Consider the following 72,089-nt stretch of genomic DNA (forward strand, 5'->3'; position numbering starts at 1 on the left):
ATACTGCTTTTCCTATGACCATTGAAAGTAGAACCTATTCTCATTATACCGTCCAAAACGATGCAAAATGTTGTTCAATTTTAACACATCAGCCGTTACGCCAAATTGGGCTAGGGGTGTAAAGTGGGGCGGACCAATGGCTCCTTTCCCACTTCCTACACCTTTACTTCCCTCGTACCACACCCATCTTCATTTTGATCTCAACTACACACCTGTAAAGTTTTGTGGCTGTATCTTGCACGATTGCGACGCTATTATTGTGACAAGATCTGTCCACAGACAGACAGACATAAATATCAAGACCTGGCAAATTACTCATAACGGCTAATGTGGTAGTTCCTGCTACAGTAGCTGTCTCCAGTACATTTTGCCATGATGACACACACAGACTCACAATCAATACCAGCGTCGCTGTCTCGGCTGGTAATGATACTGTAGGATTACAACTTCAATGTCAAGCTACATTTTACTAACTGTGGAACATGAAGCCATCTCCAAACATCTTTGAGGATTCTGGTGGAGGCAGTTTGGACAGAACATTGATGCTTTGGCTGCAGTCTATACTATTTGCTCTTGATGTGGTATGTGGCACTTTCCTATAGGTACTTGTTCCAATAAAATACACATACAATTAAACAACCCATCTTTTTATTTAAAGCTTCATCCAAAAATTCAGTGAACATTTTCAAGATGTTAAAAATAGGTGACAAGAAAACATACAAATAGAAGGTTTCTTCATTTACAGTCACTTTTTATGGTGTAAAACTCCACTCACCCTCATACAATGAAGTTATAACTGTCAGTGCTGTCATTTCATTCTAAGAGGATTAATTTGTGCACTGAGCATGATCACTTTTGTGAGAGATTTCAGAAGATGAACTGGCAAGGATACAAACCAAATCAGATTTAATTCAGCCATTCTATTTTTCCTGATATTACTATATGTAGGTATGAGTGTGAATGTTTCTTGCCATCTTTAAACTCTGCAACAATAGGATTTAAAGATGAATATGATATAAGAGAACGCAATTTAATCCTAAATACTGATGATAAACGTATTACAACTCCAATTGATACGTTGCTACTGCTGCCACTCTTATTACATTACTGTAACAGCAGCTGCACATCTGACCAACATCTGCACTAGAGCTAGTGAGTCCAGAACAGATTACTGTTGCTAAATAAATATACAGTGTACTGTATAATCAAGGAACTTTTCACTTAATATCAGTCTTATTTGGGACAATAGTATGTGCAATTGCTAACATGCATGCATTAATGTATTAATTGTTCCTGACCATGTCGGCAGCTCTGAAGCATCTGTACAGCACCTGGGTCTAGGGAAGCGGTGTGTGCAAAGTCATTATCTCAGCTAAAGTGAAACAGGAAGAGTGTGGGATTAGTCTGTATCCCATGCTGTGAGACGGTCTCTGCTCTCCCTCTGGGTTTCCCCTTTAGTCTGAAGGGATCTGAAAGTAGTACGCAACAGGACGCAAACCTCACTCCCGGGGAAGTTGCAGCCTAGTTTTACACAATAACAATGCAGCAAATGTGTGACATTTTCTGCAGTCAGTAGCAATTTGTGTGAGTTTAATGTGAGCAAAGCGAAGAAGCCAAACACACTTAAATGCCTACAGCTGTACAAATATTAACACACTTTAAATGGTTCAAATTACACTCCTGGGAATGGAGAACCATGAACATACAGCTAGAAAGCAAAAGTTCACAAGTGGTATTTATGCTTATTGTGCTTGAGCCTATTGATCATTGTGCCAACTGCCTTTGTGTGGAGACTTTGATGCGAATTAGCCCTATTGCTAGAAAAAATAAAACAAGAACGCTATCAAGCCTTCTAGTATGATACTACATCTCAACCAAAACACAGAAAAACTACTTTTCAGCATTCAAATATGAAATAGCCTAAAGAGGAGAGCTGCTTAAAACAGCATATTTTAGTTCAAGAAGAGATGAGAAGAACGCAGAGCAAGTGAGGAAAGTGCTGAGTTATTGATTTCCTTTGATCTGGACACAGATAAAAAGGTTGCTGGGCTGGCGTTTTGGGCCTTTACAGGGGTCCTCAAACTTTCAAAATAATAAGTGCTTACCATGAGATTCCGGCATATTAATTGTGACAGTTGATATCCGAGAGGAGAGGTTGGGAAGTTCAAATACCCATTTAGACATCCGAAACAATATTAAACCTTTTCATGATATTTTATCTGTATAAATTAGGCAATTTTCTTCATATCATGTACTTACATTTTATAATTAAAAGTGTATGTCCTGAATGATTACCAACTTATATACATATGAACAGCTTAAGTCTGGATTTCTATTTAATATTTTTCTGTTTCATAATAATAAATGACTTATAGCCAATATTACACGGTGTTTGTAACTACATATTGTATGTCGTATAAATACCTGTTATACTATTCTACTGTATGTACGGTAGTATTTATAAAATAGCCAATAAGCCAATTTTAATTATAGGATTATATGACCATCTAGAGCTGCAAATTATTATTTTCATTATCAATTAATCTGCCAATTATTTTATGAATTAATCGTTTCATAGATAAAATGTCTGAAAACAGTGTAAATGTAATTTATAATTTCATAGATCCTAAGGTGATATCCTTAAACATCTTCTTTAGTCTACTTACTATCATGTATGCCAAATAAAAGCACAAAACCTTCAAATTTAGTTGCTGTACTTTTTCTGTTGATGATATTGCTGAATCGAGTGGAATTCATTAACTTAATGAACACAAACAAAATGAATCCCTTAATAAAAATTGAATATAAGCATTCACTTTCTGATCTGTTTGGCCCGAGCCAAACAATGAATTACTGATGTTTTGAACTGCACCAGTCGCAGCCATCCATTACCTCCCAAAAAACCTCTCTGTCCTGTATTCACCAGGCATAAAGTAGTAGGAGCTGATTATAGATACAGTCTTCTTGCATATTTCATCTGCTTCATCCTCTGTTTCATCTTTCTCAGAGCCAGGCTCCCTCGAGGGCCAAACTTCCTGCTCTGATGGTGTCAAAGTTCTTGTCTGATAAACAGTCAGTCAGAGCCACATTGCAGAAACTTCAGCTGCTTTCCAGTCTGCCTGGTTGGCTACATGTACAGTGAGTGGGCGGATTTCCATAGAAACACTAGCATAGCATCCATGAGAACTGCAAGGGAATAAAAATACAACAACTTGACAGAGCTCAGTGATTTTCCACGATGGAACATCATAGTATTGGTGCCACTGAGTAGAATTGCTGTCCAACCTAAAAGGAGTTCCCTGCTCTGTGTCTTCAGTTTGCGACAGTAGGATACAAAGACTTGTGGCATGAGAGCTATTTGATGTGCACTGTGGGTGTGTTCTATTTAACCTGTATGATGACCACAAAGAGATAACAATAGTTCAGACCTCTTTCAGCTACCAAGAAAACATTTTAAAGACACTCCCTACACATGTGTAAATGTCACACTTGTAAACTTGCTTATCCTGTATCCTGAATGGGATAATATCAAATCATCTGTCTTATTTTTGACTTGCTCATCACAGTTCTGCAAGACACTTTCTTGCTCTCAGGCTATAGTGGAGGCAAAAGAAGCCTGTCATTCATGTTAAAAGGCCATATCTATTCTCTGCTTTACCTCAAACGTGGCCCAGATGACCCATTTACAGAAACACTAGCATTCCTTGGAGCCAGTGAGTTAGACTGTGATGCTTGTCAAGTATGCAGTCTGTTTCCTGGACGTTCTTGACTTGGCCGATACCTTCCTTCACAGTATACACCTCTCAGTGTGGTGTGTTTTTCTCCACTGGCTTTTTGATGGATGGCGCTTCAGAAGAAAAAACAGAGGGAAGAAAGCATGGCAATGCTGTGGAGGCTGGGAGCCATCTATGCCTTTGCAAGGCAAAAGCATCAAGTTAAAATATTACGCAAAATAGCTGCAACAACATGCAGACAGCATACTGAGCAGCCTCACATTCTGTCAGAAATAGGGGTGCTTTTATTTATTCAACTGACTGAATGCCATATCAGTGCTCATTCCTCAGTGCTCATTCCTGCTCCAATCAGTCCATCTCCTCTTATCTCCATAATTAAAGCCTCCTCCACTGCAGTAAAGGATGTGCCACTCCAACTGTATGCAGACCAGACCAGACCTCGCCTCTTGAGGACAGATGCAAACTATTTTTTTCCTCAGATCACACACTGAGTATTTTTCCCTGAATGTGTATGATTGTGAAAGAGAAATGTATTTCTGAACATATCAGTATTTTCCTTAGATTCGAGTGTGAAAGCTAATCCTGTTACAAATAAGAGGGTCAACATCCACAGCTATAAATTATATATAAAGGGTTACATAGAGACAAACAAGCATCCATCCATCCATCGTCTACCGCTTATCCTGGGTCCGGGCCACATCCTCCAGCTCCGACTGGGGGATCCTGAGACGTTCCCAGGCCAGTGAGGAGATATAATCTCTCCACCGAGTCCTGGGTCTTCCCCGGGGTCTCCTCCCATCTGGACGTGCCTAGAACACCTCCCTAGGGAGGCGCCCAGGTGGCATCCTTACTAGATGCCCAAACCACCTCAACTGGCTCCTTTCAATGTAAAGGAGCAGCGGCTCTACTCCAAGTCTCTCACGGATGGCTGAGCTTCTCACCCTATCTCTAAGGGAGACGCCAGCCAGCCACCCGTCTGAGAAAACCCATTTCGGCCACTTGTACCCGTGATCTCGTTCTTTCGGTCATGACCCAGCCTTCATGACCATAGGTGAGGGTAGGAACGAAGATCGACCGGTAGATTGAGAGCTTTGCCTTCTGGCTCAGCTCTCTTTTCGTCACAACGGTGTGGTAAAGTGACTGTAGTACAGCCCCCGCTGCTCTGATTCTCTGGCCAATCTCTCGCTCCATTGTCCCCTCACTCGCGAACAAGACCCCAAGGTACTTGAACTCCTTCACTTGGGGTAAAGGCTCAATCCCTACCCGGAGTAGGCAATCCACCGGTTTCCTGCTGAGAGCCATGGCCTCAGATTTTGAGGTGCTGATCCTCATCCTTGCGAGAGTGAAAAGTTGGTCCGTTGTTCTACGACCAGGACGGAATCTGCATTGTTCCTCTTCAATCAGAGGTTCGACTACCGGCCAAACCCTCCTTTCCAGTACGTTGGAGTAGACTTTACCAGGGAGGCTGAGAAGTGTGATACCCCTGTAGTTGGCACACACTCTCTGGTCCCGCTTTTTAAATAGGGGAACCACCACCCCGCTCTGTCAACCCCTAGGCACTGTCCCAGACTTCCACGCAATGTTGACGAGGCGTGTCAACCAAGACAGCCCCTCAACACCCAAAGCCTTCAGCATTTCTGGACAGATCTCATCAACCCCTGCGGCTTTGCCACTGTGGAGTTGTTTGACTACCTCAGTGACTTCCATCAGGGAAATTGACGATGATCCCCCATCAGCTTCCAGCTCTGCCTCTACCATAGAGGGCGTGATTCAGGAGTTCCTCAAAGTGCTCCTTCCACCGGCCGATAACCTTCTCAGTCAAAGTCAGCAGGGTCCCACCCTTGCTGTACACAGCTTGGATGGTTCCTCGCTTCCCCCTCCTGAGGTGCCGGATGGTTTTCCAGAAGCACCTTGGTGCCGAAAGTCCTTCTCCATAGCTTCTCCGAACTTCTCCCACACCCGCTGCTTTGCCTCTGACACGGCAGAGGCTGCCGCCCTTCTAGTCCTTCGGTACCCTGCAACTGTTTCCGGAGTCCTCCCGGATAACATAACCCAGAAGGACTCCTTCTTCAGTCGGACGGCTTCCCTGACCACCGGGGTCCACCACGGTGTTCGAGGGTTACCGCCCCTTGAGGCACCTAAGACCTTGAGACCACAGCTCATCACCGCAGCTTCAGCAATAGAGGTTTTGAACATCGCCCACTCAGGTTCAATGCCCCCAACCTCCACAGGGATGTCTGAAAAGCTCCGCCGGAGGTGTGAGTTGAAGATCCCCAGGACAGGGGCTTCCTCCAGACGTTCCCAGTTCACCCGCACTACCTGTTTGGGTTTACCAGGCCTGTCCAGAGTCTTCCCCCACCCCTTGATCCAACTCACCACCAGTTTGTGATCAGTCGACAGCTAGACCTTTGGCCTTGGGTGCTCTGGTACCACGTACACGTATGAGCATCCTTATGTTCGAACATGGTGTTTGTTATGGCCATTCCATGACTAACACAGAAGTTCAACAACAAACGACCGGTTTAGATCAGGGAGGCCCTTCCTCCCAATCACGCCTCTCCAGGTGTCTCCATCGTTTCCCATGTGTGCATTGAAGTCTCCCAGCAAGACTACGGAGTCCCCTACTAGAGCCCCCTGCAGAGCTCCATTCAGGGTCTCCAAGAAGGCCGAATACTCCGAACTGCGGTTTGGGGCATAGGCACAAACAACAGTCAGAGTTTTCCCCCCCATAACACGAAGGCGTAGGGAGGCGACCCTCTCGTCCACCGGGGTAAACTCCAACGTAGGCGGTGCTCAGCCGGGGACTTGTGAGTATCCCCACCCCGGCCCGACGCCTCACACCTTGGGCAACTCCGGAGAAGAATAGAGTCCAACCCCTATCCAGGAGTACGGTTCCAGAGCCAAGACTGTGCGTAGAGGTAAGCCCCACCAGATCCAACTGGTAGCGCTCCACCTCCCGCACTAGTTCTGGCTCCTTCCCCCACAGAGAGGTGCCGTTCCACATCCCCAGAGCCAGCCTCTGCTGCCCGGGTCTGGTCCGTCGAGGTCCCTGACCATCACTGCCACCCGTGTGACAGCGCACCCGACCCCAGCGGTTTTTCCTATGAGTGGTGGGCCCACAGGATGGATGGATGGGAGGCACCACATAGCTTCTTCGGGCTGTGCCCGACCGGGCTCCGTGGCAAACCCGGCCACCAGGCGCTCGCTGTCGGGCTCTCCCTCTGGGCCTGGCTCCAGACGGGGGCCCCGGGCTTCCTCCGGGCAGGGTCTCTCCTTTCCTTTCCCTTTTTTTCATGAAGTCGTTTTGAACCATTCTTAGTCTGGCCCCTCGCCTGAGACCAATTTGCCTTGGGAGACCCTACCAGGAGCACTAGGCTCCAGACAACACAGCTCTCAGGTTCATAGGGACACACAAACCTCTCCACCACGATAAGGTGATGGTTCCCAGAGAGGCAAACAAGCATGCTCCAGCAAACTAACCTCAGCGCACAAAACTATTATTTAAAACTACTGCATATGCATGAAGTCCCACTGCACAGTTGTGTTGCTTCATGAACTATACCAGATAGCGCCTCTCTCTGCCACCACTTCTGCAACCAACCAAGCTAGGATATAGTTGCATGTTATCAATTCACCACTCAATACACAATATCGTGGGCCTCATTTACAATACCTTAAAAAAAAAAGACAACTTGCATCCTAAGCAACACATTGTATTGAACCATTAATTCCTAATGGCTTTACCTGATAACATATGCCAGGGAAATTGTTGCTAAGTAGATCCCTTTATGAACCAGTACACTTGTTGACCTGCACAGGCTTGACAAAATTGCTCTGCTCTCACATAGCCAGCAGGAAATTCATTATCTAGTCATGATTTTGTTTAGAGATAAGTCCTTTCTACATCAAACCACATTGCTGCAAATACACACTTATACATGATACATTATATATACTTATATTATATAAGTATATTATATATATATATATATATATATATATATTATTGATTTCATCTCAAATGCCTGATCAGTGCTTTTTGGACAAAATAAATTAGAGAGAAGTTTGTGCACATATTTGCACATGCAAATGATTGCAGCTCTACACAGCTTTTAGACTAGTCCTAAGCACATTTCTCACTGGTTATATTGGGGTACTGGATGTTTGGAAAGTGTGCATTTTCCTCATTCCTGAGAGTGTGAGATCCAGATCGTTGCCTTATGGTTATGTATAACTGTCGGACATTTCAACATTTTATAGTAGAAAAAGCACAGGTGTTACGAATAAAACTATTGATGACTCTGTTATATATAAGTGTTCCAGTGTGAGTGACAGTGAGCAAGCATGCATGATACCAGGAAGCAAAAAATTAAAGCAGATAAATGAAATTCAGCTATCATTAATTTCACCTTTGTTTTTCCAACTGTAACAAGTCAAAATGTATTTTGCCAAAAAGGCCTATAAAGCCTACAGGTCATCATTATGGTAGTGAATAACTGGGCAGTCTGAAGTGAGCATCTGACGTACAGTGCAGAGGACTACATCCCTGCAGTATCTGCCTTTCACCCTTCTTAGCACAGCTGGACAAGGTCACTCTAAATGTTGTTACCCCACCCCCACCCTGACTCATTTCATATTTCAGTTACAGCATGTGGATGAAAGGCTCCAGTGTTGCTGCTAATTTTCTAATTTTCAGTCCCAAGGCTTAGGGTCTAGTAATCAAAAGTGAATCCAGGACACCAGCACTGGTAGAAGATATTCCTGAGCGTGTGAGACAGCAATGAGAGGAGACCTTGCATTTCCTTGAAAGCGTCACATATTTACATACTTTATTCTTCCCATTGTGCAGATCAAGGAGATCACCAGGTATAATTTTCTGTTGAAAACAAGCCATGATACAACCGCTGTACAACTGGACATGGCTGTTCCCCACATAACCCTCGCTATAAATAGCAAGCCAATGACAGAAACTACGTGGATAATGAGTTGAACAGAGAATGAGAGCAGCTATAGAAAAAAACGAGGGAGATCCACTGCTTCATGCTCTACAAGGACGTGCTAAGTAAGTATGAGTCCAAGCAAGAGAGGTTTCTACCACCATCAATGACAAACACAAAGTCATGAATTATAAATTGAAACAGACAGATTTGAAGTGTGTATCCACTTTACTCAGTGTCTGTCTGCCCCTTTGCATTGACACAAGACCAGCCTCCCTTGGTGTTTTTGTGTCTAGCACAGTTTGTCCTGAACACAGCCCAGCAGTCAAAGACAGATTTCGAACTATTTCCCCTTCTTGGATGGTTAACCATGAGAAAAACAAAGAGTATAATTACGTACAAACAACATTCACATTGACTGCCTCATAAATGAATGGTGCACTGCTCATTTTTTAACTCTCCTTTCCTCTGGCATAATCAAAAGGAACAGAATAAAGTGAAAGCTGTCATTTGTTGCCCATTTGGTTTCTCCCAAGGGACACATGCACGTTCCACTGCAAGGCTGGCCTCTTCTATAAACACAAGACTAAAATGTAAGCTCTGCAATTAGGATATTTTACAACTTCAATTTGCCTTTTATCATTATTGAGATGTCAAATTATACTGCATAGCAAGCCATGGCCAAAATAGAAAAGGTTTATTATTCAAACATCACTATTTTAGACGCTGGTAACGTAGTTTACAAGTAAATGTTACGTGGCAAGAGAAGAATTACACACAGGAGCTTAGTCAGGACAGTTTGCTTTAATTAAGCATTTAAGGACCTATTAAAGACATAAACAACCACCTTTCACAAATAACTACACTAAACACAACAAGCCCTTGTTTGAGTGCTTCACATGGCACTGATGTAATGAGGAACAAATGGCTGATCAAGTGAAGAAAAACTGCTTGCAGCGCACTGAAGTGGTTCCAAAGGCAACTTGCCATTGGCAGCAAATGTGAAATTGACATAGCAACACAGGTAAACATTAGCAGTACAGCTAATTTGGGAAATTAATTTGTACATTCCCAGGTTACTTTTAGGAATGAAAGTATGATAACCCTATGAAGAAGCAGGTTCCAAAAAGGCTGTAGCTACCATTCATAAAGATCTGAGAAGAAAACTTTAATTGATTCAAATCCTTGTGGTATAATATTAAAAGTAAATATTTGTATTGTTACAAGAACTTGAGCTCAGGGCCACACCTACCACTGATGGCACTGAAGTCATGTCCTCTGTATTTATGGGGAAGATTTGGGATTTTAACAACCTGAGGGGACTTTACATTTTACAATCAAAAACTCCTATAAGCTTAATATTATTCATATGTTTACATTTTATTAGGCCAACAAAATAATAGACCAAGAAAGGCCACAGTTTTTCTTCTATAGTTGTGATCCTGGCTGTGTGGAGAAGGCTTTGAAGCAGCATTTAGACTTTCATGTTGGGAAATAAGATTTGAATAAGACTGTCCCTTTCCACAGGAGAACATTAATATAGTTGTCATGTTAAACATTACACTACCAGACATCCATTGGCAACGACAACGTTATCACTGTATTAAGAATTGTATTATGTTATAACCATGGTGGAATAATGAGCCAATAAAAGGGATGTTTATAGTTAAGCAGATGGAGTGTATTGATCGAGCAAGAATCCTGTTGAACTCACGACTTCCCATGGTGCAACGTTAACAAGTAAAGTGAACAATTCTAGATGAGTATTTGAAGCCATGTTAAATGTACAATAACGTTCTGTATACGCCCGTGTAATTCGACTTATTTGCCTGAGATCACAGCCATACAGTGACACATTTAATTAGCATGAAAACAACCTGTCCTTTGGCTAATTTTAGGACAGAGGTTGTCATAGAAAGACACGTCTGCTACAGAATGCCTCAGTCATTCAAATAAAAGGAACATAGTCGTACTGTGACTGTTAATGCTGCTAACACTAGAGATGTCATCAAAGTCAGTTTGGCGTTTCTCTAAACTGACCAAAGATACCGAGCGACTGTCTCTGACAACCGCGTTAACTGTAAAGTTTACACGTTGTAATTCTACAAATTGGTGTAAACTAGAATAATGCTGTAGACTGTTAGAAATAAATGAGTATTAGCCACTAGCTTAATCTCACCTGGGCAGTATTGCGGCGGTGCTGGCTGCTGTTGTTTGTTCAGGATGCTGCTGCTGCCGCCGCCGCCTCGCGCACGCGAGTCATTAAAGTGTCACCACCGGCCTGTGCTGGTGGAGCCGGTAGGTGGAGCGCGTGAAGCGAGTTTGGTGCAGTGCTCGGGGAGATTTCTGGGACATGTAGTTTTTCTCTTGTTTTAGTCATTCTATTCACAACACCTCTCTGACACAGTTGCAACACAAATGTGTCAGGGCTACATTTAAGATGAGCAAATGTATGATTTATTGTAGGAATCTGTATTTCTATTAGAATAATTAAAATTCAGAAAACTGTAGCCTAAGAAGAAACAAGTCTGAAATAACGTATAACACGTATAACAATACAATTATACAAAACACAAGCTACAGCCTCCAAAATGACCATAAGGTTTTAACAAAAACATTGTGCAACCTCCATGAAGGTAGAAGTTATATTACTACAGGGCTGCTGTCACAATGGCACGTTGACTTTGTGTCGAATGTGCTGACACGAATTTAAATATATCTTATGAGAGGATAGAAGTTTAACATTTAAAAAATAATATTCATCTGCTGTGTTCATTAATTAAAAATATATATGCTTGAATTGTGTTCCTATTATATCCGTTTCTGACACCAAGCATTACAATTGTGACGAATCTGCACCCGCTCGTCTTTGACTACATTCGCCTACAGCAGCACTGTCATTGAGAAACATGGCTGCCTCCACGGGTGCTGCCGATGTTGCTGCCTCTGACTTACAAGGTCTAGCTTCGGCTGCTCCGAGTATGGACAACCCGTCCATTCAGTACAGCATGATTCTGGATCATCTCATCGGGGACAAGAGGCCCGTAAAGGACCTGAGCCCCGGCGTTATGGGGGGACTGCCGGTGCCTTTTAAAAGCGACGAGCAGAAGATGATCGAGAGGGGAATGGAGAGCTGCGCGTTCAAGTCGGTTCTGGCCTGTGTTGGAGGTAAGCAAAGACACCAAGTTAAAATTATAACAACTGGTCAGTATCTGTGTGTGACTTCATGTCCAGCTTCAGGTGACAGGTAGTTGTGTACCAACTTTTTAAATAGGAGATTTTACTGTACATGTAACTGGTGTCAGAGCTCCCAGCTCAACTGCATATGTGGAGGGGGATATAATGATGTACTGGAATTGGGATTTTTGTATGAATTGCAATGTTTGAGGCATCATGTAGAGATGAAATTAATAGTTAATTGACAGAAAACTACTTTTTATTTATATGAATGTCTGTCTTATGTGATAGTAAACTAATCATCTTAGTTTAGTTTAGATTAGTTTATTTGCACAATAATGACGATACAAAATACGGGAAAAGCAGTAATTACAGTGCAGGAGAGGAAGAAAGGCGGAAAGGCCTATTCAGAGTCCTCCACCATTTAAACAAATAAAAAGGAACTTAATACTCATTAAAGACAGAACCCAAGAACACAAAGAATATCTATATACACAGTAGTGAGGGAAAAGGAAGCAAAGAAAACGGAAACACAAACCTAGAATAAGTAGATATGTACAACATCTTCCCATCTTAAGTGTTTGTACTGTTAGTCTATTAAATCAAGCAATTTGCAGACGACACATTGGGCTTTGCAAATATGTGATGATTCAATATTTTACGATAACTAAAAATAATTGTCAATTGCACCACTACTATATATAATGTTTCCTGACATTCCTGACAATCATACATTAACATGCTCAATAACTTTAAGGGCAGTAGTATTTCAAAGATCAGAAGAGTTTATTGTTGTGTTTTATTGTGCAGCAGACACTCATGTTAGTGTCTTTGTTCTCCACAGGGTTCGTCCTCGGAGGAGCTTTTGGTGTTTTCACTGCTGGCATCGACACCAATGTTGGCTTCGACCCCAAAGATCCTCTCAGAACTCCAACAGCACGAGAAGTCCTCAAAGACATGGGCCAGAGGGGGATGTCGTACGCCAAGAACTTTGCCATCGTGGGTGCCATGTTCTCCTGCACAGAGTGCGTCATAGAATCAGTAAGTCACTCCACTTCTCTTCGTTATGTGGCGCTGCTGCTGCTGCTGCTGCTGGTGACATACTGATGTTGGATATAACCACACAGCTTCATAGACAAAATAATGTAAATGCTTAATGTACGAGGATTGAAACCCTATCTTAATTATTTAATTATATTAATTATAATTACAAAAACTGCTACAAGGCTGAATCACATTAGGTGGAATGGGAGTTTTTAAAGTTAAATGCTTTTACTAGCACAGCACCCAAAAGACCAAATGCATATTTTGTGGTCAAATTATAGGGGAATCAGTAAAAAAAAAAAAAAAGCAGAATGATTTCATACGTTATCAACATGCGTATGTGAACAATATGGAAAATCAAGACAACAAATGGAAAACAGCAGAGAGGAACTGTAATTTCCAGTTGAAACTAGTATGATAAATGTGCTAAATACTGATTTGATCCACCTTTACTTCCTCATTGTTTGTCCAGATTGACTTGAACGGTATTATGTTTGTCAAATGCACAGGGATAATGTAACAAGGCTTAGTGTCTTCTTTTGCTTAGCCATGTAGAATGATTAAGATGTTTTGGGAACACACTCAAAATGATCTGATAGCGCCCTTTGGTGGAACACTGTTTGCTGTTTTTGATTTTTCAAGTGATGGTGTGCAAAATAACAAAAAAACTGCACTGATCCAAAAGATTACAGTTTATATAGCAGCATGCTATCTGGTCATTCTAATTGGAGCCCTTCATTGTTCACTGTTTTTCCCCCTCTGCAAGCAAATATAATTTCTGTCTTTTGTCTGCTTTTCATCTGCAGCACAGAGGTAAATCTGACTGGCAGAACGCAGTGTACAGCGGCTGTGTAACTGGAGGAGCCATTGGATTCCGTGGTATGTAACCTGGTATATTTACTTTGATGTTTTAAATTGCAGGTAGTATTTTTCTTTTGTCTTCACATGTACTTTTTTTTTCCTGTTTTGTAGCTGGACTGAAGGCTGGGGTGCTGGGATGTGGAGGCTTTGCTGCATTCTCCGCTGCCATTGAATATTATTTACGGTGAACCACTAAAGAGTGGTTCGATGGACATAATCAATGCACATGTGGGCGAGCTCTGTGAGATATCCAACTTGTGAATATTTACCTGCACATGGAGGATTCCTGCAAAAGCAGAACTGAGGTATTTGGTGGAAGTGACGGTTCCTGTTTGTGCACAGCAGGCTGAAAAAGACCCATATGTGTTTCCTAGTGACTCATTTCTTTTACCATATGGACAGTTTGAGCAAAGCCACCCAAGTTCATGTGGAGAATCTCCAGACTGTGAGCAGATTGGATCAGCTTTTGTGCTGAAGGTATAATGATGAGATGAAAATTTCATATAGCATAATTCATAATTTACCTTTACTCTGTGTCACGACCACCTAGAATCAGACTCAGATAAAGAACGTTAGTTTGATGTGTCTACTCATCTAATCCGCATCAAGATTATTTATATTAAACATGGGTTTTTTTTTAACTTGTTCAGAGTTTTTCTTCTTGACGTTTCCTAGTGTCCATGACTACAACAATCTTTAATTCCCTTTTAATAATAGTGTTGATTCTACTTCTCTTTTTTTAGACTTCCAGAAAGTATTTAATATATGTAAATATGTTTGTTGTTACTTTAATTGTGTGGTGAAATTATACAAGTTTACATAGAACATTGTTTTGTGTTTCCGCCATGACTGCTGTCCCAGACCCGACGGACCAACAGCCTTTATAGAGCAATCCATGAATCTGGTGCAGATGTTTTCATAATTGATGAGTACAACCCATACAAAATCACAGATTTTGTTCTAAATCATTGCGTCATGGGATTTTTTAAATGTAAAACTAATTACTATATTGGCAATATCTTTCTGTTCGACAAAACTTTCATTTAACATCAAGTAGATACCTCAGACTATGAATTAAATAACCGCTATGTGCAATGCATCTCTAATTTTGCCTAATTTCATGCTTGACTGATTAAATATTTAAAGAAGCCCCTAGGATTTAATGCTACATACCCTCTGTACATTTTATACATATCAATGAGTTGATCTGTACACATTCCAAGTTGAGAAAGTCAGATCATAGTAGCCAGACTACACACAGTATTTTCAGTAGAGGCAGTATTGAGCAAAGTGTGTAAATGTAACCAGATATAACAAACGGAATAAAACAACTTCATCAATTCATTCAAGTAAGAAACATGTTTGTACCACAACTTGTAGTAAACTATATGAAATAATTGTCCAGTACAACATGTGCGACTGCATGCACTGACAGGGCTCTCTGAGGCATATTTGGGAGCTTTATAATAAATGTGGGGTAATCTGTATTCATATCAATCCATCAAACTTTATTTGTATAGCACCTTTCATTTCTTGATGCAGTTCAAACTCCTATACAGACGACTAACAGGCTGAAAATAAAACTGAACAAGTGAGGACAGTGAAAAGAACAGAAAAGACAAAAACAATTTAAGACCGACGCACTCAGACAATTGAGTTAGTAATAATAGTAAACAGATTTCTAAACTAGATTAATAAACACTACAATATAATTATACAACTTAGATACAACAAAAGTGGAGTACGATTGTGTATAAATGTTTGTCTTTATATTAGTTTATGAGGGTCTGATTTTATTATTCTTATGACATACTACACTGACTTTATGACATACTATAGTTTGTGTGTGTATATATATATATATATATATATATATATATATATATATATATAGTTTTTTTAAAGGATTTATATGACGTACTATACGATACCTCATGGTCTTTAGGTAATGCTATACTACGACCATGTATGAGCTTTATGACATACTATACTATGACTTTTTAATTATTTCCATGACATATTTATTATACTATGACTCTTTAAAAACTTTTTGTCTTGAAAAATGCCATAGTATAGTAAGTATGTATTATATAAAAGTATATTATGTAAAAAGTCATAGTGTATTATGTCATAAGAATAGCATAAACAAACGTTGAGTAGTTTTAACTGAGTTTTGCTGATCTTTCAGTCTGAGATTTTCATTTTATTTTTTAAAAACATGCAGGATCTTGGACTTCTCCACCATGTGGTGAATAAATTGGGTGCTTTGACTGAAGCTCCACAAAGAGGATCAATGGTTTCACTAAACTCCCACTGACATCGTCATGAACAAGTGATGTTTGAAGACTGTAAACAAGTACCTTCAGGTGATTAAGATAGAAAGCTTTGTGTTTACAAAATGTGTCCAACACACAGCTCACAGGTAAAATGTAACTCAACCTCTCAACTTGTTCTGCTTCATTCACCACAACACCTCCGTTCATTCAAGGAGAAACTGATTGATTTGACGTTTATACACTGTTCTATTCACCACATATTTTATTTGACATGGCTTCACTGGCCTGATCAAGTAGGTAAGACAGTCCAACAGTTATTGTTATTAAGCCATATTGCTTGATACATTACATTACAGTTAATTTAGCTGACGCTTTTGTCCAAAGTGACTTACAAAAAGTGCAAACATCAAGAATCAAGTACATTAGCTTCAAATAGGTACAATCCTTTAAGTGCAGAACAATAGATTAAAATAAGCCAAACTAAGTGCAACATACAGAAACAATAGAATACGAATTCAACTATTAGCTACAAATAAGCCAAACCAATATAAGTGCAACATACAAAGAAATGTTTTTTTTCGTCGAGGTGCAGTCAAAATAGGTGAGTTTTCAGTCTACGACAGAAGATGTGATGATACAGACTTCGATTATAACTGATATAATAGGATGTGTTGATACAATATAGGGGTGGATGTAATTTATTGCATGTGTCCTTCTTTATCAATTGTGAAGATACAGCATAAATTACAGGTACTGTATATTCACTGATTGACTAGATGAAAAATCTGCATTTTATGTGTGATCATTTGTAAAGAAAACTATATCTCTTATCATATCTGAATTAGAAATGCGAAAAGAATCTTTGAATCATAAATCCTCTGAGCGAAAAAGTAAAGTTTGATCTGTTAACTGCCTGACCGACAACACACCGAGCTGCATCGCCCTCTAGTGGAGAACAAAGTGAACTGCACTCTACAGACAGCAGTGTTTCTGTCGAGTCCTGCAGTCAAAACCTTTTCAGCAAAATGTCATTGACTGTACTTGTATGGAAAGTAAAAGTAGCCTCCTCATTGTGCAGTAAAATGTTCCCTGACAATGTTTTACCTTTATGTATGAATGTCCTCATCTCGTTATGGCCTTTTAGGCCGTGTTACAGACAACATTATTAGATGGGGGAAAAACTCAGCCCCCTCATTCATTTGAATTAAGGAGTGGTGGAAAGTAACTAAGTACGTTTATTCAAATACTAGTATAATTTTGAGGTACTTTTACTTTTTTTAAGTATTAAGTATATTTTCTACTACTTTTTACATCGCAGCATTTGAGATGCAAATATTTTTTGTTTTTATACTAATACTAACTCAACTAATATATTATGATTTAAAACACACAAGCCGCAGCAGATAAAGTCTCTGACGTTCAAATTAGCTCCACCTTTCCCAGCTGCAACATTAAAGTGATGTTTACACATTATAACATCACCAATTGTAATCCAATAATATAGAATGATATTCTGAAATGGGTCATTCTGAGTAATGAGTACTTTTACTTTTGATACTTTAAGTAGGGTTTGACGACAATAGTTTTGTACTTTTTACTAAAGTAAGAATTTGAACACATGACTTTGACTTGTTACAGAGTATTTCTATACTGCGGTATTGCTACTTAACTTAAAAGGTCTGAGTACTTCCACCACTGCTTAAAGTTTAGCCTATACAAATACAAATATGTTGTACTCAGATTTGAAACCTGCAAACATTGATTCTTGGGCCACTTTGGGGAAGCAAAAATCAGACTGTATCAACATCACTCATATTATAAAGTTCATACGGTATATATTGATTTATAACAGGAGCTGTAAGAGTTACAAGTGCAAATGAAATAAAAAAGGCCAAATGTGATTTGCGTTTAATGAAACAACATTATTACAACCTTTTTTCCAATTCATTTAAAAACATGTTTTACACTTTGATACTTTCCTCTATATGTTGACAACTGATTCATATAGTATGCAGTCGTGTAGTTGAATGCTGAATACTATAAATCAAATAAATGAACGTTTGGATACAATTATGTGTGACAGTCAGGAGGAAGTGTTCAGATCCTTTACTTATGTCAAAGCACCAACTCTCCACTACGAGTGAATGTTCAAAACAAGCTGAAGTAAACACGTTTGCGTAACAGTAAAATGGACTTTAAATGACCAAAAGTCAAAGTACTTAGGTATCGAGGTGCTATCGAAACGCTGGGTTTCAGTCTGTGACAAAAGATGTGAAGTGTCACAGAAAATAAATATATATACATTTTCATACCTTTGATATGCGCTTTGCCTGTTAGTTTTGTGTTTATTTTATTTTTTTGAGGAAGAGATTTGTTAAGCAACTGTATGTGACTGCATGTGTTGTTGGTAAACTCAGTTTTGTCGTGATACCCTGAGCTCTTTCACTCAAGAAGAGCTCATGAACATCAGAGGAACAACTCCAGTGGATTTATTTCCCACGTTTCTCTGCTCATCAGTTGAATTATTGGACATTCTGGTCATACAGTTAAACGCTGGAGGAGGGGAAGAAGTGCTGGCGATCCCGGACGCTGGGCTGAAGCTAGCAGGCTCCCAACTCTTCAGAGCGGATCGTAACACAGGACTTTCATGCAAAGCGAAAGGTGGGGGAATCTGTTTCTACATCAACAGTGGCTGGTGCAACGATGTGACCGTGATCCTACAGTAGTGTGCTCCTGTTCGGCGACTATTTTCCATAAATTGCAAACCCTTCTACTCCCCCAGTGAGTTCGCTTCCTTCATTGTGGTCGGTGTTTACGTTCCACCGCAGGCCAACGTGCACGGTGCGCAGCACGTGCTCGTCGATCAGATCCTGTATGTGGAGCGGGCATACCCGGACTCCTTCATAATTGTCCTCGGTGACTTTAACAAAGGAGTACTCAACCACCAACTCCCCAAATACAAACAGTTTGTTAAATGCCCGACCAGAGAGGGGAATATTTTGGACCACTGTTACACCACAGTCAGCGGTGCTTATCATGCCGTCCCCCGTGCTGTACTTGGTCACTTTGACCACGTCATGGTCCCCCTGATTCCTGCATACAGGCAGAAACTGAAGCTCTGTAAACCTGTTGTGAGGATATCAAAGAAGTGGATCAGTGAGGCTGTGGAGGATCTTCAGGCATGTTTGGACTGTACTGACTGGGATGGTTTTAGGTCTGCTACCAACAGTCTGGATGAGTACACAGAGGCTGTGACATCATACATCAGCTTCTGTGAGGACAGCTGTGTACCATCACGCACCAGGGTGAGTTAAAACAATGACAAACCCTGGTTCACAGCCAAACTCGGGCAGTTACGGTTGGAGAAGGAGGACGCATTCAAGAGTGGGGACACTGAAAGGTTTATAGAGTCAAAGTACAAGTTCAGCAAGGCGGTGAGAGAAGCTAAACAACAGTCATCTGAGAAACTACAAGTTCTCAGCCAATGACTCTGCTACTGTCTGGAGAGGTCTAAGGCAGATCACCAACCATAAGCCTAGAGCCCCCCACTCCATGAGTAATTCGAGCCTCGCCAAACACCTGAATGAGTTTTACTGTCGCTTTGGAAGACAATGGGACAGACCTGACTCCATCCCCCGCGACACTTCATCAGCTCCGGCCCAGGAGCCCCCCCACCTCAGCAGAGGCCTTAGCCTCTCCACTACTGCCCCCCTCACCATACTTCCACAGTGACACCTCTCTCAACGTCAACATTCTATTCAAGAGGCAGAACCCCCGCAAAGCAGCCGGACCTGACTGTCTCTCCTTCCACTTTGAAGCACTGTGCTGATCAGCTGTCTCCAGTGTTCACAGACATTTTTAACACCTCACTGGAGACATGCCACCTGCCAGCATGCTTCAAGGTCTCCACCATTATCCCCTTCCCCCAAAAAACAAGGATCACAGGACTAAATGACTACAGACCCGCAGCCCTGACCTCCGTGGTAATGAAGTCCTTTGAGTGCCTTGTCCTGTCCCACCTCCCACAGACCCACTCCTGGACCCCCTGCAGTTTGCCTACAGAGCCAACAGGTCTGTAGACGATACTGTCAACATGGCCCTCCACTTCATTCTCCAGCACCTGGATTCGACAGGAACCTACGCCAGGATCCTGTTTGTGGACTTCAGCTCTGCCTTCAATAGATCGTGTGCATGTGACGTCACGCTTATTTCCCAACCTGTAAATCAGCCATGTTGGTTGGTATACACAACCAAGACTGCGCCCGTTCACGTGGGAGTTGCTGCAACGCTTCGTAATTTTCTTTGTATTTAAACGTCTAAGATTGAAAGAAAATGCCAATCTTGTGCGCAGTGTATAATTGTTGTAATAACGCTACTCGTGACCCAGAGAAACGGTTCTTTAGATTTCCTAAAATCATGACTGGTAAATAAGGCACTTTCTTTACATGTGATAGCAGCCATTTGCTCTTTTCTTCTGTGCATGTTTTTGTTTGGCTTATTCTTGAGACTACTTAATCCAGCCATACAATCACAGTGTGCGAGGATAACATCGCCGCTCTTCTCACTCACAAACCACGGCTTGAGCGGTGTATCTCGAGCTCTTTGAGAGTGATTTACACGGGCATGGACGAGCACCCTGTCATCTTTCAGTGGTTTGGTAAGAAGACCACCAACCCAGCCAGAAACAAAGACATTATAAGCATCTAAGCTCTTGTATGCCTTCATTTGTGCATTGGTTGCCCACGACGTTTGTAGCACAAGGTAGTTCACAATATCCGGATATTCAATCGGCGGTAATGAATCTAAATCCTCAATATAATCCGACGGCTTTAGCGTGTACGGGTCACGGCCGCAAATTTGGACTTTTTCCTCTGAATCTTGCCTTTGCAGAGGACTCCAGAGAGTCACAATACTTTGAAGAAGTCGGTGTTGTAGTTGTTCGCTTTAAACGCCATTGTTGATTTGTTGTTCATCCAAAATGGAGTCGCACGCATACGTCAAAGTTTTGTCACGTGTTTGCACACTACCTATAGCATCATCCCAGCTCTCCCTTGTCAAAAAAGCACAGCAGAGGATGTACTTCCTGCGGCAGTTGAGGAAATATAAACTACCAAAGACGATGATGGTGCACTTCTACACTGCCGTCATCGAGTCCATCCTCACCTCCTCCATCACCATCTGGTATGCTGCTGCCACTGACTGGGACAAGGTCAGACTGCAGCGTGTCATTCGCTCTGCGGAGAAGGTGATCAGCTGAAATCTGCCATCCCTCCAGGACCTGTACGCCTCCACTGCAGTACTGATGCTGCAGCCAACACCTGGCAAAGCATCCTTATGTTCAGGCGCTCGGGCTTCTCTCTCGCTCGCTCTCTCTTTCTCTCTTTCTCTCTGTCTCCCAACACATTAGCGCTCTCTGCTGGATCATGTGAGAAATAGGATGAAAAGTTTGCCTATAAAATCGGTGGATTCCAAAATAAAAAAAAGGCCACTCGAAGTAGGATCCTGGATGTTGAACAGCTTGTTTTATTTACATTAGTGAATGAAACATACCAAGACTTTAACAAAAAAGAAAAACAGAGGACAAGGAGACAAGCAAAAACAATGTCCTAACTTATGAATGTGAATGTGTATTATTTACCCAGCATTGGTATTAAAGTTTCTATGTGTGGGATTTTTGAGTGATTGGGCATATTTCTTTGTAGAAAAAAAAACATAATCCATGAGTTGCTTTTAGCCTCTCATTCTAAGTATCCATGGGTCATTTCAGTCCTGATACTACCAACAGATGGTGCCAAAGTAAATACATTTTAAATCCCACACGGACTTTCAATGTGAAATATAACAAGAAAGATCTGTATTATTTTCCTTTGTTAAAAACAGCTATGTGGACAGTTGTCTAACATTCTAAAATCTGGAAGTCAGTTTATTCTGGCATATTACAAGTATAGGCAACATATCCAAAAATATACGTTAACAAGAGAAATGCACTTCGACAGCTCTGTTGTCTAACCTACAGTAAGTATGGAATATTGGCATTGACACACGTCAAGCTATCTCTATCTGCTGGAGAAGGCTGTGAGCCATTAAAAAAGATGGATTAAAAAAATTTGTGCTTTTTCAACATTTACACAGTTACACAGTTTACACACTGCAAGCCAACAATTACCAAGAAAAAAGACAAGCTAAAAAGGGAAAGAAAAAGTCTGAGAAAGTGATGAAATCATATCAAAATGACAAACATAAAACAAGCGGTCATCAACACTGGTGACGGATTTGAAACATCAAAAGCCTTTTTATGTGACACATGATATGTTAAGGGCAAGCTAAAGTCAGTAGGGGTTAAAAGCAGCATCAAAGGAGAAAGAAATAAGCTCCTTCTTTTATCTATTTATATATTTGTATGGACATAGTACTTCTTTTAGAAGTAAACACTGAGCTTTGGCAGGACATATAGGAAAAACAAGTAGCATACTTGTTATGACAGAAGACAGATTTTCAAATACACATGAATTCCTTTGCTTATTCACAACCAAGAAGGATATTTCAAGTGTGAATCAACTTTGTTATGTTATACTGTGCGTATGGATTTATTTTTATGGGAAATGGAAGTTTGCATGCGCTTCGACTTTCTGTGAAACTACAAGTTTGTAATTAAAGAATTATCAAAAAAGTAAATTGCTGAATTCCAATATGTGTAACAATTCAGAAAACTCACGTCATGCATGGTTGAAAAGGTGACACATGAAGAAGTAATGTAATATATTATTATTGCACTTCTAATGCAGCCCACTGTGACCCTAAAGAACTTGTTTCTGCCAGTCGTGCCAATGTCTCATATTTAGTGTTAGAACTGCACTCATTTTCTAATAAGGTATTCATGTTTAAAGTCAAGAACAAAAGAAGGTGAAGATTTTTCCAACCCTGAGGATACAAAGTTTCAGTTACACTCACCATGTACACATAATATAAAGAACACAATGTCAGACACAGACAGGGCAACATCATATAAGCCTTTTCCATCCAATCCAATATACAAATAATTTACTGCAAGAAATATAAACAATATCTTATATACACAATCTTGATCAAACATGTTTCTAATTATAGACAGCTACTGTGTTGTAAAGGACTGCCAAAACCACAGTGAATGCACTTGAAGGTTCAAACTAATGGGAACATGATCTAAGTGTTGATAGATCTGCATTTAAATGATAAAAGGTGAACTACACCGATTTCACACATCACAATCTGTGTAAAGGCCTCGGGGAGTACTGCTGCATAAAAAGGTGGGTAAGTGTCACAGCGCAAAGTGTGATCAAGTGATGTCTGAAGACTGCAAGTTTGAATATGAAAAAGAAAGATCTGGAGGGGGGGGGGCTCGAGGCTACATTAGCCACTACTAGCTAAACAAATCCGAATATCCACTTGAACTGTTGGATGTTGAGTTGCATTGTGGGCAATGCATGTGCCAGGTTTTGACAAAGAAGAAGAATGCTAGGAGAGCAAAGCTAAATCAGCGGAGTACTCTAATGAAAAGAGAAAACATATCTAAAATCATTAGATATTTTAATGACAGGCAAACAAAATAATGTAAATAAATGTACAAGTGTGGCGAATTCTACCTGAAATTGTTCTTAGGCTTTTAATCAGAATCAAGTTGAATCAGATTCATAATCTAAAAAAAGCATAGTGGAAATGACCGTGTTTTAGGAAGCAGGTAATAATAAGACATTATTAAACATGAGAAAAGGCGTAAAATAAATTGAGAATAAACACATTCTTCCAAATTGAACATTTTAAGAAGTCGGTCTGTGTTATTTTTGAAAAGAGAAAGAAAAAATGGAAAACAAGCTACAGATGCAAAAAGACACAGCAGCCAGCACTGTGAAAATCCACTATAATCTAATGTCACATGGCATTCAGCAAAAGTATTCACCTGATGCTCAACATGTATCAGGATTCACAGAGCAGATTCCATTCATTTACAAGGGTATTAAATATCCCAAATGAGAGAGCGTATTTTTAATTAAAATTTAGATCTAATCACTTCCTCTGAATCTCACAGTACGGAACTGTCCAACTGGATATGATGTTTAGTGTCTTGTTACAGCAGTTTCTGCTTTATAATTACAGTCTGCTTCTTGCTAAGCTATACGCTTGCATTAAAACCATATTATATAAGCACAATAGGCTGGCAGTATAGGGCTGGGTGATAATTCAATATGATCATTTTGAATCATATCGTGATGAAATCATTCATCAAGATATCGCGATACACAATAAAGCTGTCTAAATTGAGAACAACAAGCATGTACTAACTCAAATTTCTCAGAAACTCTTATTGAATGTGAAATATACTCAGTACTTTACATTTGTCAAGGATTTAATTTACAGAGGATCATACAAAAATAGACTTTACCATGTGGTTATTTCATATAGACTATTTATTTATTGAATTACCAGAAAACGTGCAGTGTCGTAAGATATGTTCTGTAGTTATCGAGATATGAAATGACCCATATCGGGACAAAAGATTTTGGTCATATCACCCAGACCTAGATGCCAGGCTTTCCCTTTTGCAAGTAAAAGCCTGGAAACCACAGATGGCATCAATACAATCCTTCTGACCTAAAATTGGACTCATGGAATCAGCTCTCTGCTCGCCCACTCATATTGTTTGTGCAGCTAATGGCCCGATCACGCTGTTCTCCCAGTGACCAGGGGTTATTATATCATTGACAAATGTGTGGCAGTGTATTGTGCAAGCTCTCACTTGTCAGGAAGGACAGACAGAGCAGCATTTCAACAGTCAGTTAAATAAAAGTTGGCAGATTTAAAAGAATGTAGCTATTGCTACCAATCTATATTTAATACTGGCTGTGTGATCTGATTTTCAAAATCGGGTAGATAGTAAAGTAGTTATTGTGTTTTCACCGAAAGAAAGACAAAACACTGTTTTACTGTTATACTTTCTGGCATCCACATGAAAGCTGTTACACATGTGCATAGTCCTCCTGCCAACAATATAACCCTGATCTCAACACAACCTCCCTGAAACACAGAGATGTTCCGTGTCTCCAGCATGAGCCCTCTACCCTCAGACAGCCAAGCGATAACGAGCAGTTGAACCTCAAAGGCCATGCGAAAGGGGTAACAAGCTTATTACAAAATACTGAAATAATAGAACATGTCAATTACGGCTCAAGAAGCGCCAAGATAACGGTTTTCAGTTTTTTTTTAACCCAGTAGTCAAGGGGGAAAGTCACAGGTTTGTGCATTTTAGGTCAAAGTTATTTATCATTACTTTCCCCAAAAGGGAGTACTGCCAGTGAGGGACAGGGAGTCGTCCAATCAAACATACGCTTAGGCAGACAGACTGGCGTTAGGGTTGAAGTGTATACAGCATGTTCTAATGCTTGCTACAAATCTTCATCGTCGTCTTCCCCGGCATCAATACCATTGTGCAGGAATGCTTCCTTTTCTGGTGACCTTGCCTCTGAATCGGTGTCGCGCTTGAAGCCCTTCATCTCGGTGTCTGGAGACGAGCGGGCCAGAGCGGCCTCAACGCTGTGATGAATGCCGTAGCCGAAGTAGATCACAAAACCTGAAAAAGCAGAGTGTACCAAAAACATGTTTCAAAACATTTCCTACTCGCAACAAAATGCCGACATAATTAGGCTGACTGAATGGTCACCTTGTTGGACTGGGGCAGGATTTCAAACTCCTAAAGCAAACAAAGTTGTTTGTGAAAGTGTGTGATCAACATGCTTTAGCCAGAAACACTCAAAAGTGAAAGACGTCGCTTTAAATGAAAACAGTAAAAAGTGAGACTTCCATGTCTTTTTTTGATTTTCAAGCAGGTGCTATATAGATACTGTGAAAGTATTAAACTGCTCAGCCAATGAAGAAATGCACACAACACAAATTCAGAAACTGTGCCTTTAAACGAGCCATCAGAACTTCCGTAAGGTAGTGATGTCATAACTGTACAATATATAGGTAGAAAGTGGTGTTACAGTCATTCCCCAGGTGCGATGGAGAGTGCCTGACCAATCTAAGCACACTGGGCATTTTTGGGAGGAGGGCTTAAAGAGACAGGCGCTAAAACAGAGGATTTCAGATTGAGGGTAAATACTGGTATATATTGCGACAGACAGTAGGAGAACAATTATGTGTTTTTGAACATTAACGCACGTGAACATGTTCTGGTAGAAACTCAAAATATAAGTACGAACCTGAAAATGAGCATACAATGTCTCCTTTAAGGGATTCAATACAATTTCTGCACCAGGCAAGTCAGTTTAAACCCTGTAAATGCAAATGTGAGAATAGATATGGAAACTACCTACCTATAGCCATCCAGACAGAAAATCGTATCCAAGTGCCTCTATCCAGCTGCATCATCAGGTAAACATTTACAAACATGCTGATCACTGGAAGGAAGGGTAGCAGTGGAACCTAAAGAGTCAAATATCAAAGAAAGGACAAATGGCGGCTACCGTTAAGATATAGCCAACATTAAATGTAAAGGCAAGATTTAAAAAACTGCTTTTTATCCATGCTATCCTACACAGAGTGAGTTCCTGAAATCAAACCTTGAAGGAAAGTTTTGTCTTGCTCTCAGGCTGTCTCCAGATGATAAAGGTGAGGAGGAGACACACCATGAAGATGACACTGAGGGCCACGATGTTCCACGCGGCAATGCCTCCCTGCACTGCCAGTATGCAGAACGCCAGGATCAACGTTCCTGCAGAAGTACATACCTTTTTATATCCTTTCCTGTATAACTCTGCACAAGTGCCATTTCATTTACCACCCACTCAAATGTAAATAAAGATTGTTCTACCCATGAGAGAGGCACAGATGTTAACAGCGAAGCCTGACAGTGTGGAAGGCTCAGTGTTGTCTGGGAACAGGAGGGTCTTGAAGCTCAATCTCTCCTCCATACCAGGCAGGATGTTTATACTGGGGACACTGATGCCGTCGCTCAGTTCTCCTTCATCTTGGGAAATGGCCATCTCATACACCATACTGGACTGTTCGGGCTGGTACCTGACACAATGAAAACACAAAGCTGTTTAGCGACTTTACTCTGTATTCACATCGCTGGAAAAACAGTTAGAAATATCCCAGTGGTACCGCAGTGAAGAGGAGCACATATTGTGCACAATGAACCCGTTTAAGAGAAGTCAATCATACTGTAATGTCAACTCCAGCCACATTTTTTAAGTAAGTGGCAGCAGGAAGTGTTTCAGCTTTCAGCTGGACCAACTCCAACATTTTTCTGTTTCCCCTGAAATAGTGTCCGTGGTTAAACTCTATCTACTTATGCCCCCCCCCCCTCCCCACTGACCTGAGTACCAAGACACAGGCAGCCACTAATGTGTAGGCCAGCAGCGTCCCTATTGACATCAGGTCCACCAGGTCCTTCAGGTCGAACAGAAAGGCCATGATAGCTTCAAAGAGCGAGACGATGAAAAGACAGGGAGAGAGAAAGTGGAACGATTAGAAGAGTTGTTTGATCCTAAAAAAAGATAAATAGAGAAGAGTGTAATGCATTTTCAAGATGGGCCATAAACATATCTGGGAATTAAATGTCTAGGTCTTGTGTGGTAAATCTTTTTTATTTTGGCTACGCTAGCTAGCTAACACGCTGGACTAATACGTTAACATGTTAAACATTATATCTGCTATACATCCGCATGTTAGCATTGACGTTTAACTCCGCTGTGTCGTACAGCCTCACAGAGATGCTGGCATGACTGCCGACTTTGTGTGTACAGTGTAAAGGTCACTAACGCAGCTCATAGTAGGCTAAGCACATACAAAAAAGCTCTGCTACAACACAACCCTTTTCATGAAGAAATATACAAAACATACAGAGTTCAAAGTGGATCATACACGTGGTACTCTTGATTTTCTGATTCAACTTTCACATCATCTCATCCCTTCCTCCTCCTCCTCCTCTTCACTCACCCAGACCCTCTTAATCCCCCTTTCTCTTCAAACACAGGCCTATATTTTACTTATCCATTACTATTTTACATTCCCTGTCCGTCTTACCAGACATTACCCCGGCGGCCATAGTGGCAGTTATGGGGGATTTTCTCTCGCTGATCCGGGCCAGGAAGTTGAAGAGCAGGCCATCCCGAGCCATGGCAAAGATGATACGGGGTAGGGGGAACATGGAACCCAACAAACTGGGGAGGTGTAGGGAGGAAAACATCAGATTGGGATGACATTTGTAGTTGCACGATAGAGGAACAAGGGAGAAAGAAATAATTGAAAGAAGTCAGTAGGGGAGAAAGGGGAAGAATTAGCAAAAGGAAACAATTACGTTTGGCAAGATAAGAGTTGCGGATTAGGGTTGGCGTGGGAGAACGTGACGGGATATCAGACTGGATGCACTGTAGAGCAACAGGGGCATGCAGTTGGACCAGTATATGCCAGCATGCAAAATGTATCCCCCTTAAAAAGCAAATATGGTGCTCCAAATGTGGTTACTCTCCGTTCGTTGTAGAAATCCTTGGTTACTTCTGCAAGCATTTTAGTTTGGAGTTCATATTCCTTACACCCCCGATGTGCAGGTAGAAAATAAAGTCTCCTTAAGTTATGTCCAGTAGCCACTGACACCATGACAAAGTATAACCTGGACTGTCTCATTAAACTTAAGAAAAGTTGGAGTTGGAGCGCTGAGTTCTGGCAGGTTTCTTCAAAATACAGTTAAATAGAATCTGCAATTGCAGACAAGTGCATTTTCAACCCGGCGCTGCTCAGCCCTACCGGCGAGAAAAGAAGCCTCGGTTAAAATGGATGCTGTTTTAAAACATGCGGGTTAGTGTCTCACCTGTCCCTACGCCAGAGGTGAGGGTTGCAGTTAGCGGGGTTTTGGTGCGGGGGGTGATCTCGACCAAGAACTTGAAAAGCAGCCCATCGTTGGCCATAGCCCAGATCACCCGGGGCATAGGGAGCATAGCACCCAGCAGGCTAGCAGGGGGGAAGACCAGGATATATAGTATCCACACTTACACCCACGAGAGTGCCGTGAAACACACATGAACAGAGACACCAGCTCACAGATACAAGGAACATCATACATTACATTTAAATAACATAATATACTGTATATCAGGGGGGGGGCACATTTTTTTAGCTTGTGAGCTACTTTTAAAATGACCAGGTCCAAGTGATCTACCTGTATTAAAAATGCTGCACGTGTGTGTTGGGGGTGGGGGGGGGATGCGTGTGCAAGGCAAGAAAAAAACTAAAAACTTGAATTTCAGGGGGCGCGGGGATCGACCGTTTGGGCCCCCCTGCTGTATATGGTGCATACAGTAATAGTAGCATGCAGGAACATGTTTTATATCAAAACACATAACAACTATCTAAGTCATTAAATGTAGCTTGTGGTGGCCTTTAGTGACATGAGTTACATAATCACGTACATACACTGATTGAGCAATATATTCTTAGCAGTGCTTTTATTTTTAGTCAAGGGATCAAATGCCTTCCGAAGTTAAATATACAATCACATAGTCTGACACATACACAGGAATGTCGTTATGTGTGCGTGTCTGCATGACTATCTGAAAGAGAGAACTAGAGCACATGAGCATGCATGTAAAGCTGCCGGCAGACCAATGCAGGTGTGTGTAACTGCTTACCTTGTAGACAGAGCACAAAGAGAGCCTACAGCTACAGCATATTTGGCTCCTCCCCAGCCCACATATTTAAAAGCTACAGGCAGAGGGCTGTTGTTGTCCAGCAGGTAGTAGGGCATCATGAGAGTGAGGGCAGCAGAAACACCAAAGTACGCCACAAAGCAGATGAGCAGCGAGGACACGATGCCGATGGGGATGGCTCTCTGGGGGTTCTTCACCTCTTCACCTTGGGGGCGTAGATGAGGAACGTCACGGTTAAACAGGGCAACAAGTACAACGTTACTTGTGATACGATATGAAAATTATCCTCGCGTAAATAATTGGCAATTCACGATATTATCCCGATAATCATCATATATGGTTAAAACTCTTAAAATGACACTAAAACATCACTTTACCTTGAAATGTTTTAAGAAACAAATATTTGTATTGCATTACAGAAATGACACACATCTTTTTTACTGAACACACAAACAATCAAACAATCTTAAATAAATAAAGTAATCATGAATCAGTCAAAATCATAACTGGCATGAATAAAAATAGCAACATTGTGTGAGTCTCTCCTTTCCGTTACTTCCTGTATTTTTTAAATCAGGACTCCATTGTTCCCTTCTCTACCATGATTGTAAGCTAAACAGCTTTTTCACGATTATCCCGTAAATGGAAATTCAGCACGATCAACTAGATCCACAATAGAAATCCCATATCGTCCCATCTCTATCACGTGCTGACATATGCGTTCAACTTTTGAAAGGATAAAAGTCCAGCCTATTAACATTTCAAGACATAAATCTGTATTATCAACCGCTCAATAACATTGGGCAGCGCTACAAATACGTATGTGCTATCAAATGGAAGACAATACAGGGAATGACAAAGGATGCAGAACTATTAACCGATTTTTCCTTTGTGCAACTGTTCTAACATCAGCCCAACATCCCCCCCCCAGTTACCACTGTTTGTTGGTAATTCATTATTGACACTTTAATTTAAGGTTTTGAGCAGAGTGTAAACACCATTCACTCTTTTATGGGCGTATTGGCAGAACTGTAGTAAATGTGGAAACCTGGGCAAACGAATGTATTAAAGAAACATTTTTGCAACAAACTGAACAAGGAGCTTATTTTTCATGTGGACCCACAAGACTGAAACCCCCAACTATTTGGCTGCAGGTGATTACGCAACAGAGCTCCTCAGGCGAACACTCGCGTCTTGTTCTGCAGTGGAATCACACGCGATGATGGGAGTGTGTGTGTAACTGTCAGGATCCTACACCACCGTTATTTAACCAATGGCAGACACTGATCAGCCTAGATTATTGGAAGGTCGGGGGTCATATGCATTACAGTGGCAACAGTTGTGTGTATGCATGTGTGTGTGCATGTGGAGGGGGAAGGGATGATGGCTTAATGCCAACTTAACTCAGCCAGAATATACACTCGCACATAAACACAGATATAATGGTTGAGGGGCTGGCTGAGAGTATGTGTGTGACAGATATGCACCCAAACTCAAGCCTTCATTCAGGGTCAACTTCACGCTAACCAATTAGAATTCAGGAACAAGAGGGGTGAGAAAAGCCGGGGGGGGGGGGGGGGGGGAGATAGCAGGCAACCTGGAAGAAACTCACGTTTGTTTTTTGTTTGTTTTACAACCCAGAAGCCTTGAACCAATTAAACAGAACTACATGCATGAAGAAACACACCCATTCACAGGTGTAGGTCTGCACAGTGTAGAGAAAAACATCTTCTCACTCCCCAAACCCCATATCATGATTTACCCCCTCAATTTGCATCACAGTGCCTCGCATTCCACCGAGAGCGAAATTGGGCCAAAAGCACTAAACTGCATGTTTCCTCACTGCCCTGCCACTCTTATGTAACACTCTTGGATGTTTAGACAAGCCTAGGATGGAAATGGTCCCAACTCCAGATTTCCCATGTGGCAGTAGAGGTGATACGAGAAGTGGAACAAGAGAAGAAGAAGGCCAACAGAGTAAGTGTTTTCTGCTTTCATCCGTCACTTACCTGTGGTTGCGATGCAGTCGAATCCGACAAAGGCGTAGAAGCAGGTAGCTGCTCCGGACAGGACGCCTGTGAAACCAAACGGCATGAAGCCGCCCTTTCCTAAACTCTCTTTGGTTGGAAGGATATCTGTCAGACTGAACAGGGAAGAAAAGAACGATTAAAATCAGCAAAAGTACCCTGCATTTGATGAAAAAGTGTATGTCCACATTCTTACTTGAGGCTGGAGTTACTGGTATAATTGGCATGTAGGATCTCTTCAGGGTCCAGCTGCCAGTTCTTCAAAGTACCTTTGACCAGGCCAGAGACCACCATGAACATCAAGACTAGGACGTTGATACACGTAAAAACCTTGTTCACAATTGCTGACTCTTTGACCCCAAATGCCAGCAGACCTTATAAATGAAGAAGACATGGAATGGAAAATGAAAAAGAAAATAAATGATGGTCTTTATGAAATGCAAGTGAAAACACGAGGGAGAGACAGAGAGAAGTTTTCCTACCTGTGAGGGTGACTATGATGAGAACAGCAAACATGTCCGGGTACTGTGCCAATATACCCGGTGCATTCATGGACATGTTCTCTCTGTAGAAATGCTCTATGCGCTTCCCAACCAACTCGTCGAAGGTAGCGCTCCATGCTCGGGCCACACTGGAGGTACCTGACATGGAGAAAGATTCTCTCATTCTGTTTCTCTAGGTGCATGTGGACACAAACAACAGCAAGGAAAGCGAAGTTGTGTGTTGTTTACCAATGATATATGAGAGAATGAGGTTCCATCCAGTGATGAAGGCCCAGAGTTCCCCTACAGTCACATAGGAGTAAAGATAAGCTGAGCCTGTTTTGGGAACACGGGCTCCAAACTCAGCATAGCACAGGCCGGCCAACACGGAGGCTAAGGCTGCTATCAGGAAAGACAGCACAATAGCAGGACCTATTGGGGGAAAGATATACCATACCATTAGAGGCTTTAATATTTGTCTCACATGACATCTTTTCTCTCGTTTGCAGTAATGTGTGAACGTACCAGAATTCTCTCGTGCAACAGCGCCGGCTAGCACGTAGACGCCAGCGCCTAGCGTGCTGCCCACGCCCAGGGCCACCAGGTCAAAAGTGTTGAGGCATCGAGAAAGATGGGAGTCCTCTGTGCTACAGTCCACCACTTTCACCCTCAGTAACTGCTTCCCGAAACGCAGAAGCTTCTCCAGCGCCATGGATCACAAACTCAGCGAAGGGGAGGGGGAGAAGGTTGACCGGGGTTCAGAGGTCACAGGGGGCAGGGGGAGAAGTCACACACCCTAATGGGAGGCAAACAAGAGAAAAGATTAGGGACGGTGATTTAAAGTACCTCATAATTTAAGGTTGTAGTGCTTTAAATAAGCAAATAACTTTTTATTTTCTGACAAACTTGGTTGTAAGTAGAACACTGTTTCCTGGGCTGTTACATAAAGCAACTGAAATCCACAATGTGCGACTGCTAGCCAAAAGAACAGAGGCCTATAGGGATAATCCATCTTATTGCTGGATACGTTGACATGTGTTACATAACACAAGTCACAGGAGAGGAGGCAAAGCCCTCGAACAGACTGTTCAACACAAAGACAATCAGAACTCACGACACGGAAAACACTCTCTTGAAAAATGCCTTGGAGGCTCATCACATTGTATCACTCCTACAAATAGCAGAAGAAAACCTACCAAGACTGTAACTATTTGCCTCTGTTTTGGGTCATACAGTACAAACCAGGACAAGCCACTATTGAGCGGCCAATGCAGTTGAAACTGTCTCTACCCTCTGGAGGCAAAAAGCAGCTGTAAGACTAACTAAGTAGTTGCAGGGAAGATACTCTGAGTCGGTCAGTAGTCTATCCAACATGTCATGCACATTCCCAAGTGTTGAGCTCACAAACTGAGAGGTAATACTTGTTATGTGGGAGGAGAAAAAATATGAAGGGCAGTTGGAATAATGGGGGGGGTGAGGAAAGAAAGAGGGGAGGGGAGGGGGTATAAACAATGTCCTCATGCTATGGAAGTGAAGTTGTGGCAGAAGTCCAGAGAAAAGGAATTGAGTGAGTGGCATGCCACAGCTTAACATGACCGCATTTGAGACACAAATCCAAAAAGGTCATGTCATGTGGACAGTGCAACAGTCATGTCACACCTCATGGAAAGTCCACATAAGGGTAAACAAAGGTGACAACCTTGTGGCCTTTTTTTTTGTTGTAAAAAATATTCATGTTCAGATATAAACTAGGCCTATTAGACCACATATGGAAAAAATTATATTAGAGTTGTGTAATATGCCCAATGAATACACTTGGCTTGAGGGAGAAGTTTACTGTGTTGGTTTTCCTAGAAAACCATCAAACACAACTAAAACAAAACACCTACACAGCTATTGTCTTCATACAGTCTGGTATGCATGACATGCAACCATCCACATAACTGTTGATAAAAATAAATAAAAATGCTCAATACAAAACTATGTTTTATAACGGTTGAACTTGAGTCTACGCTCTACAGATCTAGTGTATACGTTAAGAAAACACTGAGAACCACAGAGAACGCAAAGTACTGCCACTGAAACAATTATTTCTTATTGCACCCAATTAGCCATAATCAAGCTGGAATTATTACACATGTCAGAAGACGTTTAATTCAGCCTCTCCCACCTGCAGCTGCTATTTACTTTTGCAGAGGTCACTATTGTCTGCTCCTTGTCATTGCTAATAAACAATGTTGCATGCCAGCAGTGAGGCTCGCTGGATGTCTGGAATTACACAGGTGCTCTCTTGTTCTGTGGAAAATTAGGAGCCTACAACATGATAATGTGCTTTTTAATATTAGAGATGATTCATTAATCGATTAGTAGATTGACAGAAAATACAATACATTTGCTTTGTTTTTAATGAAGCTGGTTCCAGCTTCTCAAGTGTGAATGTTTTTCGTTGTCTTAGTCTTATGAAAGTAAACTGCTTATTTTAGACTGTTGGTCGGTCAAAACAACACATTTAAAAGATGTTACATTGAGTTTGGAAAACTGTGATGGGCACTTTTATTTTTATATATTTAAAAATGAATCGAGAAACTAAGCGACATATTAATCTATAATCGTTAGTTGCAGCCCTATTTTAATGCACATCTCAGACAAGATTATACATCAAGTTGTTAGTGCAGTTTGTTGTGTTTTGTTACACACAGTATATGGTTTTTTTAACTGACATGAAAGATATTACAGCATGAATGCATGTGTGCCTTTTGGAGATTATTATACCCAACTAAAATCCCTCCAAAATTGCATTTACTCACTATACAAATAGTATATTTGACATATTCTGTAAATATAACTGGCATGCTTAAGAAGTGCAAAAATACTGTACAGCAAATTAAAAGTGCATCTAGAAACACTGTTGCACAAATAATCCATGAAATTGCTGGAGCCAACCATGAGCAGTAAAACAGCCGAGCCCATGCTTTCAGTATTATTATTATTATTATTATTATTATTATTATTATTATTATTATTATTATGCTCAGATTAATAAGTAGCAGATTTTTACAACAACGGTTGAATAGAAACAAAATCAAACATCAGGATATTTTTGGTCAAATACCTCGATATCGGTATTGCGACGATATTGTCGGATTGACTACTTGTGCTTTGACTAAAAATCTTTACACAATTAGTTTTTTGAAAACATTATCAGTAATGTGGATATACTGACTGAGTGGGTAAAGTTAAATGATAGAACCGCTAGAACAGTCTGGAAAATGAAATCACTTTACTGTAACGCAGCCTTTAAAACCAGAAAAAGACAACAACTATGCCATTCTACGATACAACGATATCTAATCTCGAATCAATCAATCAAATGTTATTTAATGTTATTTATTTAGCCCAATATCACAGATTACACATTTGTCTCAGAGGGCTTTACAGGCCGTACAGCATAGACCCTTGCCGTGCAGAAGGAAAAACTCCCCAAAAGAAACCCCACAGCACTATATTGATTATAATATTGTTATATTGCTTTAACCCCAAATTCGAGGGCTCGGGAACAAACAAGACATGCATGCACGGAATCTGACTCTTCCAAACAACCCCATGTGTTTGAAACAGGAGGCACAATGAAATATGTCAATGCTGAAGATCAATGTCAAAATGACAATAACTTATTCCTGCATGGCGGAATACTTACTTAAAATCCCCTACAGATACGCTTCACCTGTTGGTCTGAGCAGAAAGGTTGACAGAACGGTGACGGTTGGAAGGATTAAACGATGCATTTGTTAACCAATCTTCAAACTGCTGTGAAGACTGCAGCGCGTTTGACAGCAGACGGTCTGAAATAGAATCTGAAGGAATCACATGGCTTGGCTATTCCAAGCAGCACACGCACGCACATGCACACGCACACACACAGAGCAGTAGTTGGCTGAGCGTAAAAAACCGTAATAAGTGTATTTTTACTTTAATAACTCCTGATGCATGTAAGCTCTTATATAGTCATAGAGTTGCAGCTGCATATATGTAAGCAGTCATAGTAAACAATGCAGAAAACAGCAGCTTTTTTGTAACAGAATTGTAACTCGGCAAGCTCTAGAAAGCTGCATCCAGACGAGCCTGTCAATCCAGATATGCGTTGGTGTCACTCATGCATCAAAGTCCATATATTCATACACGCAGGCTTTGTTTGAGTTCACCGTATTGAAGTGTGCACATTAATTCCACAGGAATAAGTACCAAAAGGTTTGAAAAGTTTATGGATGTAGGTTACAATAGCCTTACAAAATTCAGACTTTAGAAAGCATGGTCCCATTCTTGTCTCAGTGTACACACACATATACCAGACCCAGTGTCAGTTTAAAAGTGTTTTGGCAGAGAGAGTCGAGCAGATGGGATTTGCAGAAAGCAGAGACAGTGTCCATCTGTGGATGAACCGGAATGGGGGTGTGATCCTTTAGAACCAATGAAAGTAGACCATAAATATGACACAGCTTGACATTTAAGAAAGCTCAGAGTCCTTTTCAATACAACACCTATAAAATAACTGGATTCAGGCAGTAATTTCATAAAGTGCACCTCCTAAAAACAGAATAACTCACACAACTCACAAAACTATAATGTTCTCTATGTTTTTTTCCACTTAGTTGATGGATTATTTGACTGTTTCAGGGTCATTCAGTTGAGCTATAAGCAGCTGCTCAGCATCATACACTCACGATAGGTGCCCAGCTAACGGAGTGGAATTGCTTTCTGGCGGTGGGTCCATTGAGGAGAAAGAACGGCATGCAACAGCGGCGCGTTGATTGATGCTTGTTGACATTTGTAATGTATGTTTCCATCCAATGCGTGAGGAAGACACTCCTGGTATGATCTTAATTACCCAGCTAACGTAGAGAGATTTTACCTTTTGGTTTACAGAGGCACATGTAAACAAAGTGATGTGTTGCTGTTAGACTGACCGCGTGGGTCACCTTGAACTTGTAGTGTGGGTGGATTTCAACATGTCTATCGGTCAGTCTGTCGGTAACAGGCAAAGTCATAGGCAGCCAAGTTTTGACGCTTAAAATAAGTAAAGTAATCTCCATGTGTCTGAACACACAACAATACTACTCTCATGCTCTTCCCTGACACAGACCAGAGAAATGGTCACATATTTTAGTAAACAAAAGATTGCTCCAGTCATTCTACTAGAAAGATATTTTAAGAACGATGCTTGAACAGAGCAGGCTCTTTACTCTTTAAGCAAACAACGTAGGGACCAACAAGCGTATGAAAGAAAGCAACATTTTCTGAGCGCTCTGTTTAACACTTAACTTTGCTTGTTTATTCGCTGATGACTAATTGTCAGCAATTGCTCAACATCCAAGACATCTGGGATATTCAGAACAAAATGTGCCAAAAATAAATAAATGGGAAACAGTTTCCCTTCCATATCTGATTCCCCTCTGAGAATATTTACATTTTTATTGCAGTAAAATAGTACAAATATAAATATAATATAGTTTTTCAACATACCATATTTATGTCACATTTTGTCCAAAGTGACTTACAATAAGGGCAAACAACCATGAGGATACAAACTCAAGTCAAGCCAATGTAAGTGCTGCATACAGTAATGAGAACATATGATTATATATTTTTTATTGGACAAGGTGCTATCGAAACACATGGGTTTTCAGTCTGCAATGGAAGGTCTGATATCATTGGGGAGCTCGTGGCACCATTTTTTAGACAGTCGGGGAATATGTCAAAGTGTTCTGACTCAGGTCACAGAGAGGTTAGGACAGTACATCAATAATTAAACCCTGAAGGTGAGTTTTTCCATTTCAAAATCTTGGGATGATTTTTCTTCAAAGTTTTAGGCCAGAGTGTAATTTATTTTCCCTTAATGGTACTTTTCCTTTACTGTGAGCGAGTACATTTTCCACCACTTGTGATTAGCAGCTTCCTCTGCATGTCAGTGTCTACTCCAGACATCCGGCCCTGTCCGGCCCGCGTGAGGACAATCGTAAATTATAACATATATGAAAAAGTATATATATTTTTGTATTGTATTGCGTGCATGGTGTAAATAACTTTCTAACTGTGTTGCTATTATTTTGAAAAGGGTGCTGTTTTTCTTTATTTATGTATGCGCGCCGCGCGCGTGAACAGCTATAAGTAATGCTGGCCGGCTAGCCCTCAAAATGTCCGCTCACGCCAAAATAAGAAAGATTGATACAGAATGCCGCGTTTTCAAGAATACATGGACTACTAAGTATGTATTTACAGAAGTCAAAGGTAAAGCCGTGTGCTTAGTTTGTGGTGCGCAGGTCGCTGTGTTCAAGGATTACAATTTGAGTCGCCGTTCAAGAACTTGTCTGATGAAGAGCGGGAAAAGGAGTCGGGTGCTTTGCTAAACTGCAAAACCAACAAGGACTTTTTACAAAACATTGCACATCCAGAGATGCAGCTGTCAAGACAAGTCAAGTCTTATCTCACAAAATCGCTAGAAAAAGTAAACCGTTTTCTGACGGAGAGTTTATCAAGGAGTGTTTGGTGGATTCTGCAGCACTCTATGTCCGGAGAAAAAGGAGGCATTTAAGAAGCCATGCAGTCAATGAGAGGGACAACAACAGGGAGTGATTTATTCACGGAGGTAAATGTATGTGTGGACAAGTTGGGACTGAAATGGGACAAGCTGGCAGGCATGACAACGGATGGTTGTCCAAATCTGACGGGGAAACATGTCGGACTTTTGAAGAGAATGCAGTATGAAGTGACAGAAATGAACCCTGAACAGAAATGGGTATTTTTGCATTGTATTATACATCAGGAAGTGTTGTGTAAGTCAGTTCTAAAAATTAACCATGTTGTTGATGTTGTAACTAAAATAGTTAACTTCATCAGGGCAAGAGCATTGAATCACAGACTGAACATCGTGACATAGGCTACCACGCCGCTATGAGGTGGCTCAGCCTGGACAAAGAGTGTGGGACCTGAGAGAGTCAAGACTTCTGTGTGAAGAAAGGAAAAGACGTCCCACAGCTTTCAGAAGCAGACTGGATGGCAGACCTTGGTTTTGCTGTAGATGTGAGTAGCACTAATGAATGAACTAAATGTCAAACTGCAATGCAAGGGCCTTTTTGTGCATGAAATGTACAGCGCAGTGAAGGCTTTCATGAGAAAGTTGCAGCTTCTCAAGCCAAATGGAGGACAACATTCTCACCCACTTGCCAACACTGAAGGAAGCCACACCATCAGCTGATCACCTCCACAGGTACTCATCCATGTTAGAAGCACTGCATGGTGAGCTTTGGAGGCGATTTCAAGACTTTAAAACAGTTGAGAATGAAATGCACATGATTTTTCCCCATTTACATGCAATGTGTGGATGATGCACCCAGTGATGTTCAGCTTGAACTCATTGACCTGCAGTCTGACACACTTCTGTCAGAGCACTTTAGGGTCAGTGTCACTGCCTGAGTTTTACTCTTCCCTGAAAGAGGAGAACTTTCCACACATGAGGAGACATGCTCAGAAGATTGTGGTCCTCTTTGGATCTACCTACATATGTGAACAGACATTCTCAGTGATGAAGTTCAACAGATCCAGATACAGATCCTCTATCACTGATGATCACCTGTCAGCTGTCCTGCGCATATCCACCTCAGACATTCAACCAGATTTCAGTGCACTTGTTCAAGCCCAAGACAGACTGGATCTTTCTCACTGAACAAGTAAAGTGAACTGAAAAACATCAAAAGCACTTATTGCTTTTTGTATAAGTTGATTCATTGCTTATCTTTAACATACTGTAAAACACCTTTTCAGTATTGGTTTGTGAAGATTAACATGTTAAAATAAAATACTGATGTAATGATTGTTTTTACTGTTTATTACTTCTCTTGGAGTATTTTCCTATTCGACCCACTCCACAATTTCATATATTTATTGGAAGAGAATATCCTTATTCTTTTGATTACCAGTCACAGCTAATCAAAATATATAATGTACTGCTTTTTACAATGGGAGAAAATTAATATTGAGCAGAATTAAGTTCAATTTCTTGTTGATTCGGCCCTCCAACACAGCTCGGGCTTCATGTGAATTGTGTGAATTGTCCACCCCTGCTCTACTCTGTGTGGCCACTTGTTGCTTTCACTCCAGAATTCATTCACCACCATCCCCCCACAAGGTTGCAAACCTCTCATAGCTGATTTCAGACCAGTTTTGAGTCCTGAACAGTTGCATCCCATAACACACCCCATAGCATAGTGTCTAACATACAATACACTTTTAGTTGAACATAAATGTAGAATGGCCGAAACTTCACTTGTTAAGTGTGGGGGATTCTACATTGTTTGGCATTTAGGTGAGAGCTGCATGAATACGAAATGTATGCAACTCAGTCGTTGAATTTCTGCATCTCACGCCCCATTCACATGCTGCAGGAAACAGTAGCGCTTACTATGAAGCTTAAAATGGGGTCTGGGTCAAACGAGCATGTGGTTTAAAGCATGGGATGCTTTCGTGTAGTTAAACACTCACTCAACTTTACGCACGGAAATGCGTTTCCCTGGTGTGCATCACCTGGAAATCATCTAGCTCGAGGCACAGATAGACAGTTAGTAATGACAAACTTCTTGACCGTTTGCATGCGGCTATGTAGGAAAAAAAATGCGTAGCACGTGTAAACATAAGTTATTTACCTTAGACCCCGAAGGAGCGCATGAAGCAATGACCCAAGAGTGATTTCCTTGAAGTTTAGAAATTGTAGAAAGCAAAACTCCGTCAACACACGGAGGCCGACAAAGTTCTAGGTCTCTGTATACAGGTGGGAAGGTTTCGGGTTACTGTTTAGACTTTAGAGGGTTCAGATGGAGGAGGGGATCGAGGCAAACCAGCAGCCCCGCCCGCTCATTACCATTACAGTTGTGCAATAGCCATTACCCTCAAACTGCACGAGTGACCAAGTGGAAACTGGCTAAAATCAACAGCACATTCATGAGTATTATTTCACAATAACGTGGTTAAGAGTTTTGTTGATGAGAAAGTCAATTTTGGAGAACTTTTAACAAACAACGCATTCACAGCTGCTCCATTGAAGCTCACTTTCAAGTCAAAGAAACTGAGCATCCAGAAAAACGTTCACAGTGATTCTCTTTCAGTCCAGAGTTGTTACAAACTTTTAAAATATTCTGAAATTGAAGACGATTGAAATCATTTTGGAGCCAGTTTTCAATTAATTGCAACGAGACATAATTCATTCAAATGGATAGTTTATTCACAGGCAAATAAAATGCTAAAACAAAAATCTTACAAATCTGAATACAAAGTTCTCAGCTGGGGTGGGTCATGGGGGCAGTCTGTAAGTGATGCAGGAGAACTGTACGGTGAAGTGGAGATCAAAGAACAACAACCATATCAACTTGTCCTACAGAGTACTGGCAGACAAGTCCATTGTCCAGCTTATCTAGTGTGCAATGTATACCTTATGGCCAACTAGAGAGTTCTTACTGCACACATGGAAAACTACAGAATCTAAGAAATAAAGTGTGGTTAAGCAGTTTTTACAGATAGCCAGGGTGAATATGGTGTCAATTTAGAGATCAGATATTTTCCAAACATAAGCCAGTAGCTCATGTCAACAGTCGTCTACTCTGAATAAGTTATTCATTTCAAATATTGCCAGCATGTAATATAACTAAGTGTTGTTGTTGAGCTGGAAATACAAGGTTTCATTTCAGCATCAGTCTTGTGTTGAGCATATGAGCAAACCTTTCTATACATTATTCACAATATTTACATCAAGGGTTTTTTGCCTTCTCTTCCAAAGCAAAGTAACACCTGTTGAGTTGCATTTCAAATTTACGCAGACTTTTTCCAGAAACCCAACTCTAGTGATTCCATGGCTTCAAATGTGTCCAACACGAGGAAAGACGAGTGAAGAGCTGATGTTGCCGTGTCCTCCTCTACGACTTGGCTTCCAAAAGTGGCTTGATGTCTTTAATGCCGTGCTCTGCTGCCACAGTGATGATGTGGTCCAGGGCATTCATCTGACCCAACATCTTCACCACTTCTTTGATCAGGTCCCTGTTGGCAGATTAAGTTATATTAGAAGCAGTATGGACAAAACCCTTAGCGTCACATCATATCACAAAAGGTAGTTATTAAGAGAGTCATCTAAGAACTAAATTTGACCCGACAATCTTCCATTGTATCCTTTTTAAAGCACCTTCCATAATATTCCAGCAGATGGCGCTATAACAGAATTCAAGTTCCCCAATTTAGACAAATAAAGTGTTTATGCAGAGCAGAGCCTCTTACTTGGCAGAGCGACGTTCCAAATCAGACCCGCCTAAACTGCTACGGTTAAATGAGTTGGCCAGGTGGGTGAGGTAGCGACAGAACGGCTCCAACTGAGGCAACGTCTGCTGGCCCTTCAGTCCAGAGAACCACTGAACGGGCAAACACTCCACCACCTGAAAAAGAAGAAAAGCACAAGGAGGAGTTCAACACCAGCTCTGCATCATCCTGTTTGCACAGGAAAGTAGAGCGCAGCCAATCACATTGACCTGGGAGGCTTGTATTATTCAACACACACACACACACACACACACACACACACACACACACACACACACACACACACACACACCAGGTGGTTTAAAGAAATATCATCGTGTTTATTTTTAGACTCAATAGGCACATCGTGTACGATTAAATATAGTGAGAGGTCTCTGGAATACATTTGAAACCTATGATAAAAGGTGTGTCAATGCAGTACAGGGCTGTGAAAGTTCTCGTTTCTCTTATCTCAGACTAAACCTATGAACCTATTGGGAAGAGACTTCCACATTCAAAGGTTCCATTCATTGCACTACTGATAGTGACTTTATTTAATTTTTTTAAACCCAACAAAACAGTAATGACACTGTTGACAAAGCTGATGGAATCAGGTACCAAATATTTAAAAAATGTAAACAACGAACATGTCATTGACAAAAAACAACAACCTACAGTTCAGGATCGGGTGGCTTGTTGCAGGTAAACTCAAGCGGTTGTAAAAATACCCTTCTGCCATTTAGTGGCTGTTTGTTTAGTGATATCACTAAACAACATTTTCATGGTAAATTGTAAATCGTTCCAAAACAAGTCACTTAATCGAGACAATCATTCTGACTATAGGAGCTCTGCCTATTTACACATGAAGCACGAAACTACAGAACAATTGGTGCGTCTCCTACCTTCTGGCACTTGGGGACGTTGTCCTCCCCGGTGTCCGTGGTCTGCAGTGCACAGAGGATGTATCGGTTCAGAGTGCTGTCCAATGCCAGATCCCTTAGACAGGAACTGGACAAGATACCTTCCCACTGCAGGATGTTGCCCAGCAGCTAGGACAGAAACACAGCAGCATAGAACGTCACCATCCAAGAGCTTCTATTCATTTATGTTTACCATCAGTGGTTAGTGTACAAATGATATCAAGGATACACAGTCATAGCTGGTAAGCATTTCTCCTGTAAGGTATAACCCTCCTCACCTCCTTTCTATTTGTGGTGGGACTTCATTTGAAGATAACAGTCAGTGTAATTAGTATTTGAATGGATTCATGAATCTAAATACAACAGCCTTAACTCTCACTTTTGTACATACCTTCACACAGGACCAGAACTGCCTCTGGTAGAATAAGTAGGGACCGCTATTCTTGTTCTCCAACACACTGAACAAAAGCAAAAACACACTTTAAAAATCAGTATTCAAGCTTCATTATACAGATTGAACTTCCTCAATTGTGAAACATACTTTTTGGGGTAGAGTGGAAGGAAGACATCTTCATCCAGAGTCCGCCTGGCCCTGAAGACAATTGTTTTCAAAAGCTCCTGATAGAGAAAAAGTAAAGAGAAAATCAAGATGATACTAATTCTACCACCAGAGGCAAAGTAATCTCTTGTTTTGCAGACAGTCCGTTTATGTAGGTAGTGAGGATGTACACTACAGTACCTGCGTGTACCGGTTTTCTCCATGCAGCACGGTGGGGTAACCTTTCATTAGTCTGTGAATGAAGCCCACCAGCCTGGCTGTCTGACTGTTTGACAGCGGGTCCCACACTTGCTCTGCCAACACTGACACACACACACACACACACACACACACACACACACAAACCAATACATTAATACACATGACATATTTGTACTGGCCTGCATTGTTATGCCAAGCAAATCTTAGTATGCTGGGTGCAGCTGTGAGAGTTACTCTACCTGTCAGTTTGGAGAGGATGACCTTCTCCACAATAGCAGGCAGCAAGCTGCTATCCCCATCTCCTCTCTGCAACACGCTGTGCTCCTCAAAGCCATAGAACAGCAGCGACTCAAACCAGAGCATGTACTCGAAATTTGCACACTGAGACTGGGAAGGGAAAAAAGACAAGAAGTGGATTTTAGAGCCGTCCACATTTCAAAATGGAAAAAAAAAATCTTTCACCAAAAAACACGGGCACACATGTTCCTTACCTCGAGAGGGTTCCATGTAATCAGCTGCAGACGGACTAAAGGGTTAAAGAGTTTGGGCAGGCAGAGGCCAATGTAAGCGTCTCTGTAGCAGTCGGCATATTCTTTCCTCCACACTTCAAAATGGGATTTGATGCAGTCAAGTGAATGAAAGTCCTCCACCACATCCTCAAAGACTTTCTTGCATTCCCTGATGATACGATCTGGATGGGACAAACGGCTTTAGTTAGGCACGAGCTGCAGGAAGTCTAAGTTTTAGGTCCGTGTTAAATTACCTTTAAATCAACACATCTGTCAATTCTTCTCATTATGGTGTACAGTGGAATTTTTGCAGCAATGTAATGATGTACCTTTCTCCATGTTGAAGCTGGTTATGTCAGTGGAGGTCTCCTCATCATCAGATGATAAGCCTTCTTTATGCTCAGCCCTTTTTCCATTCTGCTCTCTAGCTTGTCGCCGCCGAGTTCTGAACCCACCCAGAGGCACAAAGTAATACAATTAAAACAGAGGACAGAATGTATGATACACTTTAAGCTTGGCACTAAAATGACTCCTTTTAAAGTCAGAACTTATGATCTGTTACATGGTAAATGTATGCTTTACAAATCAAACAATCAAGGCTGTATATTTGCAAATAAAAGAGCAGAAAGCTAAGCTCAAAAAGGAGATTTTGCCCTGAGGTAAGAACAGAAACACAGCCTACAGGGACAATGGAGCTTGTACCTATTATCCTAGAAACATAATGTATAGCCTAGAAATCCTGCCGCCTTTAGAGTACGACTGAGCTTCATACCGTCGTGCTTCTCTTTCCGCTATCCTCCTCTGACGACTGTTCTCTGTGTATGCCGCGCGGTCTCGACCAAATGAGTCCAAATTAGGAGCCATGACAGCTTTATCTGCAAGAGACAGGAGCCATGTTAGAAACTAGCAATGAAAAGCTGAGACAACCCAAAACCTCAATCTAACTCTGGGCCCTCAACATCTAACAAAACAGAGTTATAGTTTACAGTAATTCAAAATGCTTAAAAATAAATGACATGAGATAAGCAAGTGATAGTCAAAGGGATTGTTTTAAGTATATGAAACAAATTAAAATTCTGACCTAAACCTTCTAATATATAAAAAGCTAGCAGCAGCAATAAGACATCATAGTTGTTACAAATCATTTTGGTATCATTCATTTTCTAGTCACTTACCTGGCTGCAACCTCCAACATGTTACAGTGAAAGTGACAGATGACAAGTCACTAACAGATAATTGTTTATCTTTACTTAGTGACTCATTGCTTGAGCTGAGTTACAACCACCCAGCTGACAGAGACTCGGCCAATAAAGAGTAGCCGAAACAGCTCCTCTAATAAAACAGTTCTCATACATACATACATACATACATACATACACACACACATACACATACATACATACATGCTCACTCAAAAATCACACAACAATTAACCTTAAATCACTCATGAGGGAAACATAAAAAGGGGATTGTGGGACACAAAATGGTGAACACACACACACACACACACACACACAGAGAACTAACGAGGCCGTTCAAATAAATCATAAAAACCTTCAAGATGGACTGACTTGAAAGGCTTGCAAACTCCGACGATTCATCTTTAATATCATCCTGTCTTCTCTGGACAAGTCGTGAGGCCCGTTGCCTTAGTAACTGGTGCATGGCAGCCTCCAGCTCCAGAACAGCAGGCACCTGAAAGATATGATGCCTTCTGTGACCTTTGACCCAAACAAAAGTGGGGCTCCAAGTCACAGGGGTGTCTTGCTAGAGGGACAAGAGGAGCATGATGGACAATATAAAACCGGAACCAGCATATCACTAGTGTCGGGTGAAAACTTAGCAGCTCTAAAATGTAATGTTTCCTTCAAGGAAAGTTTCAACACTATAGATTTTTGGTTTAAGATGAGAATACTGGCAAACCAAGTTACAGGTCCTTGTTAAATGCCTTGCGAAGCATTAAAACAACACAAGTGTGGAGCTGAAGGTTTTTACCCAACATTGACAATATACAGTTCCAGTGTTCATGTTTACACTGTATTCACTCCACACTAAGTCACACTGATAATGGTTGGTTAGTGTCCTGTTTCCATCACCTAATAGGGTTCAAACAGACATTAATGTGGTGCAGCAGGCAGGCCAGTTCTCTGTTCCATGTAGTTGCTGCTCTGCTGCTGCAGGATCAAGACTGAATTATTCTGTTTAGACATGCATTTATAAGTAGCTATAGGCGTACAAAACTATAGCTCGGGTCAGAGACATCCTTTCATTAGGTTTTAACAAATTGGGTTAAGTTTGGACACTTGGGTATATAGATGGCTAGAGGTCTCTTATAGCCCCAACTCATCTTATGATAACTTTTTGTATGCAATGACTACATCTTCTTTAAGTAGCTGAAACAATCAGATTCATAATGAAGTAAGAAAAACATGTTTCTATACAAAATCCATTTGCAAAAGTATGTCACTGACATAGTAGAAGGTAATGGAATAACAGCATGTCTGAGTGTGCTCCAAGTGACTCATGTGCAGCCACATTGGCTTGTCAGCACGTTTAACAAGGCTCAATAATAGTATCACATTTTTTTTTTACTAAAACTGGATTTTATGTGGCTCTCAATGTTTCACAATATGGATTTCTTATTAGATTCTATCCCTTTTAAAATCCACATGAATTGGTCAGTGAGATCACACAAAAACAGAAAACAGCTAAAAATCAGAGAGCAGATAAATTCTCCCTTACCTTTTCACTGAAACACTCAAGCAAGTCTCCAACATACCCTCGCATCTCTTGCAAGAATTTATATTGATCTGAATTGTTATTGGATGAGCCCTCCAGCTGCTGTATGGCACTCTCAGAGGCAGCTAGGTCTTCTTCGATCTGTTTGTATCGCCTGGCGTTTGCGTCGTGGCCTGCACTCATTTGGCTGAGCCTACAGACGCGACAAACAGGGAAAGACAGTAATAAGGACTCAGATAAGGCTGAGGACAAACAAAGCTGGTCTAATCTTAATCACTGACAAACTAAGCAGACATAGACATCATGAAACCTGATTGCCAGGCAACAGGGACGCTAAAAAAAATGCACTCCTTTGTAGTTGTAATTAGGGGGGGACTAATGTAACCCCCTACAGACCCACACACTTCCTCTCTGGCCCTTCGATCTGTGGATAGCTTTGCTGGGTCTTCAGGACCACAGCAAACAAAGATGGCAGCGGCTGAGCTGAAGACTGATATTAGATGTTGCTGCAGTGTCTCACTGAACCTACCTATCCTGCAGGCGTTTCTTTACCAGATCAATGGATACCGGGGTTAGATCACTAATAGGGGTCCCGTAGTGAACAGAGCCATTGTCTGCTCGGCCCGTTGGTTTGACAGTCTGCTGTGCCACAGTGCTGTACGTGAAAGGCATGCTGTAGGAGGAGCCATAGGGTTGGGTCTCGTAGCTGTTCTGGTAGTAGACCGTGTTGTCCTCTGGCTGGCTGCTTTGGACCTAAATCATTAGAAACAAGGAAAACACAGAATGCTTTTAATATGACGACCAACTACCAATTAATAAGGAATGCAACTAATGGTCATTTGCATTATTAATGAATCCATCAATGATTATTTTTGATTTTCGTATTGTCCGGCCAACAACCAAACCAAAAGGCATTCAATACAGTTCGATATGAGACAGAGAAAAGCATTGTCTAGAAGTATTTTACAGCTGTTCAGAGAAGTAGTGCAGTTTACCTGGGGTATGCTGATTCCTTTCCTAATCTGCTCCTGCTCCCATCGGATCACCTCCTCATCCTGACCTGTATCCAAGGCCTCGTCATCACTACCCTCAATACCTGTACATGTGAAGGGGATGTTCATGTCTTAGAGACAGCTGAATGAAAACAGTAGTAAATAAATCAATGAATGGGCAGTGTGCCATTTTTTCTTAAGGTACCTATCTCCTCAGCGATCTTTTGTCTCTGGCTTTTGTTCTTGACTCCGCTGAAGCGGATCCTCTTCTCATCCTCGTCTTCGTCGTCACTGGCATCTTGGTCTTCTTGTGCCATGCGTTTTTTGGGAGTCTCCGTCTCTACCAGAGGGGCTTCACCGCCCAGCTCTCTAGCCAGTTGCCGTCGCTTTCGGGCAGCATGGATAAATGCCGCATCGGGGATCTCCCCTAGAGTGAGAGAAACAGATTGGATTTAAGTAAGTCATTGTGTAAACAAATACCAAAACGTATTTCAGGTTTGGATGCATAGTGCTGTATGCAATGAGGTGGAAGCACTTTCAAACAGGGTTTCAACGACAGTAGAGGACCAATAATTCAGAGAAGGGTACAGAGTTATAATCTAAGATTAGTAGCAGAATTGAAATTAAAACATTATGGAAACTCAGTGATACTTTCTATTACACTCTGGAAAAGTAGGAGTAGCCCATTCTTTATAAAAGCATGTTAGACTGGTTGTGCAAGTGATGATAGTTAGACACAGAGTGTGCGTGTGTAAGTGTGTGTGTGCGCTACCTGGTTTCAGGCTGCCAAGGGAGGAAAGCGTGTTGAACGTTGAGACAGAGTGGTTGCTCCTGGAGACTTGACCTTGTGGGTGGCCACCTTGACTCTTCACCTCTTCCTGCTGGTCATCAGCACTGTCCACCTCCATTTCTTCCTCCCCCTGATCACTACCCGCTCTGCTAGTAACTTCCTCTTTGATGGCAACCGCAGGCTGAAGTGGAGCATCTAGGAAAACCAGATGTAGAGAAAAGTTAAGCCAAGAGGCTAACAGATCTAACAAAACTTCTATTACATGTACTTTGTAACTACTGATACTATGGGTGGCTGATGTTATGCTCCATATTACAGGACAGTCTAGCCAATCCAGATACCCTAATAGCACTAATATATGGGATATTAAGGGTAATTCAGGTAGGATTCTCAATGAGTGTCTGTTAGTATTGAGCATGGCAAGATTATGTGAAAATGCACTGATACCATGCACAGAACTTGACGTAAATGTCTGCCACAGAAAAAGGGGTTAACTTTAATGACATTGTAAAACGATAATCCCCTTTTCTCAGATAACTCATGGTATATCTAACGTTACATGTGACATTTTAGCAAAACTATAACGATATGCCTTAATTCAGCTTCATGCTTTCTCATATTTGGTGATAAATGTTGCTGCTGCAAAGTTAGCTAGGTCGGTTAAAGTGACAGCAGAGATGAAAGCCAGTGTATAGCTTGGACTGTAGGATAACCCACCTGATCTGTGTTCATGTTTGACTCCAGACTTCTCCAAATCCTCCTTGTATTCCTTCTTCAGCTGTTTGACAATCTTCTTGCTGTGGTTGGATTTCTTCACTCGGAACACCTCGGATCCTTCTGTTTACAAACACGTCATTTGATGAAGTAAGCGGGGAGTCAAGTTAACCACGCACATCATCCAAGTTAAATTGGATCATAAGAATGATTGCCGGACAAGAAAAGTACAAAGCTAGCTAATTTATAATGTTTTATGCAATTACACGTTCGATTGTTGTATCCTAAGCAGAAACAACAAGTGTAACGTTAATACTTAAACCTGTCAGGACTCCACGCTTTCGTAAGCGTCTAGCTAACTTAGCATTGGTTACCATGTTAGCTTACCTTCATCATCGTCGAAACTCAGCAAACTGGCTTTTGTGGGTGCAGGCACCGCAGCTGTAACGATAGCTGTATCTTTAACTTTCTTTTCTTTCTTAACCGCTTTTAAAATGTTGGCCTGAAACCCGTTGCTGTGGTAGTTATCAGTGCTGCTAGGTGCTGCAGGTAACGCTGATGGAAGTCTCCATGAACGGGATTTCCTCCACGGCAGGCCCAAACGGTATCGACGGCACTGGCGGCTGCCGACTCTCCTCCTGTTCTTCCTCGTCGGACTCATTCCTCCTTCGGAAGTTAGCGCGTTTCGCCTTTTTAAACATTATGTTTCTTTGCTAAATCCAACAGTTCATGCTTCAACTTATGGCCACTTAAAATTGCGCTCGGAGCAGAAGGAAATTACCCCCACACTGCCAGTCAGCCATTTTCTGTCAGATACTGCGTTTCTTCTTCTTCTTCTTCAAAGTCTTCAGCTGAGCACGTGCACCACCAGCATAATACTGCCCCCAGCTGGACAAAACGTGTACAGCTCTGCATCAGTGACGTGCCCGACAGATGAAATAATGAATGCAGAAGCTGAAAGATTTTTAATTATTTACGTGAATTGGGACATAATTTGTTGTAAAAGTGTATATAAAATTATGATAATTATAAATATGCGCTGGTTTGTCAATCATTTTTGTTAATTAGGTGTTTTCCAAAGCCCATGGTATAGCCTACAGATAAAACAATCTTGTTCTCTGTTGTCTTATTAAATGTTTATTAATTGGTGTGTGTGTGTGTGGGACCCTCATGAGAGCACTTGACAGTGCATTTAACCTTTATATGTTTATAAAGCTTTCAATATCTCAATGGTATCAATTAGTGTCCTATTTGAGATTACAGTAAATTATTAATATCCTGTCTACATGAAAATACTTCTGTGGTTCATGTAAAGCCTAAACACTGAAATTGTGAACCTCACCCTCGTGAACCTTCAGAACTCAACTGTTGTTTAAAATGTCAAGGGAATTATTGATGACACTCACTGTAATAAAATATGGGATTGACTTTGACAGCCATGGTCAAATTAACCCAATATGACAGTTTCCAGTAATGTAATCTCTGTAACACATTCACGGTTCATTTGTGTTTGTCAGTGAAGCCTGCCATGACAGGCTATGCAGCATGTCCCCTTGTTTAATATCAAATTGCCAACATTGCACTGAAAGTGACATTATCAACTGAATGACTCTTGACATCCGTCATAAATATTCATAAAACAGTAAACCAAAATAAATCAAAATTCCAGCGCACAGCAGGATACTGGTATGGACAGTATTTTATCAACAAATCCATGTAAAAACAAGAAAGAGTATCTGATGATGAAGCAGGCAAAATGCATAGTTCCCTTCTTCTTGTTTTTATACGTAATTCATTAATATAATAATGAGTATACCAGTATCCTGGTGTGCGCTGGAACTTTGATTTATTTGGATGTACTGCGGTTTATCTTGCACCAGCTGGCACCCAGGAGAGAAGCACTGCTGGAGAGAAGAGAAGCACTGCTGTGCACAGGGTATCTTCGATTTTTATCCATAACCTGTCTTGACCTAAGTATTTTAATATGGTCTTAAGTAACACTAGGTCTTTCAGTTTTTCCAATGGGCCCTGTTTGTAGGACAGCAGAATGCTTGTCTGATTGGCCATGGATGTATTGACTTGACTTAAATGAATAAAACACATTTTGCATTACATTCTCCACATTAGGCATATACTGTATGTGTTGATGAGTGGACTTTCTATGCTTTAGCAAAGATTCTAGTCTTCAGTTTATGTTGAAAAAGATAGATACAGAGACAGACAGATAGATGAGTGAAACATAACCCGTTAAAACTGTTAAAAAACCTTCAACCGTATGACCTTCCCACATCTCTTTTCTCACAAATTACTTTTCTGCAGAAATGGTCTCCTTTCATTTTAGCTCACTTTCCTTCACCCCTCTTTATCTCTGGGCTATTCCTTGCACTTTCCTCCTTACCCGATGACAGCTTTTTGAAAAATAGTTTGGAGAAGATAAAAGGTCCAAATGCATACTTCTGAAATTGCACCAGATTTCTATGTGTGGTGGCATGTTAAACACTTTACGGACAACAGAAGAGTTGAGAAGAACATATGTCTCTCCTGATAGGAATAGATAATATGCATTCTGGATTACAACAGCGTTCAGTTCCTTTAATAAATGCCAGACATGAGCTGCAGTTAGTGAGGGTCATTACAGAGCCATTACTTGACACAGTGCTGTGGTACTGATAATAACTGTTGAAATTAAAGTGTCACCACAGATGAAGCCGGAGTGATATGTTGTGATTAATTAACATCAAGATGACCCTCTGCCATTAAAACTATAATTGGAGATAAATATCTTCCCATTAATGGTAGAATTTCAGTTTTAAAGTCCCAGAGCACCATTTTCTTCCTCCATAACACATTCATACATTCATGATTCGAGCAGGAAACGTCTTGTAATAAGAAGTGCAAGTATCCTCAAACCAACCAATTGCTACTGACAAAGCGTCGGTGGTTAACATTGTATTGATGACGCTCTTATTTCAGAAACCTGATTGTTAGTGCAGTAAAGGCCAAGGTATGCTTGAAACAAATGAGTAGTGACTACAGAAAGTCAAGGAACATGCTGTATATGTTCATGGATTTACAAGTAATCTGGATATAGCTTAACATCTCGTAACCTGGAACTTAACATCTCGTAACCTGGAGCTTCCCATAACTCTTAAGAACTTGTATGACTTTGTTTCTTGGATGTACGTTTTTCAAAAAGCAATACCCCATTCAGTTTTACTCTTACTGTGAGTGGCATTCAGAATCCATTAGTACTTTTGGTGAACTGATAGTGTAAAAGTAGCTGGATGATCAGCAACAGTAAGGAAATCTCATCAGTTGAAACTTTGAAGATTTGGAAAGACAAAGGTGGCCTTGGTCCCAAAATAAACCATTCAAGGTTAAAAAAAAGACACACACACTTGGAAAACGTGGACGGATTGTTCTTTAAGTGCTTCAACTAAGTTCATCTTAAAACCACTTGGGGGCACTGGAGCTCCTTATAAGCAAAACGCTGTGTCTTATTTGTGGCCAAGGTGCGCTCATAGTTCACTCATGTATAAATGCTAATGAAATACAATGACATTTCCTGATCCAGTGAATGTATCTGAAACCAGCCAGCATGAATATAGATGACATCAATACTGCTACTCAAAGGTTCATAAGGCTCATCAAATCACTCCTCTTATCGCTAAGAGGAAGCTGTCGCGATGTGACCATTTCAGGTGATTATTTGTTTAAGAAAAGCAATTTAATTTGTGCGAGACAGATATCATTATTTGTTTGCTTGCTGTGTGCACGCAGTGGACCATGGTGAAAGGGAGCCAAGTATGTCTTTCTTCTCTGAGTAGTGCAGCAGGAGTGATGCCACATTAAATTGCCCCCGCAGGATACAGTAACTATAAAAGCAAAGTTATAGAAGCCAAGGTTTCATTTGCACTGATGGAACAAACATCAGGGTTGAATAACCCGGCTTATTAAATACACAGTGTGCGAGTCAAGAGGTAATGAAGATGGAATGAGAATGAAACAAAAGAGACACTGTAATGGAAGGACAAGAGGATCTACACCTTCCACCTCTTACTGACAAATTATAATAATGCAAGGCTATGTATATTAGTTCAGACCCAATTAAGATGTCAAAATCCATCCGTTTTTAAACAAACATTCATCCGCTTAAAGCACGTCTATCTATGAATCATAAAAACATGTGCTTCTGCTTTCATGAATGCAATCATGCTTTTAATAATAGGGGGAGTCCATTTTCTCCAAAGACAGAAATCAAATTTTGGAATTAGCTCTTCACACGTCCCAGTGCTCTCAGGTAATAGTGTCCTTTGAAGACAGAAGATTAATGTTGTGATACATACACACATGTACAAAGCTGCACAAGAAACACTACCGTGGATAACTAATTATACTTATCTCTAACAGGGGATCAGGATTCACTGAGGTAATTTCTGTTTAGGCACTCTGTATGCTTTGTACCAGCAGAGTACATTATTCCTCCTCCAGCAGAAGAGGAATAACAAGTGCGGGTGCCAGGCTATACCAGCCATCTTTACTATCAATCACTAAGACGAAATCAAGTAACTGCTTCTGTTACCACCAGGGACACAAATTGACCTAAAAACTCAACAATACACATTGGAAACATGTGAGGACTGCCTGACAGATACAGAAGAAAATAGTACCATCCATTCACTACACTGTTTTGTGTGCATTTGCATGATGATCCAATTGAGCATGTGTCTCAGTGAGAGCATTTCTCCTCTGCTCGTGTCACATAGCGGAGCTTTCGTGTGTGTGTGGCGACGATCTGACTTGATTACGAAGTGGGGATGTGTTTGTCTCAGGTGTTAACCCGCACTTGTAAATACTGCAGTGACCTCCAACTGCCTCCTTCATGCATTAGAATAAAAATTGACATTACCCGTTTCATGCTTTCTTTTCAAATTCCCTTCACCTGCTGCCCCCCCAGTTTATACTCATCCTATCTTTCAAGTGAAGTAGTTGTATTTTTTTTTGCAGTTTTATTGAGTTCAGATAGAATAGTGGCAACGTTTTTTTCTTTAAAGGAAGTATGGAGAAGAAAGTTGTCTCAAACTGCGGTGTCAGCAACATCACCTCTCCTCAAACCCTCCTCCTCCTCCTCCTCCTCCTCCTCCTCCTCCTCCTCCTCCTCTCATCTATCACTCAAGGTAACATCAAAGCCTAATCACTGGGAGCCATAGTTACACATCCTGTCCAGGCAAGGAGACTCTATGAGGACTTTTCCCACATGTACATTTACGCACACACACACACACACACACACACACACACACACACACACACACACACACACACACACACACACACATCTCCTCCTGCTTGGCATACACGAGACTCTTCCTAGGATCAGGCATTTGACTCGTATTAAGGATTAAGGAAAACTAGCACACCATGATGTGTAACGCCTGACAAGGGAGAAACAAAAACATGCTTTCAGAGACTTACTTCCCCACAGCACCTTAGAGCAGAGCGGATGGAGACTTAAGTTGAGGAAGGGGGTGGAGGAGATGATGTGCCTGATTAAAGAGAACACAGAGAGAAAATTATGATATTTAAACCCATTTTGAAGCCTCAAACTTGTAAATAAATGATGCGCTCAAGAAGACTCAAGAAATGGCTGTGGCTCCTACACCTGCGGCTCAATGCTTAAATATTCATTTCCTGTCATAGTCACAAACACTTGAGTACGTGTGTAGCTTATGAGAGTGAGTGTGTGTGTGTGTGTGTGTGTGTGTGTGTGTGTGTGTGTTTAGAAAGATGTGTGCGCTAAGAGATGTTGCTCACAAACTGCTGCCTTCAAGTACAAGTGGAAGAGAAGAAGAAAAGAGGAGAGAGAACTCAGGATTAATTTTCTCCTTAATGATCTACTCAAACATCCTCAAAACCCCCTCATCAGCGGACAGCACAGTGGAAAAGAAGCGAAAAGCCCTCCATGCTTTTTATCCGCTCTCTTGCTATTCTTTCATCCCTGCAATGCTCATAATGTCACTGAGATTAGTGCTGGATGTGTTAACTAAACTTCTCATTTGGCAGAAAGGGAGGGTGAGAAGACTCCTCTTTGACAGAATTAATGCAGGAAAAAAAAGAAAAGAAAGAATTTTCAATGCGGATGTTTAGAAGATGAAAGGAGGGCTCATTCAAAGGGGAGTTTTAACAACATTTTAGTATAAACTAAAGTAATAAATATGTCATTGTACCCAATTGCACACATTCAGACACATAATGCACTTTCAACAGCAGATGTTCCCACTTGACGATGGCCAAACAGAGCACTAATTAAATGCAATGTGTAAGTTTGGATGATTCCAGACAATGCATTGAGTCTATGATACCTGAAATAGTCATCCTGACGGGGAACATTTTACTCATTTCCATGTACAAATTTAGCTTTCACAAAGTATGCAAGTACACACACTATCCGACATTCCGCTCTTCATCACTGTCAGCTGATTAATCATTGTATCTGACTGCTCATTAGACCATCTCTTTTAAAACAGCTTGACCTTGTATCGACTTTCATTCCCTCTCATCTCTTCATTTCGCATTTCTTTCTCCGGTTTGCTTCTCTTCCCCATCTCTTTATTTCAGTCCTTCAGGGGCTTTTCTCTTCCGTCACCCTGTGTAGAGATATTTCAGCACCTTGAATTTAGAGTAATTACATAGGAATAAATGATGACTCTCCCTGAATGCATTGCTCCCCTCTTTCTGTCAACCCATCACGAACAGGACCGCGGGCACAGCAATCAATCACTTCCAGGAGGGAGTTTGAATCTCCCAGAAGTTCACACGTAAAGACAAAAATATTCTTTATTTTTTTTAAAGAGTAATTACATAAGAATAACTCTCCCTGGATGCATTCCCCCTTCCTTCTGTCAAGCTGACAGTAACTGAACCTGGGGCACAGCAATCACTCGCCTGTGCTCTGCAGGAGGGAGTTACAATCTTTCAAAAGTTTACACATTACATTTTTTTTTCTTAGCGTTTTACTTTTTCAATCTCTATTTATAAAGGGGCTTCAGCTGAGCATGCATGCTATTTTTCAGCACCATACTGTGTCACATTCACACGGTTATATAGATTCCCACCTGGGAGTTGCCAAGGGCAACTGCATTCAGCTGTTTGCTACTAAGCAGCTCCAATAGAACAACTGGGGATTGCTCATAGGTACTTCAATAATAGGTGTAGAGGGACAGCTCATTTACACCTGACCCAGATTTTCTCACCTGCTCCTCGGTTTCAATCCTGGCGTCTTTCATAACTCCCAAGGTTCTGTGGTCTAAAAAGGTTCTAGGTTTGAACAGAGAATGTTTGAATAGAATCTGGTATTTGTTCCTGTGAACAACCAAAGAATATCAATTGAAAGCTTTTCAAACCAGCCCTTTGACTTGAGATTACCTTCTTGTGATTCCTGTCACCTTTACACAGGGCCTGTTGTTCTTGAAGTCCAAGGGCTATGTGAAGTATATCAGTGAAGAGCATCAAAAGCCAGCCTGATCTTGTGTTTGATATCCAGCAGGTTAACAATAACAACTTAAGATTCTGAGCAGGTGTGGGACATCTGTGAGTGATGCATTTGGCCCATGGTAGGGTGGGGAGAGGGAGAGTCCTGTGAGGGAATTTACAATGAATTCAGAAAACAAATAACAGACGCTTTGTCACATCTCTTCTTTGGAGACACATCCAAGCTCACCGGGGGTAGAAGCCCACTGCTGGCCAGCAGAAGGCCTCACACCAGGGCCTTGATTTAATCACTGCCCTGCAAGGGGAGAGACCAAGCAGGCAACAAAGCTGCCCTCCAGCCTTCCATCCTCCTACCATCAATGCTCCCTGTAGGTTGAGCCATCCCTCACCCTGCACCCTCCACCCGGGTCGTTTGAAGATGAGAGGAACTGAGTGTGAGGGGAGGGACGGTCGAGAGGAGGAGAGGTAGATGAAACCCCGGTTGTTCTCTTTGAACTGCTAATCACTGTGTTTAAAGCTGACCTCGCTTCCTGTCTCTCTTTCTGTGTTTGGCTCATTAAAATATGTAGCCTGATAAAGGGTCCAGATGGGAGTTCACCACGAACCACGATTCCCACTTCAGTCAATCACGTATACGTCTCATTTTCTCCCACAAAGATGAAATAATAAATAAGCAGGTTAAAATTGTAAATGAGTCATTGGTACTTGAATGGGAGATGTATAATGGTCCACACCCACACTAATTTGCTATTTCATCAATAGAATTGATATGGATTGGATCCTTACTGCTGCACAACCTTAAAGGTTGAGGTTGACAATGAGATCAGGGATTTTAATTAGGCCCTGCACACACCTGGCAATAAAATGCGTCTTAGGTGATGTCATTTTAAGTGGCTCTAAAGGCAGACCGTATTATAGGTACACTGGGATTGGACCAGCCAATCAATATTCAATGTGGTTAGGGACATGTCCGAAGCCAAACCTGCCAAACATCTCTGACACATTTTTTAAGCTTGGTGTCAGAGGAAAGGTACTAAATAGCCGCTGGAATTAAAAAATATATATGGCCAAAGACAAATGTGTATGTATTCTGCTAAGCAACTTGCAGTTAAGATCAAATTCAAACAGGGAATTAAAATCCAAAAGTGAAGTCAAAAGCCGGTATATATTAGCTCTAAGCCAGCTAAATCTGTTTTTTATTTGTGAAAACATAGGATTATCAGGTTGTTTTTGTAGAGATTTCCATCCACACTAAAATGCCAAGACTTTGTATTTATTTTAATCATTAAGTTTATTACTCAGGGACAGCGCATTTTAATAATCATTAATTTTAATATGCCAGAATAAGGCAGGAGGATTGACCCGATAGCCGAGTGATGGTGTAAATGCCCTGAGAGGCAAGTCCCCGGTACGATTTACAGCTTTCCCCTTCTCTCTTTCCCCACATGTTCTGTCGACCTGTCATATAAAGGCAAAACAATGCCCAAAACATAATCTTAAAGAAAAATAGCCAGGAGGCTAGTTTTCACTTGTAGTCTCTGACCAGGTGTTAAGTTAACACTAATCATGATGTGATGCCTTACAGTAATTAGAGTAAACAGTAAAGTAAACTGTAAGAAGCAGCAGTAGAAGCAAAGTAAATTACCGTTCAACAAAGCAAAAACAAACAATTACAGAACAACTTTAATTTCAGAACAGCTTCGGTTTTGCAAATAAAATAACGGAAATAAATAAAGATAAATATTAGCAACAGGAGAGCATAAAGGTAAGTCAAGCAACAGGACAGTTTAGCAGCATAGAGCAGCCACATTGATTCTTGTTGTTCTTTCAGTATGAAGATAAATTGTCCATCACAGGCAACATGTAAGGAGTGAGACGGACTCTGTTAATTAGCTCAGCTGTCTCAGCTGGTTAAATCTCTGCTCTGTTCTGCTCTCCACGATCCCTTATACTAGTTTCAATATAGATAAACTGATAAGTTAGGTCTTGTATATACACGTATATATTTCTGGTGTCCCACTGTCACTGTGTCACTGTTTAATGATTGCAAAGTCAGATTAATGAAAAAACATGTATTGTCTACTACACTGACAAGTAGAAGAAATGATCACAGAGAAGTTGTCTCATGTCATTTCCAAAAGGTGTACCAAGCTATGCAAAAAGTATAAGACCCTATTTAACCAGTCTGGCAAGGTGGCGTGTGAAAAAACACGAGCGTAGTGTGGATGGAGTGAAAAATATATTTCTTTCAGATTTAGCTGGCTTATTGTGGATGTGGTCTGAGTTCATTTCTAATGCAAGGTGTGAACTGCAGTCCATGTGTACTGCATCTTGATCCAGTTTGGCTACATTTGCAATGAAGATACTAGGTCTGAACAAGCCCACAGAGACTGCAGAGAGGAGGGAAGGTTGGCTGTGGAAGGAGGGCATGATGAGGCGGAGGAGAGAAGGAGACTATGGTAGCAGGGTATCAATCAATCAATCGCTCCTGTTGGTTTATATTGACTCTGCAGTCCCACTGGGCTACCACGCTCAATGTGCTTTCAGGCATTTTGCGTGGGTCGATGAAGGAGCGTGCCTGGCTTAACACTCACATTTTAGGGATATGAGCGGGTTTGTTTGTGTAATATATTAGATTGTGTTATGCAGAATGTATTGGAAACATTTTATAAATGTGTCACGTGGAAAGTTCGACCATTAGCGTATGATAAGTGAATACATGTTTTAGAAATTATAACAAATACATCTAAAGTATCAACATTGGGCATCAGACTTTGTCTCGTGCTGAAGATTGAGCTCTTTTAAAACTGTGTTAACCTTGGAACCAAGCTGCATTGTGCCCAAAGGCAGCATCCCATAAACCAACAGCATCAAGGTTGGCTTTGGATCATCGACTGTGCATTCATTCTGTCTTACAAACGGGTGATGAAAGCTGTCTACACCACACGGTACAAATATATATATATATATATATATATATATATATATATATATATATATATGTGTGTGTGTTTGTGTGAAACCATTAGCCTACACTGATGCACCGTTTGAACTACAAGAATTGCAATGATTAAAATCAATATTTATTTTGTGTGCTTTGATCAGTTAATTGGATGCCAGCAGATTCAGTGCACTTTTATTTATTATTTTTTAGCAATGATGGCAGACATTTTTCTCAAATAAGTAAACAATGAGTGATAACGTTTTTTGTGTTCACAGTTGTAATGCCTTGTGTCCTTTTTGTTGAAATATTTATAGGGATGGATAATATGGATACAATCTTGTATCATAGTGTAAGTCTATTCATATTGTGATATTGATCAATTGAGAATTGAGAATATGCAAAATAACACATTTTCATGTCTCAGTGTTGTCTACTGTATATCTGTTTTCACTTACTAACTTATGCATTTTATGTGGGCAGTAATTGAATTGTTTTAGCAATGTAAGTCATCCAGGTAAATCACCATTGTGTAGTTTTATCCAGAAAGAAACAGTTAGTAGTAATAGTATGAATGCCCCAATCACAAATCACATCTGGCGTTGAAAACTAACTTTGACTGTGTAGTCGTTATGTAGCCTATACTGTCACTTTTTGCATTCAGTCAGTGAAATATTGTTAATTAAGCAGACTGGTAACAGTCCCGAAGGGTAGGCTACAATCATCACTGAAACTGATCATGGTGAGATTACTTTCTCTCTTCTCTGCTGATGAGCAAATTTAATTTTGCACAAATGCATACTGTGTGTAATTAAACGTATTGTATGCACAAAATGTGTGGAGTAGTAATGGTAGCTTATGCGACGTGGATCAAACATGAGAGCTCTGTGAATAAATACATACAAAGATAAAGGGAAAAAACAAAAGTCAAACGCAAATCTTTGACATAAAAACAAATAGATGTCAGGAAGTCAGGTACTGTTTCTCTTCCTTCTTTATGACAGTCTGGGTTTTTGGAATATGTGAACACCATGTACAGTATGTTCATTTAGTTCAACAGCAATATTGAATTTAAACTCAATTAAAACTTAATTTAACTTCACTTCAATCTGATCAAATGTTACAGCTGGGTTGGTTTGCCACATCACAGGCGCTTGTACTCTTTCCAGGAAACTCAATTTACAGATGTCACCAATAGTTACCGCAACTCACAGTGACCGATCTTTTTAAAGCATTTTAAATGAATAGAATTCAGAGATGCTGTTAGATAACTATTGTCCTTGTCCGTCTCATTTGCAGAACAGGTGTTTTGGTAACTTAACAGACAAGGTCCTTTAATTTGTACCACACCGGCTGTCTCTGCTGTGCAATGTTATTATGCAGTTTGTTGCGTTGCTTTGAGTGATGGAACATGCCATACAATGCGTCAATTATTGATGTTGTAAAATAAAAATTCAGATACATTGAGGAAAAAACCACAGACTGAACACAGCTTGAGTATAGGAGAAAATTACAGAGAGATGCAGCCTTTAGATGGAAAGTTATTTTTCTTCTTCCTTTGTCGACCATCCATCTGCTTGGAAGAAGATTTATTTCTGTTTGCCGATTACAGACAAAACCCTTCTCAGCTGCTAATTTTAACACAATATTTGTTCTCATTCGACTGTGGATACACAACAGTATCTGTTAGAAATAGACTACTTTTTTTTTTTTAACCCAAGAGGTCATCAATCATCTAAATGGTGTGATGCCATGAGCTTGTACTGACAGGCTGCGAGTGATGAATGATTGACACCCGATGATTACCTGAGCTGAGGGGTGTTTCTGGCCCTGAGGGTAAACCTCTCTGGGGCTTTTACCTTGTTGACTCAGATTGCAAGATGACTTGAGATGGACTGAGAGTAAAACAAATTTAGACAAAATAAACCAAAATCAGATGTCAAAAATGATCAACTGAGTCTATCACTCTTGGTCAGAAACATTTGCAAACAGAAACATGTGTGGCATTAGATCACATTACTAACTGTTAGCTCGTAATGAGCGTATAATAGTTTAATTCTAAATTTAGAAGTCACAAAAACTTTCTGAACCATTGCATGACTGCATAATTAATCATTCTGAAAAGCCAAATCCATCTTAGTATTAGGAGAGCGCTGTGAAAATGTGAATAGAAACGCATAAGCTGTTACTATTTAAACCTCCAGTTCTGTGCACACATGAGTTGGTCACTGAGAGCCTTTGCACAATGTTCACAGTAGATCTTTTAACCACATTATAAATTGAGTCTGTTTAAAGCTAATTGAACACATTTTAGAGCATGAGTAAATGCTGAACTACCAAAACTAGAACTTATAAACACTAAAATGTATTTAAATTTAAATATATTTTTGTTCTACTGATACACAATCACAAGGTCATTAAAACCCCAAGTAATTTGGCATATCACGTTGGCATTATAGGTTTATGAAATGAAAAACAAAGAGCCGAAGAGCTTACATTCTTAAAAATAGGTATATTAGGTGAACAAGTTTTGCTTTTGTTTCTCCTTGAGCTTACATTTTATACTTTTTATAACTCAATATCATTTCTTCAGATATTACCTCAATTTCCCCAAAAACAGACATTTATATCTTTGATTTACTGTAAACACTGTCGGGCCTTTTAGAGCTCAGAAAATCAATTTTGAAGTGACAAAATGTTTGTAAGAAGTGGCACACTTGAGAGAGGCATGGTGGAGGTTTGGTTTTATAGGAGTAACTTCATACTTTGTAATGTGTGGTTTTTCCACCACCCAATTTGCTGAGCATCTCTGACACTGTGACCCTTCTTTTATTAAGAGTCTGAGGAGTGTAAGAGTGGACAATGTTTCTTTGAGCTGGCAGGCCCACTCAATAGACTCAAGGTAATAAAGACGAGTTTGAGAGAAGGGGCTGAAAACAAGGAGAGAGCTGGATTGAGTTGAGCCGCAGCGGGTGGACTGGCGGAAAAGTGAAAAGGCTTTTCTGACAGGTTATTGATTTGCTCAAACCTCCCAAAAGGAACCTGGACTACTTTTAAAAGGAGGAACGGATGCTCAAGCCAACTCTTCTCTTCAATCTAGTCTTCTCTTCTCTTTCCTCTCAACACTTGACATTGTTGGAAATCTTGATGGTATGTGAGATAGTAGTGTAGATAAATGGAATGAACAAGTGGCACTGTAAGACAACACAGTTTTCAACTAGACAATCTTTATATCATTTACAACACCAACATGCTGTGCAGCACCAGAGTGTGTAGAGTTGAATACTAACCAATAAGGGACAGTAGGCTGCACACATTATTGGGGTGGTGATTGGTGCTGAACCTTATCTTTCACTTTGTAAAAACAAGGCCCCAGGTCTATTAATATTTTTCTTTTAACCCTTTTGAAAAAAGTGCAACATCTTCGCCACAACATGTACCAACATGTATATAACAAAATAATATAGCTTAATAGTGTTAAATTGGTACATTTAGTTAAATTGTGTACCCAAATGTAACCCTTAATAACCTAATGAAACAAGAATGATGCAAAGAAATACAATATAAATGCAGGATTAGAAAAGAAGACCTTCCCCATCTCTCCCAAAGAGCCAGGCTTCCCTATACCTTCAGCCAAATAATACAATACCCTTTGACTTTTCAGACTGTAAATTAAAATAATTGAGCGTAAATTGCATTTCTTCTTCTGGTATATATGCTTTATATGCTATTGTTGGCTTTCTTCAAGTTCTATGTAGAACTTTACTTATTTTGAATATCATGTCATTGTCAAAGGCTCATATAATTTAAAAGCCCTGACGTGATATGAAAGTTCTTCAGGAGGCGGCTGAAAAGAGTGATGAGAATGACCATTGTTGACCTTTAAGATTTTGACAGAGTCATGAAACTTTATTTCCCAGGAGGCATAGAGAGGATTTCGAAACTGCCACAAGCTACATGGTTTGTATGGTCGAGACAATTTCATTTATAGTTGAAGCCAAATGAAAAACTGGGAACCATTGCATTAGGTCATATGCGGCACAGTAGCATACTGTTTCGTTGAAAAGGTTCAAACACACCACTGTGATAAAGCGTACAGTAAATGCAGCAGTATACATTTAGCATATTTTCAACAACCTCCCACATAGAGGTTTGGATTGAGTAGGGTTTGCAAAACATATATATATAATGTATTCTCATATATGGATACAAACTACATGCTGTGAGTCCATTCAATTCTATTATTACATTTCCTGCAGTCCCCAATCGGTTTTCACAAATCCTATTTTCCTCATGACATATTTCAATTAATTAATTATGATTGTGTGTGTGTGTGTGTGTGTGTATGTGTGTGTGTCTGCATTTGCATGTGCAATGTTTATTTGTATGTTTGTGAATTAGAAGTAGCAAGAAATGAAGTTGTGAATTTGAAAACATTATGAATTTCTAATCTTTGAACGATGAATAAGAACATGTGAATATGAGAAGCTTGCAAGACTGAATGAAAATGTGACACCACTGACGGTCCCGTCTTCCTTTATGCTCTGGTTTCAACCTCGATAGGAATATTTCCCACCTTGTATTGTTGTGTACTTTTGAGGGTTTAACATTAACATAACAGAGAAGCAAGAAATAAGTTTCAATCTTGGTGCTCTTCCTCAGACAGCATCAAGAAGTATTATTTTAGCATAGACGTAGATAAGAAGGAAGTGACGTCATTTTTGCATCATGCAATATAAAAATGATGTATTAATGTCTTTCTTTTCACTTCAGAACCTTAAGTACAAGCTGTTCACTCACACACCCTGATCCCTGAGGGATACAGTAATATGTATAAAAGGCTTATCACTGAATGAGAGACGTGAAGCTTCTGTTTGAGACTGAGTAGTCTATTGCTGCAAATCCCAGACCACTGAGGTACTTTTATTCTTGAGCCCTCAGACATCGAGTCCCAGCTCTTGGTTATTATTGTGCCACAGTATGTGATTAAACGCACAATTTCTGATACAACTCGATTTTTGAGCTGCCAAGTGAACTGTTTTAAGTCAAAAAGGTCAGCCTTCGCTTTAGCCCATGATTAATGGTGCGGTTTGTTTTCTGAACAGGACCAACAAGAAAGTTGAAAAGTATTGGATGAAATTATATGAAGTAAGTATAAGCCTAGATAGCTGGTAGTGGTATAATGTAGTTTTGAGGGTATAATGTACTTGTTATTGATGCTGAGAGTGGGTGTGCAGTGGCTTGTTTCTGAGGTGTCAAAGGCATAAATCAATAAAACATTTGTAAATTTCCCAGTTGAAAACAATCCTAATGAAACATCCAAGCCTGCAACATAAGGCCTTATAGAAGAACCATCAAAGATAGTTGTATATATGTTAATGAAATGCTTGCATGGGTGACTGCGGTTATGTTAGCATACTTTATGAGTGCCCTCTTTGATCGCTCCTGAAAAAAAAGGAGTGCTAAGACATCATCCATCTCCTCTGATTAGAGCCTTGTGTGGCAGAGGTGCATGAATGGCGTGTAAGCACATGCAACCCACCCTCACAGACACACACAAATATAAAAACACTCGCACACACTCGATTCTCTCCACCTCACAAAAACATGTCCTAACTCAACTTATCTCACAACTCATCCATAATCAAAACTGACACTCATAGCCCCCCCATACTCTCCTCCTTTCCCTCCTTTCCCACCTACTCCCCCCCCCTTCTGCTCAACACATCCCAAAATACCAGGCTGCTGAACACCAGACTCTCCCTGTAAGCCCCAGGCCAATTAGTGTGGTGTTGCAGCATTGTTATCTACCTGTCATGGTGGGTCTCTCCTGCCTTCTCTCTGTTTGTGGAAACACAAACTGGTGCTGGTGCTGCTGCCGCTGCCGATGGGTCACAGGCGTCATGAGAGCCGGAGAAGACATGGATGAGGAGGAGAGCAGGCAAAGTAAGGGCATGTGAGGAGTGGGAGGAGACATCCTATTTAAGAAGGTGGTGACGTTTGAAAATGACTCAAGTTTTGGACTAATATGGTGCACAAAGTTGTGTCCAGTCATGCTTTCTTTCTCTGCTCCCTTGCACATAATATTAGGTCTCGGCCTGTTCGTTAGATGTTTTGTGTTGTGTTTGTACTTCCTGTTTTATTTTGTTAATTACCTGTTCTCTGTTGTTTCTACTTCCTACCCCCAGGGGTTCCCAATCTGTTCGTTAGTGTCCTCACCTGTGTCTCGTTCCCTCTCACTTCTTGGTGTGTATATAGAGTCTGTTTTGTTTGTCTCTCGTTGCCAGTTCGTCTTTGTACTTCGATGTCAAGAGTTCCAGCATTAGTCCCGTCTTCCTGTTTCCCAAGTGTTTGATTCCCCTGCTTCCTCAACCTTGTTTCCGTGACTCTATTCTGCCCTTGCCTGATCCTTGTCTGCTGTGCTGTTACGCTGAGTATCTGCCCATGTACCAAACCTGTTTCCGTGACCCGACTCTGCTCCTGGATTACCCCTTGATACTTTGTATGTTCAACTGTCTATGCGTGTACCATAGCAACTGCAAAGTTTTCAGTAAAGACCACTTCCATTCAACATTTATCTGCCTCTGTGTCGTGCAATTGAGTCCCACCTCCCTTCTGTCTTGATCGTACCGTTACACATAATGAAAAAAAAAACACACATCAGAGGCAAGGAAAAGGTTACATCCCAGATGAGGGGCCTTCAAAGCATTATCTTTCTCTCTATCATCGCATTACACAAGATAGATAATCATCATGCTGTGGGGTGAAGAATGAGGAAAAGGAAGTGGAGGGAGGTTAAGGTTGAGGGTTGTGGAGTCATTTTCAAAAGCTTCATATACGCAGTCTGGCCTGCATGAAGGTGAGTTCAATGGCGTGTATGCAGGACTATAGCTCAATATCGTATAGCAATATTGATGGCCTTTAGGTGTGAATGTAATTTCAAAATTTGAGAGGTGGGTAAACAATATTTATAGTCTTGTGTGTCCCTGTATTACTGTATTTTTTACATATTTAACAAATTTGGTTTAATGAGATGTACCCCAGCAAACAACATCATAGCTCAGACAGCAAAAGAAACATCCAAAAATGAGGTTGTCATGGAGAAAAGACAAAAGTTAATGGCAGCAAAATCAAGTAAGATACTAACTAGTGTAACTCGTAATAATGATGTGTGTGTGTGTGTGTAAATAATACTTTAATAATATTAATAATAATAATCTACTCTGAAGACAACCACAAGAATATGAAACAGAGAAATCATCTCACAATGTGGTGTCATTTTTGTCTTTGAGGAAAAACACTGTAATGGTGTTAACACACTGACAACATCACTCTGATGGAAGTTTGAGAAAGAGAGATATTTATTTCCATTTGTTTCCATTTATACTAAAAGGCAATACTAAAATCTGTTATAGCTGACATGTTTTCTCACAATTTCAGACTAATATCCTGTCATTGAGAGAGAAAATGAGTCATCCAAACATGGCAGAATTACATAACATTGATTTATGGCTCACAGACCAGCACATTTAATGCACACACAACCTGCTAGGACCTCCTAATGAGGCTCCAGGCACAATGCCTCCCCTGTGCAGCATATGATACCAATTCCTACTGAATCCTTTTGACAGTGTAATAGAGATATGTGGTAGCCTTCTAATAGAGTAATAATAAAGGTTGTGCTTCTCTCAGTTAACCAGTGAACCTTAATATAAACACAAATGTTGTTGACAAGTTGTTATTTAAAGCCCATGTGCTGTTGATGTGGGGAAATGACATCAAGTTGACATGTAAAAAAAAGACACATGCTTCATTCTCAGCCTACTTTTACTCCTCTGCTCTAAGATTAATGTCGTTGTATATTTGATCAATCCTGGGGCTCAAAATTAATCACAGAATTATTTCTTGAAATTAGTTCTTAAGAATTCCCCATAAAAAAAGACGTGACTTTCAGAGGGATTCTCTCCTTGAATAACAAGAAAAGAAAAAGCCAGACAACTCTCTAGAATGTAATCCTGGAAAAATAGAACTTTGAGTCCCACACTTCTCACTTGAACTTTGCTTTGTCGAGAGACATTTATGCTGCTTAAATTTCACACTCAGCAACATGCACAGAGGGTAGAGAAGAAGAATACAGATGATCATTTGCCAGCACACATGGATCTGATGTAACTATCGTGGTGTTAAGGACGAGGGACTTTGGAGGAAACTTCCTTTCATGTTAAGAGACGTGATGAGCGTTGATTCATGGGAGTTGGGGCACATCCCCCTTAAGGTACTTTCATCTTAATTTTTGTTTTTGTGTTTTAAGCATATGCCCACACAAGAGAGAGACTTTGATAAACAGAGCCCCACTTCTTCCCATCCACCATCAATGCTCATCAGACTTGTAATAATCTACAATAGAGGTTGACATTATATCAGAATCCTGCAGGACACATGGGATCGCCGGGGGACTGGAGCGTTGCTGCGTAGTGTGGTCGGGACTCGGACGAGACGAGGCTTAGTTTGAGTTTGGGGAGCAGATGAAAGTTAGGAGAACATTTGCATGTAATTATAAGTAAAAATGTAGGTCCATCAGCTATTTCAGCACACAGTTAGAATGCATAATCATTTGCTTAACATGAATTCAGAAAAGATGTAATACATTGGCCTATTTTCATGTATTGCAGCATGATCAGAACAGGTAAGGGAGTCCTGAGGAAGAAGTCTCAACATTATCACATCAACCTGGAATTTCTTAATATATTTAGAACAAGCTATGGAAAGAAGGCCTGTTATAGTAATACTACTACTACTACTACTACTACTAATAATAATAATAATAATAATAATAATAATAATAATAATAATAATAATAATAATAATAATAATAATAATAATAGTAATTACCAAGGAGAAAAGGATTGGGATGGGACACAAAGATCTATCTTGCTTCTGGATCAGCAAACCCCAAGCTTAACTTCATAAAACAGAAGCAGTGTATGGGGAAATATATAACTTCCTGTGAGTCTGTGACCATAGCTTTGCCATTGCAACACTAAATCATAATCTACAATATATTCTAGTGGTGAAATTAGTTTCTATATTTCTTACTCTAATTTGCATTTTTCCTTTACGAGTCACTGGTTGCCCTTTCTGCCCCCATTCACAAATCTCTAAACTCGTATACAAGTGGCATACTGATCCACAAAGGACTCTCATCTACCATTTCTCTCGTGTCGGGGTGAACTCTACCGAGTAAACAGAGGGGCTGAGTGCTGGACAGTAATTCAGATTCAGGCCTCCGACTGCTGCTGACAATCTCTGGTGGGACTGCGAGTTGCTTTCATTTGTCTGCTTCAGTTCCCTTTCTCCCTTAGCTGTCTTAGCATACACTTACTCAATAATAAATTGTTCCTGACTTCAGCATATGTTTCAACTCCTACCATTAGCTCCTGTTTTATACTGCCCACTGTTATGACTAATAGCTACATAAACTCATTTGTGCGGATACCTCCTGATCTCCTGAACATGAGGAGCAGGGCGTGTGCTGGTGTTTTCCATAATGGGACCTAGAGCTGTAATGGGAGTGATGCCCACTGTTGCTCGTTGTTGTTACTGGGGCCTTGTGTATGCATTTTTATGTGCTATGTATGTGTCCTTGATGTGTTTTATGTGCCAAGTTCCTGTGCATTTTCTTTTTATACGACATGATTTTATGTTCTATTTTAATTGTATTTTCTATCTTTTTATGTGTTGCCCTCTTGCACTTAATATCACCCTCTTGGGAGAAAATTAACTTACAATAATTTGTTCATATTGTTTTTTAAGATAAAAAGCTTTTAGTTGAAGTTCAAGCAGGAAGACAATTATCATTCTAATTTCCTCATCACGCCCGGTCTCCACCTCCTAATTACCACACACTTGACACGTGGGCTGTGTGCACAAGCTTTTCTGTGTCTTTACTGTCGCCGACGTGTACGATGCAATGACCCGCTACTTCACCGCCTCCACTTATGTCAAGGACTCATCAATAGTTCCACCGGAGGAGGCCTCTCCAGAAGGGACGCCAACAACTTCTTGATTGTTATCACTCCCAACAGTAAAAGATTTCTGTGTACTGTCTGGTACTGTGCTGCGTTGGAAAAAGAGTATTTGCATCCTGGCTGGATATGTCAGAAAAGTAATCGGTATAGGTGGCAACTGCCTGAAGTTTTGCCACAGCTTGCAAAACATTTTGGCAACATCTTGATGCTTCCCTCAGGTAACGTAATTACTCCACGGGGGCTGTTTTGTGACACACAGATGTGCTCGTATGGCGACCAAGACTGCCAAAGTATTGTTATTCTTGCTTTGTCACAGCCCAGTTTAAGGAGCTGTTGCTTCAGGACTCATTGTGCCTTAGCACATTTCTAAATTGCACTTCAGTACAGTTTGATTTTGGGATATATGAATTTTTAGACTGAGGTTGATCCAAAGTCACTAAAAAACTTTCCTTCACAGTGTGTGGGAGAAAATGGAGGAGCATTCAACTTTTTTTTAAGCGGAGGAGTAAGAGACCCATGAATAGTACTAAGCCTCATTACTTTGGTAAATGGGTAAATGCCCCATGGCCTGTACCACCTACAGTATGCCAGCTGCAGGCGCAAATTAGTCTCCAGTGGTTTATAGACAGCTGTGTGTGTGCGTGTCAGAGAGTGTGAGAGTGAGAGAAATAACGATTGGCAGAGAAACAACTACAAAGGACAAGAGTCACACAAACAAATAAATGTATTAACTTGCTAACGACAAAGCAAAACACTGACTGCCTGTGCGACTCCTTTCCATCTCTATATAAAGCAGCAGCTCTGTATAAAAATGACTTCAAACTTTTTTGAAACCCTTCAAACTTTCTGCAGCACTGACAGGAACAGTTTGGGAAAGGAGAAATGTAGTCTCACTGCTATTTAATTGTGCTTGACTCTTTTTTTTTTAGCATTGATGTCGTGATGTGGAGTTGATAAGTTGGCTTTCTTCCTAACCTTTAGCACATATATCATAGGCATGAGATATTCTGGGTCATTAGATATAATGCTAGCTTCCACAACAATGCAGTGCAGTTATAACAATAGCTGTTGTTATAATTAAAAATCACTATTATGTTAGTTGATGTATTCATAGGAAATGACAAGAAGGGACTTTTGTAACGTCCCGTCATGTGTGTTAATGTATTTATGTTATATGTTTCATGTTTAGTTTATAGTCTGTTTAGTCTTGTCTCATTGTTCACTTAAATTACAGTCACTCGTGTCTAATCTCATCATGCACTGTCTGTCATTGCACTTCCTGTTTTATTTTGTAATTACCTTTCCCTCTCTTTTCAGAGCACTTCCTGTTTGTGAGTTTTCCCGCCTGTATGATTGCTGCCACCTGTTTCCCATTACCTTGTGTGTGTGTGTATATATAGTCCTCGTCTCCCTTTGTCCTGTGCCAGTTCGTCTTGTGTCTTGCTATCAAGAGAGCCAGCGTTGTCGTATCAAGAAACCTTTGTTGTATTTGCCTATAGTCAAGTTTATGTTTTCTTTTGCAATTCTCTGCTTCCACGTTTTTTCCTCTTTGAGTGATTTTTTTGTTTTACTTTAGCGATCTTGAGTAAAGACCTTTTATTTTTGAAACCTTGTCTTTGAGTCCAACCCTTTGTGTCACGTTCATAACACATT

At 40.6% G+C, this 72,089-nt stretch overlaps 4 protein-coding genes across 7 annotated transcripts in view; 1 reads left to right on the forward strand and 3 right to left on the reverse strand.

Moving 5' to 3' along the window:
* Nucleotides 1-11,030, reverse strand: part of specc1 (sperm antigen with calponin homology and coiled-coil domains 1) — a 79,287-nt gene extending 68,257 nt beyond the window's left edge. The window contains exon 1 of the mRNA XM_029447759.1: nucleotides 10,851-11,030. The gene's annotated coding sequence lies outside the window, so the exon portion shown is untranslated. The remainder of the gene's footprint in view (nucleotides 1-10,850) is intronic.
* Nucleotides 11,031-11,538: 508 nt separating this feature from the next.
* timm22 (translocase of inner mitochondrial membrane 22 homolog (yeast)) lies at nucleotides 11,539-14,906 on the forward strand. Its single transcript, XM_029447412.1, has 4 exons — nucleotides 11,539-11,839; nucleotides 12,693-12,889; nucleotides 13,699-13,771; nucleotides 13,865-14,906. The coding sequence occupies exons 1-4, from the start codon at nucleotides 11,581-11,583 to the stop codon at nucleotides 13,939-13,941; spliced, it is 606 nt and encodes a 201-aa protein (XP_029303272.1). The 5' UTR covers nucleotides 11,539-11,580; the 3' UTR covers nucleotides 13,942-14,906.
* Nucleotides 14,907-21,531: 6,625 nt separating this feature from the next.
* slc7a1a (solute carrier family 7 member 1a) lies at nucleotides 21,532-41,049 on the reverse strand. Of its 4 annotated transcripts, none has more exons than XM_029447503.1 (13): nucleotides 35,918-36,062; nucleotides 32,746-33,016; nucleotides 32,470-32,652; nucleotides 32,221-32,379; nucleotides 31,935-32,112; nucleotides 31,721-31,854; nucleotides 29,694-29,916; nucleotides 28,877-29,016; nucleotides 27,383-27,485; nucleotides 26,876-27,081; nucleotides 26,625-26,776; nucleotides 26,379-26,487; nucleotides 21,532-25,633 (listed from the first exon to the last, which is right to left on the reverse strand). In XM_029447503.1, the coding sequence occupies exons 2-13, from the start codon at nucleotides 32,930-32,932 to the stop codon at nucleotides 25,449-25,451; spliced, it is 1,959 nt and encodes a 652-aa protein (XP_029303363.1). In that variant the 5' UTR covers nucleotides 32,933-33,016; nucleotides 35,918-36,062; the 3' UTR covers nucleotides 21,532-25,448. The 4 variants fall into 4 exon arrangements, with proteins under 4 accessions (XP_029303363.1, XP_029303362.1, XP_029303361.1 ...); XM_029447501.1 differs by lacking the exons at nucleotides 28,877-29,016; nucleotides 35,918-36,062 and adding exons at nucleotides 28,093-28,229; nucleotides 40,917-41,049 and having other exon boundaries at nucleotides 25,449-25,633; XM_029447499.1 differs by lacking the exon at nucleotides 28,877-29,016 and adding an exon at nucleotides 28,093-28,229 and having other exon boundaries at nucleotides 25,449-25,633.
* Nucleotides 41,050-41,469: 420 nt separating this feature from the next.
* paxbp1 (PAX3 and PAX7 binding protein 1) lies at nucleotides 41,470-50,806 on the reverse strand. Its single transcript, XM_029447498.1, is given in 19 exon segments — nucleotides 41,470-42,300; nucleotides 42,535-42,689; nucleotides 43,455-43,601; nucleotides 43,864-43,930; nucleotides 44,014-44,090; nucleotides 44,212-44,333; nucleotides 44,472-44,619; nucleotides 44,724-44,923; nucleotides 45,071-45,186; nucleotides 45,514-45,616; nucleotides 46,313-46,436; nucleotides 47,484-47,673; nucleotides 48,010-48,233; nucleotides 48,476-48,576; nucleotides 48,678-48,899; nucleotides 49,245-49,457; nucleotides 49,980-50,099; nucleotides 50,364-50,523; nucleotides 50,525-50,806. Coding segments are annotated over 19 exon segments (2,763 nt in total). The 5' UTR covers nucleotides 50,678-50,806; the 3' UTR covers nucleotides 41,470-42,179.
* Between the last annotated feature and the right edge of the window lie 21,283 nt (nucleotides 50,807-72,089).

This window comes from Cottoperca gobio, chromosome 14 (assembly GCF_900634415.1).
Source record: "Cottoperca gobio chromosome 14, fCotGob3.1, whole genome shotgun sequence".
Lineage (NCBI taxonomy): Eukaryota > Metazoa > Chordata > Actinopteri > Perciformes > Bovichtidae > Cottoperca > Cottoperca gobio.

What these genes read in the sequence shown, in the direction of transcription:
- timm22 (XM_029447412.1), top strand. Translation starts at nt 11,581, where the DNA reads ATGGCTGCCTCCACGGGTGCTGCCGATGTTGCTGCCTCTGACTTACAA. An exon ending in GGTTCTGGCCTGTGTTGGAG is followed by an intron (nt 11,840 to 12,692) that starts GTAAGCAAAGAC and finishes TGTTCTCCACAG; the next exon opens with GGTTCGTCCTCGGAGGAGCT. An exon ending in CAGAGTGCGTCATAGAATCA is followed by an intron (nt 12,890 to 13,698) that starts GTAAGTCACTCC and finishes TTTCATCTGCAG; the next exon opens with CACAGAGGTAAATCTGACTG.
- slc7a1a (XM_029447503.1), bottom strand. Translation starts at nt 32,932, where the DNA reads ATGGCGCTGGAGAAGCTTCTGCGTTTCGGGAAGCAGTTACTGAGGGTG. An exon ending in CACCTCTGGCGTAGGGACAG is followed by an intron (nt 27,486 to 28,876) that starts GTGAGACACTAA and finishes CGCTCTTTGAAG; the next exon opens with CTATCATGGCCTTTCTGTTC. An exon ending in TTCTGTCTGGATGGCTATAG is followed by an intron (nt 25,634 to 26,378) that starts GTAGGTAGTTTC and finishes CTGCTTTTTCAG; the next exon opens with GTTTTGTGATCTACTTCGGC.